Source organism: Heterodontus francisci, chromosome 32 (assembly GCF_036365525.1).
Source record: "Heterodontus francisci isolate sHetFra1 chromosome 32, sHetFra1.hap1, whole genome shotgun sequence".
NCBI classification, from domain to species: Eukaryota; Metazoa; Chordata; class Chondrichthyes; order Heterodontiformes; family Heterodontidae; genus Heterodontus; species Heterodontus francisci.
The window spans coordinates 61,742,441-61,814,529 of record NC_090402.1 but is presented as its reverse complement, the minus strand read 5'-3'; the positions used below and the strand labels follow the sequence as shown (position 1 = coordinate 61,814,529).

General features: G+C 45.1%; 1 non-coding gene across 1 annotated transcript; it reads left to right on the top strand.

Annotated features, from left to right (window-relative positions):
- The first annotated feature begins 37,596 nt into the window (after positions 1-37,596).
- Positions 37,597-37,667, top strand: trnag-gcc (transfer RNA glycine (anticodon GCC)). Its single transcript has one exon. It is a non-coding gene; the product is annotated as a tRNA-Gly (tRNA).
- Positions 37,668-72,089: the final 34,422 nt, after the last annotated feature.

The following is a 72,089-nucleotide window of genomic DNA, read 5'->3' as shown; positions in this document are numbered from 1 at the left end:
AATGTTGTCCCCTCGTTTAAGAAGGGTAGCAGGGATAATCCAGGTAATTATAGACTGGTGAGCCTGTCGTCAGTGGTAGGGAAGCTGCTGGAGAAGATACTGAGGGATAGGATCTATTCCCATTTGGAAGAAAACGGGTTTATCAGTGATAGACAACATGGTTTTGTGCAGGGAAGGTCATGTCTTACCAACTTAATAGAATTCTTTGAGGAAGTGACAAAGTTGATTGATGAGGGAAGGGCTGTAGATGTCGTATACATGGACTTCAGTAAGGCGTTTGATAAGGTTCCCCATGGTAGGCTGATGGAGAAAGTGAAGGCGCATGGGGTCCAAGGTGTACTAGCTAGATGGATAAAGAACTGGCTGGGCAACAGGAGACAGAGAGTAGCAGTGGAAGGGAGTTTCTCAAAATGGAGACGTGTGACCAGTGGTGTTCCACAGGGATCCGTGCTGGGACCACTGTTGTTTGTGATATACATAAATGATTTGGAGGAAAGTATAGGTGGTCTGATTAGCAAGTTTGCAGACGACACTAAGATTGGTGGAGTAGCAGATAGTGAAGGGGACTGTCAGAGAATACAGCAGAATATAGATAGACTGGAGAGTTGGGCAGAGAAATGGCAGATGGAGTTCAATCAGGGCAAATGCGAGGTGATGCATTTTGGAAGATCCAATTCAAGAGTGAACTATACAGTAAATGGAAAAGTCCTGGGGAAAATTGATGTACAGAGAGATTTGGGTGTTCAGGTCCATTGTTCCCTGAAGGTGGCAACGCAGGTCAATAGAGTGGTCAAGAAGGCATACGGCATGCTTTCCTTCATCGGACGGGGTATTGAGTACAAGAGTTGGCAGGTCATGTTACAGTTGTATAGGACTTTGGTTCGGCCACATTTGGAATACTGCGTGCAGTTCTGGTGGCCACATTACCAAAAGGATGTGGATGCTTTGGAGAGGGTGCAGAGGAGGTTCACCAGGATGTTGCCTGGTATGGAGGGCACGAGCTATGAAGAGAGGTTGAGTAGATTAGGATTATTTTCATTAGAAAGACGAAGGTTGAGGGGGGACCTGATTGAGGTGTACAAAATCATGAGAGGTATAGACAGGGTGGATAGCAAGAAGCTTTTTCCCAGAGTGGGGGATTCAATTACAAGGGGACACGAGTTCAAAGTGAAAAGGGAAAAGTTTAGGGGGGATATGCGTGGAAAGTTCTTTACCCAGAGGGTGGTGGGTGCCTGGAACGCATTGCCAGCGGAGGTGGTAGACGCGGGCACGATAGCGTCTTTTAAGATGTATCTAGACAGATACATGAATGGGCAGGAAGTAAAGAGATACAGACCCTTAGAAAATAGGCGACAGGTTTAGATAGAGGATTTGGATCGGCGTAGGCTTGGAGGGCCGAAGGGCCCGTTCCTGTGCTGTAATTTTCTTTGTTCTTTGTTCTTTGTTCTAATCCAGAGGATAGTAATTGAGGAGCCTCAGTCATTGCATTTGTCCAACAGTCATGGTATCATGGAGCAATTGCAGGATTGTGAGGAGGTTTCTTGGAGAGCTAAATCTTTGGAGCACAATCCACAGAGCCTAATGATTTACTGAGTTAAATGCTTTGGTCAGGTCAATGAATGCAATGAAGAGTTCTTGGTGTTGTTCTAGACATTTTTCCTGGATTTGTGGGGCAATAAAGACCATATTGGAATTTCCTCTGGAAGGTCTAAAGTTACACTGTGTCTCTGGGAGGATCTCCTCTGCCACAGAAAGTAGGTGATTCAGGAGAACCCACACGATCAACATCCTGGGGGTTACCATTGACCAGAAACTGAACTGGAGTAGCCATATAAATACTGTGGCTACAAGAGCAGGTCAGAGACTAGGAATCCCGAGGTGAGTAACTCACCTCCTGACTCCCCAAAGCCTGTCCACCATCTACAAGGCACAAGTCAGGAGTGTGATGGAATACTCTCCACTTGCCTGGATGGGTGCAGCTCCAACAACACGCAAGAAGCTCGACACCATCCAGAACAAAGCAGCCCGCTTGATTGGCACCCCATCCACAAACATTCAATGCCACCACCACCACTGACGCACAGTGGCAGCAGTGTGTATCGTCTACAAGATGCACACAGCAATGCACCAAGGCTCCTTCAATAGCACCTTCCAAATCCGCGACCTCTACCAACTAGAAGGACAAGAGCAGCAGATGCATGGGAACATCACCACCTGCAAGTTCCCCTCCAAGTTACACACCATCCTGACTTGGAACTATATCGCCGTTCCTTCACTGTCGCTGGGTCAAAATCCTGGAACTCCCTTCCTAACAGCACTGTGGGTGTACCTACCTCACATGGACTGCAGTGGTTCAAGAAGGCAGCTCACCACCACCTTCTCAAGGGCAATTGTGGACGGGCAACAAATGCCGGCCTGGCCAGTGACACCCACATCCCATGAATGAATAAAAAAAAGGATTTTCCCTGCTATGGACAAGAGGAAATACCTCGATAGTTTCCACAGCACGATTTATCTGCCTTCTTGAAGATAGTTACAATTGTCACATTCCTGAAGTTGGGGGGGGGAGGGGCGGAGTTCCTTTTGCTCCCAAATCCATCGGGTGAATACATGGAGTCTTGAAGTAAGCAAAAGCCACCAGCTTTGAAGACCTCAGCTGGAAACCCATCGGAGCTGCAGGCTTTGCTGTTTGTCATCCATTTGATTGTTTGTTGCAGCTCTCCCATCCATGCTGGTTCATCCATAGATTCTACCACAGGATACTGGAGAGTATCAGCTGCCATTGTGGATTCACGGTTGAGGAGTTGTTGAAAATGTTCCTTCCAGCGTTGACGTATGTTGTCATCCTTAAGAAGAAACTCCATCCTGTTTGAGTGGGAGATCTGAAATAGATGTCTTCAAAATGCAGACTAGGGTCAAGCAATACCCACTATTCTTTGTGTGAAAACTTTACCCCTTTGATCCCCTTTAAACCTCCTCCTTCTCACCTTAAATCTATGCCCTCTAGTTTTAGTCACCCCGAGCATGGGAAACAGACTCTGGCTATCTACCCTATCTATGCCTCTCATAATTTTATATACCTCTATCATGTCCCCTCTCAGCCTCCTTCACTCCAGGGAAAACAGACCCAGCCTATCCAATCTCTCTTTATAACTCAAACCCTCCAAACCAAGCAACATCCTTGTGAATCTTTTCTGCACCCTCTCTAGCTTAATCACATCTTTCCTGTCGTGCAGCAACCAGAACTGCACACAGTGCTCCAAATGCGGCCTAACCAACCTTATGTACAACTGTAACATGACAACCCAACTCTTGTACTCAATGCCTCGGCTGATGAAGGCAAACATGCCACACACCTTCTTCATCACCCTGTCTACCTGTGTTGCCACTTTCAGGGAACTATGTACTTGCACCCCAAGGTCTCTCTGCTCAACAACACTCCCCAGGGCCCTGCCATTCACTGTATGTGCCCTGCCCTGGTTTACCTTCCCAAAATGCATCACTTCATACTTGTTTGCATTAAATTCCATTTGCCACTCTCTTGCCCACTTTCCCAGTTGACCAATATCCTGTTGTAAAAGTAGGGGGCATGATCAAGAAGTCTGCGGACAACACAAAGATTGGCCGTGTGGTAGAGAGTGAGGAGGATAGCTGTAGGCTGCAGGAAGATATTGATGGTCTGGTCAGATGGGCAGAAAAGTGGCAAATGGAATTCAACACGGAGAAGTGTGAGGTGATGCATTTGGGGAGGTTAAACAAGGCAAAGGAATACACAATTAATGGGAAAATAGTGAGAAGTGTAGAGGAAGTGAGGGACCTTGGAGTGAGTGCCCACAGATCCCTGAAAAAGAGAAAATAGGAGCAAGAGTAGGCCATTCGGCCCTCCGAGCCTGCTCCGCCATTCATTATGATCATGGCTGATCATCCAGCTCAGTAACCTGTTCCTGCTTTCCCCCATATCTTTTGATCCCTTTCACCCCAAGAATTATATCTAACTCCTCCTTGAAAACATACAATGTTTTGGCCTCAACTGCTTTCTGTGATAGCGAATTCCACAGGCTCACAACTCTCTGGGTGAAGTTATTTCTCCTGAAGGTCGATAAGGTGGTTAAGAAGGCATATGGAATCCATTCCTTTATTAGTCGAGGTATAGAATACAAGAGCAGGGAGGTTATGCTGGAACTGTATAACTCATTGGTTAGGCCACAACTTGAGTACTGTGTGCAGTTCTTGTAACCTGATTCAATAAAGGATGCAATTACACTCAAGAGGGTACAGAGGAGATTTACGAGGATGTTGCCAGGACTGGAAAATTGCAGCTATGAGGAAAGATTGGATGGTCTGGGGTTGTTCTCCTTGGAACAGAGAAGGCTGAGGGGAGATGTGAGTGAAATATTCAGCTTTTTGAGGGGCCTGGATAGAGTGGAGGTGAAGGGTCTATTCACCTTAGCTGAGAGGTCAGTGACAAGGGGGCAGAGATATAAAGTGATTGGTAGAAAAAGTAGAGGGGAGATGAGGAAAAACTTTTTCACTCAGAGGGTGGTGGGGGTCTGGAACTCACTGCCTGAAAGGGTAGTTGAGGCAGAGACCCTCAACTCACTCAAAAGGAGTCTGGATATGCATCTCAAGTGCCGTAAACTGCAGGGCGACAGACCAAATGCTGGAAGGTGGGATGAGAATAGGTGGATCCTTTTTCGGCCGGCACAGACATGATGGACCAAGTGGCCTCTTTCTGTGCCTTAAACTTTCTATGATTCCATGATTAAACTTTACTGTGAATTCCAGAAACAAACGACAGAGAGTCAATCTTGAAGGCAAATATTCTTTATCCAGCATTTTATTTCTCTCCTTCGGCAATAAGAACCCGGTAACTCAATGTAGTTTTTCTGTGAAGAGGAATAGATAGCTTCTTCATTCAGAGCAGGCTTTAATAGACTCTAGTTCAGACCGGTTGAAACCAGTCTTTATCCACAGTTAAAAGTTACAGTGCACATGTGACCTTCTCTCTCTCTCCTGCTGTGGCCAGGAAAACATGTACAGCTGCTGGCACACTGTGCTCAGTCTTAAAGGCACACTGTTTTTAAACAGAGGAGAAATAACAGGTTTGTGACAGTTAAAGTTAAAACAAGGAAATAGAGTGTATTCACATGCACTCTTAAACTCGGGAAGGGGTTAACTTCGCAATACGTGGCCAAAAACACACAAGGAAAGGTAAAAGCATCAAATGGGCATGGAGCTTTACAAAATAGAAAACAGATTAACTGCAAACTAACAGGGCTTTCAGTCAAAACTAGAGTCCATTTATTAAATTTACAGAATGTCCAAAACTGGAGTTAACTGACTGGAAATGCTGAGTAGGAGGAGGAGTCATTGATATCTCTTTTCTTCCACTTCCTTCTGCTTGCACTTTTGAAGATAAGTTGAGATGGCTTAGATTCTGATGTCACCCTTGTGTAATAAAGAGAAAACTGGCAGAGAGCAGATTTTTCTTGCTGTTTTGCAGCCTGTACCTTCTGTTCTTCTTTGAGGGAAGGCTTCAGAGAAGTGACTGACAGCTTCAAGGCAGCTATGCTTTGGAACGAGCTGTTCCCTCAACTGATACTGTTCCAAATCCAGGCAGGCTGAAAAGGGAGGCTTCTGGATCATGTGACTGGAGCTCTTCTGGTGGAGTGCTCTCCCTCCTCTATTTTAACAAGTGGAACACGAAAGTAAAAATAACTTGACATGCTGTGTATAATGGCAGTTGACAGTAACACCCAAGTGCACAAAAATACAATTTGCAATCAGTTCTCATCTGTTCATGACAAATGGCAAAAGACACTTAGGGAATGTCTCAATTTCTATGCTCTGGCACGCATTACGTTCACTTGGGACACAAGCCAAGTGACATGTTGAAAGTTACTGAACTTTTATTTCTATATAAATTTCACAATTCCGCTGTTTTCCATTTGGAATCATGTTGTTCCAGAACTTGTATTAAGGGGAAAACAGGCAAGAAAATCCAAGGAATCTCCAGAAGTCAAGACTGTATGTGTCTCATGAGTACGGTGTTTTGGGGCTGAGTGATATTGACGTAAACAGGATGTTGCTGACCCATATAAAGTAGTTAGTAAATACAATGTAACAAATAGTGTGAATAAAACTTTATAAAACTGAAATGCCGATGATTCCTTAACAAAATCCATGCTGCAGGTTTAAAAACTGTTGGGGAAGACATAGTAAAAAATTTATTAACTGATTTTTTGCTGTGAATTGGATGAAAGGACAAATTGTACAAGTATTTCAAAGATCAGTAACTGCAATGTGTATCATTTACTATTCAGTTTGAGGGCAGGATAATCTGAGTGGCCAATGTAGTTTGAAAGTTGTCTGTATCATATAAATACATTACATTATATGTGCACCTTCGCTAACAGGTAAGAGATTTGGCTTGAACATAAATTGGTTAGTCTACAGTACAATCTTACAGATAGTGACTAAACATTTATCATTGAATAACACATGTAGTAACAACCACACAACTTTTTGCAGAAAAGCCTTTTGTTAATAAATATCTTGTCAGAACTGAATCAGAATTGACAGTGATAGACTGAGATATAGAAATCGTGAATTTAAGAGAATTGCTTTATTGGAGGAACTGAAGGTCGCTGTTTATCTGTAATTGTATTTATCTAATTTTGTCACTAGCTTCAGTGAGCGAATGACATTCTGTCTATGGGAAATTCTGTACAATACACTTCTGATATGCTATCTGTTCCATCATATAAAATTCTCCTGATTTGGAGATCACTGCCAATTTGCTGGCTGCCTTGTCTTCAGACACATATTACAAGCAGGTGGAAAATTTGCAGAATTATTGACCATGGGCTAAATTATCTTGTGACAACAACAGTACAAGAAATAGTCCTTCTTACTATTGCTGATGTTTCCACTGCTTCACCTCAATAAAATTCCTTGTGTGTTATGCTTTATTGGATGAATTTGAACTCCTGATACACTGTGAATACACATAGGTCATACGATAAAGTTTATCTATCACCCTGTGATGTGGTGGTAGCTAGCTCTAAGAACAAAAGTAATTTGCATTGGCATCGCATGCTATTTTGCTTGCTAGCTCGCTAATGCTGTTGTGCTGCTCTTCGTTGATGGTTGCATGCTTAGCTAATTCATTTGTAGGGAAAAATGTATCTTAAAATAGGACTGCGTTTTGATGGCATCAGATTGTTCACTTTATATACAGATAAATTGCACCTGTTTCCATGGCTCAGTCAATAATTCTGTCAAATGTTCATGATGCAACATGTCAGTGCCTATCCCTGATTTAAACTTTCCAGTAGCTTTACGTGCACACACAATTATGGCATCCTTCTAATCACTAGAGCACTATGGAATGTGAGTGATCTTAATACCCACTCTGGGCAATTAATCTGCAGATTTTGCATCAGTATTCACCAAGGAGAAGGACTTGGTGGATGATGAGACTGGGGAAGTGAGTGCAGATAGTCTCAGTCATCTCATTACCAAAAAGGAGTAGGTGTTGGGTGTCTTGCAAAGCATTAAGGTAGATAAGTCCCCAGGGCCTGATGGGATCTACCCCAGAATACTGAGGAAGACAAGGGAAGAAATTGCTGGGGCCTTGACAGAAATCTTGGCATCCTCATTGGCTACAGGTGAGGTCCCAGAGGACTGGAGAATAGCCAATGTTGTGCCTTTGTTTAAGAAGGGTGGCAAGGATAATCCAGGAAATTATAGGCCGGTGAGCCTTACGTCAGTGGTAGGGAAATTATTAGAGAGGATTATTCGGGACAGGATTTCCTCCCATTTGGAAACAAACGAACTTATTAGCGAGAGACAGCATGATTTTGTGAAGGGGGGTGGTGGTCGTGTCTTACTAATTTGATTGAGTTTTTACACGAAGTGACGAAGATGATTGATGAAGGAAGGGCAGTGAATGTTATCTATATGGACTTTAGTAAAGCCTTTGACAAGGTCCCACATGGCAGACTGGTACAAAAGGTGAAGTCACACGGGATCAGAGGTGAGCTGGCAGGATGGATACAGAACTGGCTCGGTCATAGAAGACAGAGGGTAGCAGTGGATGGGTGTTTTTCTGAATGGAGGAATGTGACTAGTGGTGTTCCGCAGGGATCAGTGCTGGGACTTTTGCTGTTTGTAGTATATATAAATGATTTGGAGGAAAATGTAGCTGGTCTGATTCGTAAGTTTGCGGACGACACAAAGGTTGGTGGAGTTACGGATAATGATGAGGATTGTCAGAGGATACAGCAGGATATAGATTGGGTGGAGACTTGGGCAGAGAAATGGCAGATAGAGTTTAATCCGGACAAATGTGAGGTAATGCATTTTGGAAGGTCGAATGCAGGTGGGAGGTATACAGTAAATGGCAGAACCCTTAGGAGTATTGAAAGGCAGAGAGATATGGGCGTACAGGTCCACAGGTCACTGAAAGTGGCAACGCAGGTGGATAAGGTAGTCAAGAAGGCAAACGGCATGCTTGCCTTCATCGGTCGGGGCATAGAGTATGCAAATTGGCAAGTCATGCTGCAGCTGTACAGCACCTTAGTTAGGCCACACTTAGAATATTCCGTGCAATTCTGGTCGCCACACTACCAGAAGAACGTGGAGGCTTTGGAGAAGTTACAGAGGAGGTTTACCAAGATGTTGCCTGGTCTGGAGGGCATTCGCTATGAGGAGAGGTTGGAAAAACTCGGATTGTTTTCACTGGAACGATGGATGTGGAGGGGCGACATGATAGAGGTTTACAAAGTTATGAGCGGCATGGACAGAGTGGATAGTCAGAAGCTTTTTCCCAGGGTGGAAGAGTCAGTTACTAGGGGACATGGGTTTCAGGTGCGAGGGGCAAAGTTTAGAGGGCATGTGCGAGGCAAGTTTTTTACACAGAGGGTGGTGAGTGCCTGGAACTTGCTGCCAGGAGAGGTGGTGGAAGCAGATACGATAGCGACGTTTAAGAGACATCTTGACAAATACATGAATAGGAAGGGAATAGAGGGATACGGACCCCGGATGTGCAGAATAGGCATGCATCAAGATCGGCGCAGGCTTGGAGGGCCGAATGGCCGGTTCCTGTGCTGTACTGTTCTTTGTTCTTTAGATGTGATAGGTCTGTCATTATCACTCCCATTAGCACCGCCAGCCTATTCTGTTTCTCAGGAACATCGTCACAAAATACATGAGCATTTGTGGGACAAGTTATCTCACTTGCTTCTATCGGCTGCTCAGAGTCTGAGATTTTACAATCAACGTGATGAATGAACCTTTACAGTTTGATTGCCATGTTTGATAAGTACTGTCTTCCCAACACAACATCGTACAATCCCAGGGTCTTTTTGTTAACTATAACCCTTTCCTTTATAGGATACTAAATCTCCGAATTGAAGTCTGCCTCTTATGGTCTTTAATGATGCCTCAGTGCTCTTTGAATTTTCAATTATTTGGTAAAATGGAACTAATTGTAGTTTCTTCGAGTGCAGGAAGACTGTTGCACAGAGTAGAAAGTGATTTGGGGTATTGCCCATAGACTAATTGATAGAGACTATAGTCTCCAACTATCTGGATTGAATTCTTTGTGTGAATCGCCCATCCCAGGGTAGGTGTCAACTTGCAGTGTGGTTGATAAGCTAAAACGTTTCAGCTATCACCACCTGATTCCTTTATCAGAGTCCATTGCTGAAAGGACTTTCAGCTGAGATATTCATGCTCATGATGTTAATATTTTCACACACATCTCTGAACTCATAATTTGCAAATTCCCTGCATTATCAGTCTAGTCTATGGACGAGACAAATTTGCACAGAGATTGATGGAAGATAGGAGAGAGATTGATGAAAGCTGTTGGTTCAGGATGGAAAGAGTTGGCTTGGTGGGAAATCAAAGGCTGATTTCAACAGGAGCAGGTGAACAGTTACTGACAACGTTAGATGTAAAGAAGCTGCTGAGTTTCTCATGTTGTTGGGGGTGACGGAAGAGGAGGTAAGAGAGAGGGGTTTATAAAGGCAGTTGCGAGTGAAGAAGAGACACGGGATGTCTATGCATTCTACCCACTTCATGTGGTCGAGCATGAACCAGTTGTGGAGCAGAAATGCCCAAGAGTCCATCTCATGGACTTGGGACAGCAAATATGAGACCAGAACAGGACATTCTATAAGTGAAGGAGACAGTCAAGGTGCCGACAAAGACTGGATGTTTCCCTTACATTTGAATCCATTTTGGCCTCTTTTTTCTGCATTTGTATCTTTTCTAACCATGTGAGTTTGTTGTTGATAAAAAAGATAGTTTTCATGCATTTATTCAATGGTGAATTGTAATGTTTGTCAGAACATCCTTTCCTGAGGTTATTCTAAGGGTGCTGAATATGTGATTTAGTGTCACTGCTCCTTTATAGGGAATAATTTGATGCTGTACGGTTGCTGTAACTCCACAAATCCAGAAGTTAAATTGACATTGGAATATTTCATGCTATACCATTTCATTACCTGTATTAATATTAATCTTTAATATTCTGGTAATTATACTTCATTATCCAAAATCTTATCAAAGATAATCAGTCATCTTATTATCCTTCACCTTCACACAAGGACTTCAGGAATATAAAAGCAAGTGACTTACAAACCTATAAGCCCTGCTCCAGATCAATGTTCATTACTTGTTATTGACACAATTTCCCATTCAGTGTAAACAAATATTTCACCCCATTCTTCAGCTCCTCTCTGAATTTCCTCTGTGTCAGTCCATAGATACAAGTGTTTGTGCAGGAACTGAGAATCTGCAGCATAAACCCAACTTGTTGGACGATATATATCGGGTTTACTGTAATATTTGTTGGTATAACGAAAGTTTATCACTGGCCAATTTAGTGAATAGACAACATACGTCATCCACAATAGAATGAAATTGGCAGACACAGTGAAAAGCAAAATCATGGATTTCCTCCGATTATTCACCTCTGGATCATTCTGATTCTCACCGTTACTCCGGAGTCCCCTGCGAGCTCTATTTGCTATTATAATGTGTCTCACGGTCAAAGCATTGAACAACAGAATTAAAATGAATGGTAGTAGAGGGCACGTGATGATGTTGATACATGCGTAAACCCTCCACAAGGGAGAGGTGAGATAATCAGCTGTAGGAATGCAATACCAAGGCACGTTGTCAATTATAAATGCAGGTTCACCTGAATAGTAATGGGGAATACTCCACAGACAGTTCACCACAAACACGGTGGCGATAACCACTGTCGCTGTTTTCTTGGTGTTATATTTTGATTGTAGCTTCTTACAGCAAATTATTACAAAGCGATCGAAAGTGAAGGCAACAGTAAGCCAGACAGAACACTCTAAAGCTATAGCATATGCAACAAGGTTTACCATGCACACAGGAGTTATAAATAGGAAGCTAATTGGAAAGTACATGATATTAATCCGCTGTAATATCACATGGATTATAACCACCATTAGATCCGCCATTGCCATGGCCACCAGGTAACGAGTGATACATTTGGAGAGACCACACTTGCCTCGTGACAAAATCACAATTGCCACCAAGTTAACTGTAAGAAATAGAACACATGAAATTTACCTCAACACTGTCCCAAAACATTTTTTGAAGAATTCTTTAAATTCAAATAAGACATAATGTAAATATGAGATTTCCAATTCAGAATTAAACGTAATAGTTAATTTAAAGATATGTTTTATTTGTAGAAGGGAAATCTGTGGCAAAAGAAGATATGGCAAAATTAAAATGCAAAAAAAGTTCTTGACTTCAGATAGAGAAAAAGATGCTGTGGTAAAGACAGAATTACTGAAGATTTTTCTGGCGAATTCTGGTACCCAAAACATCAGTGTCTCTAAAAGCAAGTAACTACATATCAGCTTGGCCTTGTTGGGTTCTGATTACGCTGCCTTCGACAACAACTCTTCTGATAAGTCTTCCTTTTTCCTCAACCGAGGATTCCCCACCCTGCCTGGGTCTGTGGTTGACAGGGCCCTCAACTGTGTCCTGCCCATTTCCTGCACTTTTGCCCTCACCCCTTCCCGTCCCTCCTGGAACTGCAACATCAGAACAGTTATAATTGCTAATTTATTTCTGATCTGATGTCTGTGCAGACGACAAAGAGTTTCTATTGAAAACATTAAAGTTGATGTTTTAGCATTTTCTGTTGTGAAAATTCAAGAAGCATTATAATTTTAATTAAGAAATCACATTAAGAAAACAAAACTATCACTTGGCAGTAAACAGGGAAAATATAATATCAACAGTCACACATTGATATTCAACATCCACCATGTCATTTCACTGTCTCACCAGGAATACTGACGGCTGCAAGAACGGGGTAGTAAATGAGCTCGATCTGGTAAATTACAGGGTATCCCATTTCTAGTGTGTCACACCAATGCAGAGGCTTCTTCAGAAGAGCCCTTATTAGTAGCACAGATCAAGCCCCATGGGGGCAGTCATCTAGGGAATGTGAGCAGGGATATTGGTTACATTCCACTGAACAAACTGATTTAATGAACTATTTTTAGCTGTGTGTAATGCAATATAGTCATTAGAGGATCTGGAAAACAAAATAATTTTATATTCCTTAGAAATGTCTTCAAAACATGATTTGCAAATTCTTTTGTTATGAAGTCAGGTGTTGATGTGGATGTACTGTCTCAGGAACAATATCCCTGGTGTTGATGTAGATGAACATTTACAGTAGCTCTTGTGTTAGTTGTAAGGGTAAATTAGATTCAATCACATTCTATACAAGTAGAGCTATAAGACAGAGCAGATTAAGTATAGGATGGCCTGTGAGTGAAATGTTCATGATTGGATAGTTGTCCAGAATTTTGGTGGAGATGTTATGAGTGTGAAGAGAGAAAGGCTTACGTTTGATAACAGCCTAAAAAGTTAAGCAAATGAGGCTTTTGAAGACCAGCCTTGGATGCTCTGTTTCCTTATCTCCGTGCAGCCCAGATTAGATTTGGATGAATCCACGTATTATCCGGAGTCTTGCCATGCTGTAGAGTCATTTCACATCCTCTGATCACACGGAGAGTGTTGGGGAGATCTACTTGTTGATTGGTTTTCTTCCCCTGAAGTATAAGTAGAGGACAGAGGTTGTTGTGCAGTGCAGATGAACAGTTGCTGCAGGAAAAGCCTTTTACTATCTATGAGGTCCCTGCTCCATTCTTAGCCAGTGTAACTGCTTTCACCTCAACTTATATAGGAATGTCAAAGAGCCCTGTGAAGTGCAGCCAACACCGAATATTGTGAGCACACCCTACTGCTGAGTAGCTCCTTGTTATTGAGACAGGAAGAAATCCATGTTCATTGCTGTTAACTCTAATTGTGTGTGTTACTCAGGGATACAGTGTCTATTTTGCCTGCATGAGACTCTGCTTTAAAGCCATTAGAATCATCAAATCTTAAAGCACAGAACGAGTCTATTCAGCATATGGTGCCTCTGCAGAGACTTTGAAAGATTAATGTAATTAATCTCACTTCCCTGCTGATCCCCCTTTGTCCTGTAAATGCTTGATTTTATAATATATATCCAATTTCCTGCTGAAAGTTACTGTTGAATTGGCTGCCCCAGGCCTTTAAGAAAGTGTGTTCCAGATTGTAACAATGAACAGCGGAGCGATGCTTAACTTTTATAAATCATTGGTTAGGCCTGAGCTGGAACAATTCTGTGCACCACACTTTAGGATGGATATGACTGTTTGAGAGATTTACCAGAATTATACAAGATATGAGGGAATTCATACATCAAACATCCCAGGCAAGCAGATAGGTGATTGGTTTGGAAAGAAGCTCCCTGTTTCGTGAGTATCTGGTAGGTGACGAAGGTAGGTAAAGTAAGTAGGTTAGTAACTGAAGTAAAGAGATAGGTAAGGTCAAATTTATTTTTTTATATGGTATGTAACGTTTTTAGGGAATCAAGGTCACTCGTGTAAATAATCTCAAATACTTGAGTAACTTAAGGAAGTAACTTAAGAGTAAGTCATGCAGGGCAGCTCGGCAGTGTGGAATGCTCCTCCTGTGCAATGTGGGAAGTCAGGGACACTTCCAGTGTCCAGGGTGAACACATGTGCAGGAAGTGACTCCAGCTGCAGCTACTCGAAATCCGCATTTCGGATCTGGAGTGGCTGCTGGGGACACTGTGGAGCATCCGCGAGGCTGATATCATTGTGGATAGCATGTACAGGGATGTGGTCACACCGCAGGTAAAAACTGCTCAGGCAGAAAGGGAATGGGTGACCACCAGGCAGAGTAGAAGAACTAGGCAAGTAGTCCCTGGGTCCATCTCCCTCTCTAACAGATATTCCGCTTTGGGTACTTTTGGGGGAGATAGCTTCTCAGGGGAATGCAGCAAGGGCCAAGACTGTGACACCATGGGTTGCTCAGCTGCACAGGAGGGGAGCAAAAAGAGCAGGGGAGCTACAGTGATAGGGGATGCTATCGTAAGGGGTACGGATAACTGTTTCTGTGGCCAGAAATGTGACTCCAGGATGGTATGTTGCCTCCCTGGTGCTCGGATAAAGGATGTCACGGAAAGGCTGCAGGACATTCTGAATTGTGAGGGTGAACAGTCAGAGGTCGTGATTCACTTTGGTACCAATGACATAGGCAGAATGAGGGATGAGGTCCTGCAACAAGAATTTAGGGAGCCAGTTAGCTGATTGAACAACAGACCAGACGTGTGCTGCAGGGATCGGTGCTGAGCCCTCTGTTGTTTGTCATATATATTAATGACTTGGATGTGAATGTCGGGGGCATGATTAGTAAGTTTGCAGATGACACCAAAATTGGTAAATTGGTGGTATAGTGGACAGTGAAGAAGGTTGTCGAAGGTTACAACAGGATATAGATCAAATGAGAAAGTGGGCAAGGGATTGGCAAATGGAATTTAATGCAGACAAGTGTGAAGTGATGCATTTTGGGAAGTTAAACCAGGGCAGGACATGTAGAGTGAATGGCAGGGCCCTGGGGAGTGTTGTTGAGCAGAGAGACCTTGGGGTGCAAATACATAGTTCCCTGAAAAAGGCAACACAGGTAGACAGGGTGGTGAAGAAGGCATATGGCATGCTTACCTACATCGACCGAGGCACTGAGTACAAGAGTTGGGACGTCATGTTACAGTTGTACATAACGTTGGTTAGGCCGCATTTGGAGTACTGTGTGCAGTTCTGGTCACCGCACTACAGGAAAGATGTGATTAAGCTCGAGTGGGTGCAGAAAAGATTCACAAGGATGTTGCCTGGTTTGGAGGGCTTGGGTTATAAAGAGAGATTGGATAGCCTGGGCTAGTTTTCCCTGGAGCGAAGGAGGCTGAGAGGGGACATGATAGAGGTATATAAAATTATGAGAGGCATAGATAGGGTAGATAGCCAGAGTCTGTTTCCCATGGTAGGGGTGACTAAAAATAGAGGGCATAGATTTAAGGTGAGAGGGAGGAGGTTTAAAGGGGATCAAAGGGATAAATTTTTCACACAAAGAATAGTGGGTATCTGGAATGAGCTGCCTGAGGAGGTGTTGGAGGCAGGAACAGTAGCAACATTTAAGAGGCATCTGGACAGGTACTTGAATGAGCAAGGCATAGAGGGATATGGAATTAATGCAGGCAGGTGGGATTAGTATAGATAGGCATTTGGTCGGCATGGACGCGGTAGGCCGAAGGGCCTGTTTCTATGCTGTACGACTCTATGACTCTATGAAAGTGTACATCAGGAGGAGGCGGGACCTGTGTCTGATGGGCGGCGGATGCCTGTCTGTGATTGCTCAGTGTCTCTGACTGACAGCTGGCTGTCTGGGTGGGATGAGCGCTGATTGGCTGTGTTATGGAATCCGGGTGTGTTCCGTAAAGCCAAGCTATTATACTGAGCCTGGATGGGTGGGATTTGACTGGTTTGATATGGTTTTAACCCCATTGATCCCATTCGCTTTAATTCTGTTGCTCAACGCTCTAACAGTCAGACACATTTAGTGGCCAGTTGAGTCCCTCAGGGACTGAGGGGTCAGAGCAAGGGAGAGAATCGCAGTGACCCAGAGATGGAGAGCAGAAGGAAGTCTGTGATTTTCTCTTCACCATATCCGGCAGCTTCATATTTCTGTGGTCAGTGTATGTTATCGATTTCTTATATTATAACATGACAGGAACAGATGCCGTGGATCACAATGATTCTGAATATATATTTGGATAAGTTGGATTTTTGCTGCAGAGTTTAAGTGGCTGCACAAACACATATATTTATGGGGTGACTTAGTCCAAGTTCGGAGAGCAGTTCAGGAATGTGGTGAAATGTCTGGTTACATCAATTATTCAATTAATTAATCAATAAAACAACTGAGAGCAGCCCAGAAGCGGATCCCAGTGTTTCCAGTCCATGAATGGAATATTTATCCCCAGACTTCCATCAACTGAATGATGCCAGTTCTGATGACACGTTAACTGTGCTTCTTTCTCCACAAATCCTGCCTGACCTGTACTTTGTGTTTTTCTATCGAACTTTATTGAGTTACTCCAAATATCTAAAAACCATGCAGTACTATTCTCTACCCTTCTATTGGCTACTTAGCACTTAGAATTATTTATTACAAAATATCAGGCAAATAAAATATCTACACTCATCCGAAAGTGGTCAACATCATCTTGATTGTTGTTTCCTACTGACTGGCCAGTCACACTTTCCCCTCTGGGAACAAAACCAAAGTTTCTCGAACAGTTTCATTTATCCCTTAACTTTCGTGAGGGATAAGACATCAGACGGACAGTGGCTTATTGTTCAATTGGTGTCTGTCTTAGACCAAAATGTCCAACCACATGCGAATCCTTTCTTTGAGAAAGCCCTCCCTGCTGCTGTCCATCTTGCTTAGACATCTTTCAATAATTTTCCATCATGTGACGAACAGCTACAACAGTTGGAGGTTGTGCATTGGTTGTAAGTCTCATCGGTTGAGTCATAGAGTCGTACAGCATAGAAACAGGCCCTTCAGCCCACCGCGTCCATGCTGACCATAATGCCTATCTATACTAATCCCACCTGCCTGCATTAATTCCATATCCCTCTCTGCCTTGCTCATTCCAGATGTCTCTTAAATGTTGCTACTGTTCCTGCCTCCACCACCTCCTCAGGCAGCTCATTCCAGATACCCACTATTCTTTGTGTGAAAAATTTATCCCTTTGATCCCCTTTAAACTTCCTCCCTCTCACCTTAAATCTATGCCCTCTAGTTTTACTCACCCCTACCATGGGAAACAGACTCTGGCTATCTACCCTATCTATGCCCCTCATAATTTTATATACCTCTATCATGTCCCCTCTCAGCCCCCCTCGCTCCAGGGAAAACAGACCCAGCCTATCCAAAATAAAAACAAGAAATGCTGGAACCACTCAGCAGGTCTGGCAGCATCTGTGGAAAGATAAGCAGAGTTAACGTTTCGGGTCAGTGACCCTTCTTCAGAACGAGCAAATATTAGAAATGTCAAAGGTTATAAGCAAGTGAGCCGGGGTGGGGCAAGAGATAACAAAGGAGAAGGTGTAGATTGGACAAGGCCACATAGCTGACCAAGAGGTCATGGAGCAAAGGCAAACAATATGTTAATGGTGTGTTGAAAGACAAAGCATTAGAACAGATAGGGTGTTAACGAACTGAAGATTGAACAACAGCAAGTACAAACATGAAAAAAAACAGTGGGGAAGCAAACTGAACAAACTACAATGAACTGAAATAAACAAAAGAAAAAAAATTGTAAAAAAAGAAAAAATAACTAAAAATAAAAGTAAAATGGGGGGCCCGTCATGCTCTGAAATTATTGAACTCAATGTTCAGTCCGGCAGGCTGTAGTGTGCCTAATCGGAAAATGAGATGCTGTTTCTCGAGCTTGCATTGATGTTCAGTGGAACACTGCAGCAATCCCAGGACAGAGAGGTGAGCATGAGAGCCGGGGGGAGTGTTGAAATGGCAAGCAACCGGAAGCTCAGGCTCCTGCTTGCAGACTGAGCAGAGGTATTCCGCAAAGCGGTCACCCAGTCTGCGTTTGATCTCCCCAATGTAGAGGAAACCACATTGTGAGCAGCATAGCCAATCTCTCTTTTTAACTCAAGCCCTCCAAACCAGGCAACATCCTTGTGAATCTTTTCTGCACCCTCTCTAGTTTAATCACATCTTTCCTGTAGTGCGGCGACCAGAACTGCACACAGTACTCCAAATGCGGCCTAACCAACGTTCTGTACAACTGTAACATGACGTCCCAACTCTTGTACTCAATGCCTCGGCCGATGAAGGCAAGCATGCCATACGCCTTCTTCACCACCCTGTCTACCTGTGTTGCCACTTTCAGGGAACTATATACTTGCACGCCAAGGTCTCTCTGCTCAACAACACTCTCCAGGGCCCTGCCATTCACTCTATATGTCCTGCCCTGGTTTAACTTCCCAAAATGCATCACTTCACACTTGTCTGCGTTAAATTCCATTTGCCACTCCCTTGCCCACTTTCCCAGTTGATCTATATCCTGTTGTAACCTGAGACAACCTTCTTCACTGTCCACTATACCACCAATTTTGGTGTCATCTTATTAATCATGCCCCTTACATTCACATCCAAGTCATTAATATATATGACAAACAACAGAGGGCCCAGCACTGATCCCTACGGCACACCACTGGTCACCGGCCTCCAACCTAAAAAACAACTCTCCACTACCACCCTCTGCCTCCTATCATCAAGCCAATTTTGTATCCAGTTTGCTAGCTCACCCTGGATCCCATGTGTTCGAACCTTCTGGACCAGCCTACCATGTGGGACCTTGTCAAAGGCCTTGCTAATGTCCATGTGGACAACGTCCATTGCCCTGCCCTCATCAAACCTCTTGGTCACATCCTCGGAAAACTCAGTCAAATTCGTGAGACATGATTTCCCACACACAAAGACTTGCTGACTATCCCTAATCAGACCATGCCTTTCCAGATGCATATAAATCCTGTCTCTCAGAATCCCTTCCAATGCCTTTCCCACCACTGATGTAAGGCTCACTGGCCTGTAGTTCCCTGGCTTATCCCTGCTGCCCTTCTTAAATAAAGGCACAACATTAGCTATCCTCTAGTCTTCTGGTCCCTCACCCGTGGCTAACGATGATACAAAAATCTCTGCCAGGGCCCCAGCAATCTCCTCCCTTGCTTCCCATAGCATCCTAGGATACACCTGGTCAGGCCCTGGGGATTTATCCACCTTAATGCACTTCAAAACCTCCAACACCTCCTCCTTTTGTAATGTTGATATGGTCCAGGATATCGCTGTTCCCTCCCTTGAACTCACTAGCTTGCATGACATTCTCCACGGTAAATACGGACGAGAAATATTCATTTAAGACCTCGCCCATTTCCCGTGGCTCCACACATAGATTACCACACTTATCCTTAAGGAGACCTACTCTCGCCCAAGCTTCCCTTTTACGCTTAATATACTTATAGAATCATTTAGGATTCTCCTTTATCTTATCTGCCAGGGAAATCTCATGGCCCCTTTTCGCCCTCCTAATTTCCTTCTTAAGTGTAATCCTACATCCCCTATACTCCTCGAGGGACTCGCTCGATCCCAGCTGCCTATACCTGACATATGCCTCCTTCTTTGTCCTGAATAGACCCTCAATATCACTCATCAACCAAGGTTCCCTCAACTTGCCAGCCTTGCCCTTCCATCTAACAGGAACACTCCGGCCCTGAACTTTTCCTATCTCACTTTTAAAAGCCTCCCACTTGCCAGACGTCCCTTTACCTGTAAACAGCCTCTCCCATTCAACTTTTTAAAGTTCCTGTCTGATGCCATCGAAATTAGCCTTCCCCAAATTTAGAACTTCAACCTGAGGACCAGTCCTATCCTTTGCCATAACTATCTTGAAGCTAATAGAGTTATGGGTCACTGATACCAAAGTGCTCCCCCACTGACACAACAACCACCTGCCCATCCTCATTTCCTAAGAGGAGGTCGAGTGTAGCCCCTTTTCTAGTAGGGCCATCCACATACTGCTTCAGAAAACTATCCTGGACACACTTAACAAATTCTTCCCCATCTGATCCCTTAGCACTATGGCAGTCCCAGTCAATATTAGGGAAGTTAAAATCACCTACTATTACAACCCTATAATTCCTACACCTATCTGTGATTTCCCTCCATTTATGCCTCTCCACTTCCCTCTGACTATTGGGGGGCCTACAGTATAATCCCATCACAGTGATCACCCCTTTCTTATTTCTAAGTTCTACCCATATGGCCTCGCTGGACATTCCCCCCGGGATATCCTCTCTAAGTACTGCCATGATGTCCTCCCTAATCAATAGTGCAACTCCCCCTCCTCTCTTACCTCCACCACTGTCACGCCAGAAAGATCGGTACCCCAGAACATTGAGCTGCCAGTCCTGCCCATTCCTCAACCACGTTTCCGTAATAGCTATAATATCACAATCCCATGTACTGATCCATGCTCTGAGTTCATCTGCCTTACCTGTGAGGCTTCTTGCATTAAAATAAATGCAGTTTAGCCTACCAGACCTTCCACACTCCCTGTCCTGCCCCTGCCCGGCCTGCCTGCTGGACTTGCTCGCCTTAACCTCTACATTTGCCTCAACTATCTCATCTGAGAGACTACTACTTTGCGTCCCACCCCACTGCAAGACTAGTTTAAACCCTCCCAAGTAGTGCTAGCAAACCTCCCCGCAAGGATATTGGCCCCCCTCCAGTTTAGATGCAATCCGTCTTTCTTGTACAGGTCACCTCTGCACCAGAAGAGATCCCAATGATCCAAGTAGCTGAAGCCCTCCCATCTGCACCTGCTCTTCAGCCACGCATTCATTAGCCTAATCCTTCTATTCAACACCGCTGGTCTCACTCAGTCTCCTTCTTTCCTGCTGTCGCTGCTCTTTTTAAACACCGCTGGTCTCACTCAGTCTCCTTCTTTCCCACTGTCGCTGTTCTTTTTAACACCGCTGGTCTCACTCAATCTCCTTCTTTCCCGCTGTCTCTGCACTTTTTAAACACCGCTGGTCTCACTCGGTCTCCTTCTTTCCCACTGTCGCTGCTCTTTTTAACACTGCTGGTCTCGCTCAGTCTCCTTCTTTCCCGCTGTCTCTGCACTTTTTAAACACCGCTGGTTTCACTCAGTCTCCTTCTTCCCGCTGTCTCTGCACTTTTTAAACATCGCTGGTCTCACTCAGTCTCTGAGCTGACCAATTTCCAGATAAAGGTGTTTGCAGAAGAAGTCAACAGATCATATCTCACACTTATCCTAATAACCAGCTGTGAATATACTGGGAGACCTCTAACACGCCCGTCCTCAAATACCTCAACAATCCATATACAGATGGGCTGTTAATTCTAAGATATTGGAACCTCCCTTATTCATTTTCATCAAAATTCCTTCAGTTGTTCAGTATTCCTTTTGTCATGGAACTGTATTTATTTTCTCCTCTGTTTGAAACAGTGTGCCTTTAACACTCCATTAAAAACAGTGCACCTATAAGACAGACAGAGAAGCTTTTGGATTTCTGAGGCACAGTGTGCCCGCTACACTTGTTACCAGGTCTACAGCAGGAGAGAGGTCACATGGTATAATATTTCAACTTAATTGTGTGGGGTAACCGTCTGAAACCAGTTTTTGAGAGACTCCCCAGTGAAGCATACGGCTAAAGAAAAGAGCTGTCCATTTCTCGCAGCAAAATTTCTATAAGGAGCTACAGGCCAAATTAATTGCCTACGGAGATAAAAAGCCCTTTCTTTGAAGAGACTGTTTGTATTGCTGAAGTAATGTTTTGACTGAGAGACTGTCGGTTTTAAAATTCAAGTTGAACTATCGCTGTGCTCATCGTTGAAAGAACTGTTTGATAACTGCTGCAGCCTAAGTGTTTTGAATGCTTATCTACTAAGAGATGGCGCAGTGGTTAAGCACCGCAGCCTCATAGCTCCAGCAACCCGGGTTCAATTCTGGGTACTGCCTGTGCGCAGTTTGCAAGTTCTCGCTGTGACTGTGTAGGTTTTCACCGGGTGCTCTTGTTTCCTCCCACAGCCAAAGATTTGCAGGTTGATAGGTAAATTGGCCATTATAAATTGCCCCTAGTATTGGTAGGGGAATTGAGGGAAGGTGGGGATGTGGTAGGAATATGGGATTAATATACATGGGTGGTTTATGGTCGGCACAGAGTTGGTGGACCGAAGGGCCTGTTTCAGTGCTGTATAGCTTAAAAAAAGAGACTATTTCATCAAATTTGCGTGGAGACTTCAAGTGACATTTGATTATTTTCACATTGGAATGCCTCAACCATCAGGAACGTAATCCACAAAGGCTTATTTATTTATTCTTAAGAAACAGCTATTTTTTTAAAAAACACCACTTTTAAAACTGGTTAATTGTTAGTTTTGAATGTATGTGTGTGAATGGGGGAGTTAGGTTAAAATGAGGAATTATAAGGTCTTTAGACATAGCTTTGTCTTAATAGTGTTTAAGATTTAGTTTTTTAATAAATAGTTCATTTGTTGTTGTCCAAAGATACTTGGTTTGGTCTATTTTATTCTGGGGTTCACTAGAGTGTTTAATTCGGCTGTTTTCCAGTCGGGTGGGAAAACTTTAAAAAGGTGCTGTGACCTGTGGAGTGATGGGACTGAATTGACAGTGCATTGCATCAACCTCGGTCGTAACACTTTCCACAACCCCAGATGACTATGGGTAGTGAAATATGTGCAGTTTATACAAAACCCCCATTCTCCGTTGTAGCTCTGTAAAGGTTTCACCTGTAAAATGCGATTACTGATCGCGATTGACTTGGAATGGCACTCCCCTCCTGCTGATCCCGTCACTCAATAATGTTCTAAATTATTCGCACAGAAGTACATATAATTCAAGCAACCAATCATGTATAGAATTCAAAGATTCTCTATCTCTCTCTTCACTTGCATTCAACTTGTGGATAATTCTTACTAAATACTATTTCTTCCTGGTCTTCAATTGTCCCAATCCAAATTCTGCATGCCTTTTACTTTAATTTTATTCCTTCTGGACATGAATAGTGTGTTTAATTCTATTCTGATTATTTTAAAACCAGTTTCTGTGTGGAGTATGTGCCAATGGCTTGATTTTTAAAAAGAAATTGTCTCACTCGACTGACCATAGCTGGGCGGCACAGTGGCACAGTGGTTAGCACCGCAGCCTCACAGCTCCAGCGACCCGGGTTCAATTCTGGGTATTGCCTGTGTGGAGTTTGCAAGTTCTCCCTGTGTCTGCGTGGGTTTCCTCCGGGTGCTCCGGTTTCCTCCCACAGCCAAAAGACTTGCAGGTTGATAGGTAAATTGGCCATTAGCAATTGCCCCGAGTATAGGTAGGTGGTAGGGAAATATAAGGACAGGTGAGGATGTGGTAGGAATATGGAATTAGTGTAGGATTAGTATAAATGGGTGGTTGATGGTCGGCACAGACTCGGTGGGCCGAAGGGCCTTTTTCAGTGCTGTATCTCTAAACTAAACTTAAACTAAACTAAATTTCATATTGTGCTCTTTGTCAAGTAATTGAGCATGTATGAGGCCTGTTCTTCAGTGCAGGGTTCATAATGCATGTTAGCTGTGTCACATGTAGCGAATCACATCTGCACATTCACACCAGGATCCCAATAACATGCTACACATTCCATCTGAAACAAATCATTCATAGAATTTCAGATAATCTTATCAAAAGATCAAGCGTGCATTACAGGCAGTCAGGAGAATTTATAATGGGAATAGAGAAATGGCAGAGAAGCTAAATGATTACTTTGTCTGTCTTCACTGAGGAGGATACAAAAATTCTCCCAGAATTAGAGATCCATGGGATTAGGGGGAATGAGTAATTGAAGGAAATTTGTACTAGTAAGAAGGTTTTATTGGAAAATTAAGGTGGGTGAGCTTGCAGCATGGGTTGGTACCTGGGATCTCAATGTAGTGGCCATTTCGGAGACATGGGTAGAGCAGGGGCAGGAATGGATGTTGCAGGTTCCGGGATTTAGATGTTTCAGTAAGAACAGAGAAGATGGTAAAAGAGGGAGGGGTGTGGCATTGTTAATCAAGGAGAGTATTACAGCGGCAGAAAGGACATTTGAGGACTCGTCTACTGAGGTAGTATGGGCCGAGGTTAGAAACAGGAGAGGTGAGGTCACCCTGTTGGGAGTCTTCTACAGACCTCCGAATAGTTCCAGAGATGTAGAGGAAAGGATAGCGAAGATGATTCTCGACAGGGGCGAGAGTAACAGGGTAGTTGTGATGGGGGACTTTAACTTTCCAAATATTGACTGGAAATACGATAGTTTGAGTACTTTAGATGGGTCAGTTTTTGTCCAGTGTGTGCAGGAGGGTTTTCTGACACAGTATGTAGACAGGCCAACCAGGGGCGATGCCACATTGGATTTGGTACTGGGTAATGAACCCGGCCAGGTGTTAGATTTAGATGTAGGTGAGCACTTTGGTGATAGTGATCACAAGTCGGTTAGGTTTACCTTAGCGATGGGCAGGGACAGGTATATACCGCAGGGCAAGAATTATAGCCGGGGGAAAGGAAATTATGATGCAATTAGGCAAGATTTAGGATGCGTAGGATGGGGAAGGAAACTGCAGTGGATGGAAACAATCGAAATGTGGAGCTTATTCAAGGAGCAGCTACTGCGTGTCCTTGATAAGTATGTACCTGTCAGGCAGGGAGGAAGTTGTCGAGCGAGGGAGCCGTGGTTTACTAAAGAAGTTGAAGCGCTTGTCAAGAGGAAGAAGAAGGCTTATGTTAGGATGAGATGTGAAGGCTCAGTTAGGGCGCTTGAGAGTTACAAGCTAGCCAGGAAGGATCGAAAGGGAGAGCTAAGAAGAGCAAGGAGAGGACACGAGAAGTCATTGGCGGATAGGATCAGGGAAAACCCTAAGGCTTTCTATAGGTATATCAGGAATAAAAGAATGACTAGAGTTAGATTAGGGCCAATCAAGGATAGTAGTGGGAAGTTGTGTGTGGAATCAGAGGAGATAGGGGAAGCGTTAAATGAATATTTTGTGTCAGTATTTACAGTAGAGAAAGAAAATGTTGTCGAGGAGAATACTGAGATACAGACTACTAGGCTAGATGGGATTGAGGTTCACAAGGAGGAGGTGTTAGCAACTTTGGAAAGTGTGAAAATACATAAGTCCCCTGGACCAGATGGGATTTATCCTAGGATTCTCTGGAAAGCTAGGGAGGAGATTGCAGAGCCTTTGTCCTTGATCTTTATGTCGTCATTGTCGACAGGAATAGTGCCGGAAGACTGGAGGATAGCAAATGTTGTCCCCTTGTTCAAGAAGGGGAGTAGAGACAGTCCTGGTAATTACAGACCTGTGAGCCTTACTTCGGTTGTGGGTAAAATGTTGGAAAAGGTTATAAGAGACAGGATTTATAATCATCTTGAAAAGAATAAGTTCATTAGCGATAGTCAGCACGGTTTTGTGAAGGGTAGGTCGTGCCTCACAAACCTTATTGAGTTTTTCGAGAAGGTGACCAAACAGGTGGATGAGGGTAAAGCAGTGGATGTGGTGTATATGGATTTCAGTAAGGCATTTGATAAGGTTCCCCATGGTAGGCTATTGCAGAAAATACGGAAGTATGGGGTTGAAGGTGATTTAGAGCTTTGGATCAGAAATTGGCTAGCTGAAAGAAGACAGAGGGTGGTGGTTGATGGCAAATGTTCATCCTGGAGTTTAGTTACTAGTGGTGTACCGCAAGGATCTGTTTTGGGGCCACTGCTGTTTGTCATTTTTATAAATGACCTGGAAGAGGGTGTAGAAGGGTGGGTTAGTAAATTTGCGGATGACACTAAGGTCGGTGGAGTTGTGGATAGTGCCGAAGGATGTTGTAGGGTACAGAGGGACATAGATAGGCTGCAGAGCTGGGCTGAGAGATGGCAAATGGAGTTTAATGCGGAAAAGTGTGAGGTGATTCACTTTGGAAGGAGTAACAGGAATGCAGAGTACTGGGCAAATGGAAAGATTCTTGGTAGTGTAGATGAGCAGAGAGATCTTGGTGTCCAGGTACATAAATCCCTGAAAGTTGCTATCCAGGTTAATAGGGCTGTTAAGAAGGCATATGGTGTGTTAGCTTTTATTAGTAGGGGGATCGAGTTTCGGAGCCACGAGGTCATGCTGCAGCTGTACAAAACTCTGGTGAGACCGCACCTGGAGTATTGTGTGCAGTTCTGGTCACCGCATTATAGGAAGGATGTGGAAGCTTTGGAAAGGGTGCAGAGGAGATTTACTAGGATGTTGCCTGGTATGGAGGGAAGGTCTTACGAGGAAAGGCTGAGGGATTTGAGGTTGTTTTCGTTGGAGAGAAGGAGGAGGAGAGGTGACTTAATAGAGACATATAAGATAATCAGAGGGTTAGATAGGGTGGATAGTGAGAGTCTTTTTCCTCGGATGGTGATGGCAAACACAAGGGGACATAGCTTTAAGTTGGGGGTGATAGATATAGGACAGATGTTAGAGGTAGTTTCTTTACTCAGAGAGTAGTAGGGGTGTGGAACGCCCTGCCTGCAACTGTAGTAGACTCGCCAACTTTAAGGGCATTTAAGTGGTCATTGGATAGACATATGGATGAAAATGGAATAGTGTAGGTCAGATGGTTTCACAGGTCGGCGCAACATCGAGGGCCGAAGGGCCTGTACTGCGCTGTAATGTTCTAATTCTAATTCTAATTCTAATGGGGCTGAAGGTTGATAAGTCTCCAGGACCTGATATCCTACACCCCAGAATGTTGAAAGAGGTCGCTTTGGCGATAGTGGATGCATTGGTGATCATCTTCCAAAATTCTATAGATTCTGAAACAGTTCCTGCAGACTGGAAGGTAGCAAATGTCACCTCACTATTTAAGAAGGGAGGGAGAGAGAAAACAGGAAATTACAGACCTGTTAGCCTGACATCAGTCGTTGGGAAAATGCTCGAATCTATTCCAAAGGATGTGATAAATGGACACTTGGACAAGAATGATCTGATTGGGTATAGTCAACATGGATTTTTTTTGAGGATGTTACTATAAGAATTGATAAAGGGGTGGATGTGGTATACTTGGATTTTCAGAAGGCTTTTGATAAAGTCCCCCACAGCAGGTTGGTTAGCAAAATTAAAGCACATGGGATAGGAGGTAATAAGGATTAAGGATTGGTTAACAGGAAGAAAGCAGAGAGTAGGAATAAATGGGTCATTCTCGTGTTGGCAGGCTGTGACCAGTTGGTACTGCAGGGCTCAGTGCTTGGGGCCCCAACTGTTCACAATCTATATCACTGGTTTGGATGTGGGCTCCAAATGTAGTATTTCTAAATTTGCAGATGACACAAAACTAGGTGGGAATGTGTTGTGAGGAAGATGCAAAGCGGCTTCAAGGGGATTTGGAAAGAGCGGGTAAGAATGTGGCAGATGGAATATAACATGGAAATATGTGAGGTTATCCACTTTGGTAGGAGGAATAGATGTGCAGAGTATTTCTTAAATGGTAAGAGATTAGAAAGTGTAGACGTACAAAGGAACCTATCTGTCCTCGTCAATAAGTCACTGAAAGCTGACATGTAAGTGCAGCAAGCAGTTAAGAAGGCTAATGATATGTTAGCCTTTATCGCAAGAGGATTTGAGTAGAAGAGTAGTGAAGTCTTGTTTCGCACCTTGGTTAGACCGCACCTGGAGTACTGTGTGCAGTTTTGGTCCCTTTACCTTAGGAAGGATATTATTGCCATAGAAGGAGTTCAACGAAGGTTCACCAGACTTGTTCCCAGGATGACGGGACTGTCCTATGAAGAGAAACTGGGCCTGTATTCTCTAGAGTTTCGAAAAATGAGAGATGATCTCATTGAAGCCGACAAAATACTTAAAGGGATAGACAGGATAAGACGTTTCTCCTGGTTGGGGAGTCTAGAACCAGGGAACACAATTTTAAAATAAGGGGGAAGCCACTTAGGACAGAGATGAGGAGAAATTTCTTCACTCAGAGTGTTGTGAATCTTTGGAATTCTCTATCCCAGTGGGCTGTGGAAGCTCAGTCATTGAGTATGTTTAAAGCAGAGATTGACAGATTTCTAAATACAAATGACATAGGAGGATATGAGGATAGCGTGGGAAAAATGCATTGAAGTGGATGATCAGCCATGATCGTATTGAATGGCAGGGCAGGCTCGATGGGCTGAATGGCCTACTCCTGCTCCTATGTTCCTATAGTCTCCTGTTCACAGGACTTCCTTCTGGCACCTGAACAAACTGGCACTTCATAATTCTCATCCTGAAAAGTGAATGCCGACAGTCTGTTCATCTGTGAGGGGAATCATATCCAATACCCAATCCTCTCTCCACACTCGATACCAATCCTCTTCACACTCAATACCCAATCCTCTTCACACTCAATACCTAATCCTCTCTCCACACTCGATACCCAAACCTCTCCACACTCGATACCCAATCCTCTTCACACTCAATACCCAATCCTCTTCACACTCAATACCTAATCCTCTCTCCACACTCGATACCCAAACCTCTCCACACTCGATACCCAAACCTCTTCACACTCGATACCAATCCTCTTCACACTCAATACCCAATCCTCTTCACACTCAATACCTAATCCTCTCTCCACACTCAATACCCAATCCTCTTCACACTCAATACCTAATCCTCTCTCCACACTCGATACCAATCCTCTTCACATTCAATACCCAATCCTCTTCACACTCAATACCTAATCCTCTCTCCACACTCGATACCCAAACCTCTCCACACTCGATACCCAAACCTCTTCACACTCGATACCAATCCTCTTCACACTCGATACCAATCCTCTTCACATTCAATACCCAATCCTCTTCACACTCAATACCTAATCCTCTCTCCACACTCGATACCCAAACCTCTCCACACTCGATACCCAAACCTCTTCACACTCGATACCAATCCTCTCCACACTCGATACCAATCCTCTTCACATTCAATACCCAATCTTCTCTCCACACTCAATACCTAATCCTCTCTCCACACTCGATACCAATCCTCTTCACACTCAATACCAATCCTCTTCACATTCAATACCCAATCCTCTCTCCACACTCAATACCTAATCCTCTCTCCACACTCGATACCCAATCCTCTTCACACTCAATACCCAATCCTCTCTCCACACTCAATACCTAATCCTCTCTCCACACTCGATACCAATCCTCTTCACACTCAATACCCAATCCTCTTCACACTCAATACCTAATCCTCTCTCCACACTCGATACCCAATCCTCTTCACACTCAATACCCAATCCTCTCTCCACACTCAATACCTAATCCTCTCTCCACACTCGATACCAATCCTCTTCACACTCAATACCCAATCCTCTCTCCACACTCAATACCTAATCCTCTCTCCACACTCGATACCAATCCTCTTCACACTCAATACCCAATCCTCTCTCCACACTCAATACCTAATCCTCTTCACACTCAATACCCAATCCTCTCTCCACACTCAATACCTAATCCTCTCTCCACACTCGATACCAATCCTCTTCACACTCAATACCTAATTCTCTCTCCACACTCGATACCCAATCCTCTTCACACTCAATACCCAATCCTCTCTCCACACTCAATACCTAATCCTCTCTCCACACTCGATACCCAATCCTCTTCACACTCAATACCCAATCCTCTCTCCACACTCAATACCTAATCCTCTCTCCACACTCGATACCAATCCTCTTCACACTCAATACCCAATCCTCTTCACACTCAATACCGAATCCTCTCTCCACACTCGATACCCAAACCTCTCCACACTCGATACCCAAACCTCTTCACACTCGATACCAATCCTCTTCACACTCAATGCCCAATCCTCTTCACACTCGATGCCTAATCCTCTCTCCACACTCAATACCCAATCCTCTTCACACTCAATACCTAATCTTCTCTCCACACTCGACACCCAAACCTCTCCACACTCGATACCCAAACCTCTTCACACTCGATACCCAATCCTCTTCACACTCGATACCCAATCCTCTTCACACTCGATGCCTAATCCTCTCTCCACACTCGATACCCAATCCTCTTCACACTCAATACCTAATCCTCTCTCCACACTCGATACCCAAACCTCTTCACACTCGATACCCAATCCTCTTCACACTCGATACCAATCCTCTTCACACTCAATGCCCAATCCTCTCTCCACACTCAATACCTAATCCTCTCTCCACACTCGATACCAATCCTCTTCACACTCAATACCAATCCTCTTCACATTCAATACCCAATCCTCTCTCCACACTCAATACCTAATCCTCTCTCCACACTCGATACCAATCCTCTTCACACTCAATACCCAATCCTCTTCACACTCAATACCGAATCCTCTCTCCACACTCGATACCCAAACCTCTCCACACTCGATACCCAAACCTCTTCACACTCGATACCAATCCTCTTCACACTCAATGCCCAATCCTCTTCACACTCGATGCCTAATCCTCTCTCCACACTCAATACCCAATCCTCTTCACACTCAATACCTAATCTTCTCTCCACACTCGACACCCAAACCTCTCCACACTCGATACCCAAACCTCTTCACACTCGATACCTAATCCTCTTCACACTCGATACCCAATCCTCTTCACACTCAATACCTAATCCTCTCTCCACACTCGATACCCAAACCTCTTCACACTCGATACCCAATCCTCTTCACACTCGATACCAATCCTCTTCACACTCAATACCCAATCCTCTTCACACTCAATACCTAATCCTCTCTCCACACTCGATACCCAATCCTCTTCACACTCAATACCCAATCCTCTCTCCACACTCAATACCTAATCCTCTCTCCACACTCGATACCAATCCTCTTCACACTCAATACCCAATCCTCTCTCCACACTCAATACCTAATCCTCTCTCCACACTCGATACCAATCCTCTTCACACTCAATACCTAATCCTCTCTCCACACTCGATACCCAATCCTCTTCACACTCAATACCCAATCCTCTCTCCACACTCAATACCTAATCCTCTCTCCACACTCGATACCCATTCCTCTTCACACTCAATACCCAATCCTCTCTCCACACTCAATACCTAATCCTCTCTCCACACTCGATACCAATCCTCTTCACACTCAATACCCAATCCTCTTCACACTCAATACCTAATCCTCTCTCCACACTCGATACCCAAACCTCTCCACACTCGATACCCAAACCTCTTCACACTCGATACCAATCCTCTTCACACTCAATGCCCAATCCTCTTCACACTCGATGCCTAATCCTCTCTCCACACTCAATACCCAATCCTCTTCACACTCAATACCTAATCTTCTCTCCACTCTCGACACCCAAACCTCTCCACACTCGATACCCAAACCTCTTCACACTCGATACCCAATCCTCTTCACACTCGATACCCAATCCTCTTCACACTCGATGCCTAATCCTCTCTCCACACTCGATACCCAATCCTCTTCACACTCAATACCTAATCCTCTCTCCACACTCGATTCCCAAACCTCTTCACACTCGATACCCAATCCTCTTCACACTCGATACCAATCCTCTTCACACTCAATGCCCAATCCTCTCTCCACACTCAATACCTAATCCTCTCTCCACACTCGATACCAATCCTCTTCACACTCAATACCAATCCTCTTCACATTCAATACCCAATCCTCTCTCCACACTCAATACCTAATCCTCTCTCCACACTCGATACCAATCCTCTTCACACTCAATACCCAATCCTCTTCACACTCAATACCTAATCCTCTCTCCACACTCGATACCCAATCCTCTTCACACTCAATACCCAATCCTCTCTCCACACTCAATACCTAATCCTCTCTCCACACTCGATACCAATCCTCTTCACACTCAATACCCAATCCTCTCTCCACACTCAATACCTAATCCTCTCTCCACACTCGATACCAATCCTCTTCACACTCAATACCCAATCCTCTCTCCACACTCAATACCTAATCCTCTTCACACTCAATACCCAATCCTCTCTCCACACTCAATACCTAATCCTCTCTCCACACTTGATACCAATCCTCTTCACACTCAATACCTAATCCTCTCTCCACACTCGATACCCAATCCTCTTCACACTCAATACCCAATCCTCTCTCCACACTCAATACCTAATCCTCTCTCCACACTCGATACCCAATCCTCTTCACACTCAATACCCAATCCTCTCTCCACACTCAATACCTAATCCTCTCTCCACACTCGATACCAATCCTCTTCACACTCAATACCCAATCCTCTTCACACTCAATACCTAATCCTCTCTCCACACTCGATACCCAAACCTCTCCACATTCGATACCCAAACCTCTTCACACTCGATACCAATCCTCTTCACACTCAATGCCCAATCCTCTTCACACTCGATGCCTAATCCTCTCTCCACACTCAATACCCAATCCTCTTCACACTCAATACCTAATCTTCTCTCCACACTCGACACCCAAACCTCTCCACACTCGATACCCAAACCTCTTCACACTCGATACCCAATCCTCTTCACACTCGATACCCAAACCTCTTCACACTCGATACCAATCCTCTTCACACTCAATCCCCAATCCTCTTCACACTCGATGCCTAATCCTCTCTCCACACTCGATACCCAATCCTCTTCACACTCAATACCTAATCCTCTCTCCACACTCGATACCCAAACCTCTCCACACTCGATATCCAATCCTCTGCACACTTGATACTCAATCCTCTTCACACTCGATACCCAATCCTCTCTTCACACTCGATACCCAATCCTCTCTCCACACTCGATACCCAATCCTCTCTTCACTTTCAATGCCTAATCCTCTCTCCTCACTGGTGCCCAAAAGACACATGCATTTTCTCACGGAAATCATTGAAGAGTGGGAAGTTGGTCTGATTTGCGTTTGAAAAATTACGGTGTGATCTAACTGATTAGATTAGATTAGATTAGAGATACAGCACTGAAACAGGCCCTTCGGCCCACCGAGTCTGTGCCGACCATCAACCACCCATTTATACTAATCCTACACTAATCCCATATTCCCAACAAACATCCCCACCTGTCCCTATATTTCCCTACCACCTACCTATACTGGTGACAATTTATAATGGCCAATTTACCTATCAACCTGCAAGTCTTTTGGCTTGTGGGAGGAAACCGGAGCACCCGGAGAAAACCCACGCAGACACAGGGAGAACTTGCAAACTCCACACAGGCAGCACCCAGAAGCGAACCCGGGTCTCTGGAGCTGTGAGGCTGCGGTGCTAACCACTGCGCCACTGTGCCGCCCTAATGTGATCTCATTTGAGTTGTTTAAAGGATTTGATAGGGTAGATAGAGAGAAACTATTTCATCTGGTTGGGCGAGTCCAGAACAAGGGGTCATCACCTTAAAATTAGGGCTAGGCCATTCAGTGATGATATCAAGAAGCACTTCTTCACACAAAGAGTAGTGGAAGTCTGGAACTCTCCCCCACCCCCAAAAAAAAGTGGTTGAGGTTGGGGGTCAGTTGGAAATTTCAAAACTGAGGTTTATACCCTTTGTTGGGTAAGGGTTATGGAACCAAGATGGGCAGATGAAGTTAAGATACAGATCAGCTATAATCTAACTCAATGGGGGAACATGCTCAAGTGGATGAACAGCCTCCTCCTGTCCCTCATGTAATGAGACCAATTGGTACAGCCCTGCTCTTGCACCATGTAATATTACTCATCTGAATCCAGGAACTTGCCAATCTACTTGTGTCAGCATCACACTGAACCCATTCACTATGTCAAAGAATTGCCCAAGGCTAATAGTGTGTGAATGTTATTTCATGTCATTTTTTCAATGCAGTGAAACAACCCAAGGCAGTTGAGGTTGGGAGAGAAATTCAGGAGGTGACTAAAAGCATGGGTCACAGTGGTTAGCTTTAAGGAGAATCTTAAAGACAGGGAGGAATTAAACAAAGGACTTCAGATTGTAGGGATGAGATGGATGAAAGATTTCCCACCATTGATAGAGCAGTGGGGGAAGGAAAGTGCAGAATTGGAAGAGCGATGGGTGGAACTATAGACATGAGGCTGGAGAAAGGTCTGGAGGTGGAGAAGCAAAGCATTGGATGGATTTATAGAGAAGGATAGAATGTATGTCTGTGATGCTGCTTGAATACTGTTGGGATTCCTTTCTCTGTCGGACTGTGTTGCACACATGCTCCTCCTGCTGGTGGTGCTCTCCATTAACAACCAGGGCTGTTTCCAAAACACCAACGCCTGGCTCCTGCAAACCTCCATTTGACTGTCCATTGTTGGCAGGACTCTGTATGCACCCAACTTTACTGCTATCCGGAGGTCAGTGATCTGCAGCACATCATGCTCTCTCTCCTCTGAGTTCACTGCCCTCTGATCCTCCCTACATTTCTCCCTCCATATCAGCTCCCCAACCCATATTCACAACCACCACTAGGCCTTGCCATTTCATGTGGTCTTGCTAGTCCTATCCTATCAACCCAGAGACGGTCTTCTCTGATCATCTCCTTGTATCACTCTCCACCCACACCCCTCTCCCATGCCCCAACCCTACTTCCCTCTGTATCTGTCCCTGGAGAAAAAATTCTCCCTCAATTCACTTACAACTGTGCTTTCAATATCCAACAGCCTTTGGCTGTCCGTTCAGCTCAACATTTCTGTATCTACTGATTTACTCAACTGCACCCTCACCTCCACCTTTGATGTCCTAGTCCCCAATTAAACCATTACTCTCTCTCACTCTAGCCGCTACCCTGGTTCAACCCTCATCTCCACTCCCTTAAGTTGGGATGCAGATTTGAGTGGATATGGTTTAGCCATCCACTGCCAGATGTGGCTTGACCATATCAAACACTGTTGGGTCCTGCTCTCATCTGCTAAAACTGATCTCTATTCCCAGATCATACTGGAATGCAAAGATAACCCCCAGCTTCTTTTCTTTACTGCAATCCATCTTCTTAAACCCCTCTCCCCCGTTTCCTCCACCCTCACCTCCAACTATAAAAGTGAGGAGCTCATGGACTTCTTTGTCTATATTATTGAGATCATCCGATCAGCTGCCGCTGCCACTTGACTCCTTTCCACTAGCTCACTGAGCCAAACTTGCTCTAATGCTCCCTCTCATCCAAACCCTGAACTCACACCTTTCTCTTGTTTCTCTCCTATTTCCCATCATGCCCAGTCCAAGTTCATTTTGTCCATGGGACCCACTTCCTGATCCCTCAACCCTTTTCTCACTAAACCTCTGACGACCCAACCTCCCCTCTTGAACCCCGCATTAGCTGATATTGTTACTAGTTCTCTCTTTTCATGTTATCCCTCTCTCCATTAAATGAGTGTGACTTGAACAGAGTGCTGGAAGTTGAGGGAATCTTAATCTCTTTCAAAAAATCTAATTTTGTTTGTATTTAACATTTAAATTCTAAATTTCATCCAGGGGCCTAAGCAGGGATATACAAGTGATCCACTGGGAAGCAGCTGTAGTTCGTTAATTAAGAAAACTAGTTTGAACTGTTTTTTCTGTACCTGGGGCTCAACTAATCTCTTTAGTTTCAGAACATATAAATACAGAAATCTCAGTGCGACTTAGCATTGAGTGCAATTTGAACAGAGTGCTGGGAGTTCAGTGAGTTGAGGCAGTTTGCTGAGTGAGTGAAGGAGGTGCTCCTTTGCTTTGCTTTTTCTAACTCTTACAACCTGTAGGATTTGGTTCTTACTCGACTTGGGGAAGAAGCTAGCTGTCTGGTGAGTATCTGATAAGTGGCTAAAGTTCTATTCTATTCCTAAGGTTTAAAATAGTACAGGAACTGGTGTGTTGACCCTTTCTTTCTGTAGAGTATCAACTGACGTGACAGACAAAGATACACTAAAACCAAAGTCCCATATAACTTCACTTTATTAGTACTAGAATCACTTAAAGCATACAATTGCTTACAACAGTTTTATTTAGACACCAAATAAGTACAAATCTCACTTCTTGTACAAGATACTACCCGTCAACACAGAGGTGATCAGTCTCTTGTCACGGTTGATCACTGAGCCTCCAGCCTCAGGGTCCTGCCTTCGAGAATTGTTCCCGGGTTCTCGCTGAGAATACCCTCAAGTGTTAACCCTTATATATTCTTTGAAGGCTCCTTGTTCAACCCATGACTCACATGATCTTGTTTTGCCCAAATCTTCAAGCATTATCTCATCTTTGGCAAACATTAGCCATTTAGCCAACTGGACAGAAGTCCAGACTTTTTTACATTAACCACCATTCATTCCCCTGTATCTGCTCCTCTTTTATCTATTCTTGTTCAACACTCTAGTCTAACGGTCACATATCCCTAACCACAAGCTTCGACGTGTCTGTTAGCTTACTTCAGCAAGTTCTGTGCTGATCTTTAGCTGCCTTAGAGCATGCTGGGTATAAAGCATTCCTTGATCAACCTTTTGGGGCCTACAGGTGGTAAGGTTAATGAAATATATAAAAAAGGAAAATAAATAATTGAATAAAATAATTAAGTAGTGAATTAAAACACACTATGGATGGCAGGACAGGTGATGTATCATGGCTGCAGCATGTGGGAGCTCCTAGATGCCAGTGTGATCCAGGGCAAACACATCTGCAGTAAGTGTTTGCAGCTCAAAGAGCTTCGGCTCAGAGTCATTGAACTGGAGGCCGAGCTGCAGACACTGCGACACATCAGGGAGGGGGTAAGTTACCTGGACACATTGTGTCAGGAGCCGGTCACACGCCTTAGGAGAGGGTCTTCTGATTTGGTCCGGGATGGGAGAGTGTGGCTGCAACTGAGGCGAGTAAGGGGACCCAGAGGGCAGGAGTGCAGGAGCCTCAGCCTTTGCGATTGTGTAACAGGTTTGAGGTTCTTTCAGCTTGTTTGGGTGAGAGTGGGGGCTGCAGGGTGGATGAGCAACCTGACCATGGCACCATGGTACAGGAAGCCATTTAATTTGGGGGTGTGGGGGGAGCAAAAAAGAATGTAGTGGTAGTCGGGGACAGTATAGTGAGGGGAATAGACACTGTTCTCTGCAGCAAAGAGTGAGAGTCCAGACAGCTGTGTTGCCTGCCCGGTGCCAGGCTTTGGGGCATCTGCTCAAAGCTGGGGAGGAACTGACAGTGGGAGAGGGAGGATCCAGTCATTGTGGTTCATGTAGAAACCAACAACATGGGCAGGACAACGAAAGAGGTTCAGTATAATAATAATGAGGAGCTGGGCACCAAATTAGGAAGCAGAACCTTGAAGGGGTTACTGGGAAAGTGGTGGCTGTACCATTGGGACGGTCTACACCTGAACTGTGCTGGGGCTGGTGTTCTAGCGAGCTGCATAACTAGGAAAGTAGAGAGGGATTTAAACTGAATAGTGGGGGCAAGGGATCAAAATTGGGAAGATATGGTGAATGAAAGAGTAGAGACAAGGCAAGAGAGAAAGGTATTAATATGGGAAATGAAAAACAGACTGTGATTGGATTGGTGGTTTGTGATTGCATTGGTGGTTCAGTGGTAGGATTCTCGCCTGCCACGCGGGAGGCCTGGGTTCGATTCCCGGTCAATGCAATGATGCTCCTATTGGGTTGGCACAGTGACGCAATGTTTAGCACCACAGTCTCACAGCTCCAGTGACCTGCGTTCAGTTCTGGGTACTGCCTGTGTGCAGTTTGCAAGTTCTCCCTGTGACTGCGTGGGTTTCCACCCGGTGCTCTGATTTCCTCCCACAGCCAAAGACTTGCAGGTTGATAGGTAAATTGGCCATTGTAAATTGCCCCTAGTGTAGGTAGGTGGTAGGAGAATTGAGGGAAGGTGGGGATGTGGTAGGAGAATTGTGGGGATTAATGTAGGATTAGTATAAATGGGTGGTTGATGGTCAGTACAGACTCAATGGGCCGAAGGGCTTGTTTCAGTGCTGTATCTCTCTATGTATCTATGTGGCAGGAAGAGATAGAGAGTATAAATCTAAGAGAATCACAGAATCGTTACAGTGCAGAAGGAGGCCATTTGGCCCATTCCGTCCACATTAGCTCTCTGAAAGAGCAACTCCCTCAGTTCCATTCCCCTGCCTTCTCCCCATAACCCTGCACATTCTTCCTTTTCATATAACTGTCTAATTCCCTTTTGAATGCTTTAATTGAACTTGCCTCCACCACTTTCTCAGCCAGCAATTCCAGACCATAACCACTCGCTGCATGAAAAAGTTTTTCCTCATGTCATTTTTGCTTCTCGCTCCAAAATACATTAAATCTGTGCCCTCTCATTCTCGATCCTTTCAGGAGTGGGAACAGTTTCTCTCTTATTTACTCTGCCCAGACCCCTCATGATTTTGAATACCTCGATCAAGTCACCTCTCAGCCTTCTCTTCTCCAAGCAAAACAGTCCTAACCTCCCCAATCTAACTTCATAACTGAAATTTCTCATCCCTGGAACCATTCGCATGAATCTCTTCTGTATTCTCGCCAATACCCTCACATCTTTCCTCAAGTGCGGCGTCCAGAATTGGACACAATACTCCAGCTGAGGCCAAACTAGTGACTTATACAAGTTCAACATAACTTCCTTGCTCTTGTACTCTATGCCCCTATTAATAAAGCCCAGGATACTGTATGCTTTATTAACCACTCTCAACCTGTCCTGACACCTTCAATGACTTATGCACATATACATCTATGTCCCTCTGCTCCTGCACCCACTTTAGAATTGTTCCCTTTATTCTATATTGTATCTACATGAATCACCTCACATTTCTCTGCAATGAACTTCATCTACCACCTGTCTGCCCATTCCACCAACTTGTCTATGTCCTTTTGAAGTTCTACACTATCCTCCTCACAGTTCACAATGCTTCCATGTTTCACACCATCTGCAAATGCATCCAAAGGCTAGAGGTTATAAAAATAATAAAAGGACAAAACTAAAGGCTCTCTATCTGAATGCACATAGCATTTGAAACAAAACAGATGAACTGATAGCTCAAAAAGAAATAAATAAGTACGATCTGACAGCCATTCCAGAGACATGGCTGCAGGATGACATAGATTGAGACCTGAAAATTGAAGGGTGTATGGCAATCACCAGGGAAGTGGTACTGAACAAATTGTTGGAGCTGTGGGCTGATAAGTCCCTGGGTCCTGATGTACTTCATCCTAGGGTGTTAAAAGAAGTGGCTAGTGAGATAGTTGATGAGTTGGTTTAGATTTTCCAAAATTCCCTAGATTCGGGAAGGTTCCATTTGATTGGAAAATAGTGAATGTAACTCCTTTTTAAAAAAGGGAGGGAGACAGAAAGCAGGAAATTGCAGGCCAATTAGCTTAACATCTGTCTTAAGGAAAATGTTAGAAGCTATTATTAAAAACGTTATAGCAGGGCACTTAGAAAAATTCAAGGTAATCAGGCAGAGTCAACATGGTTTTGTGAAAAGGAAATCATGTTTAACCAATTTATTGGAGTTCTTTGAAGAAGTAATATGTGCTGTAGATAAAGGGGAACCAGTGGATGTATTGTACTTCAATTTCCAGAAAGCAATTGATAAGCTGCCGCATCAAAGGTTATTGCAGAAAATAAAAGCTCATAGGATCGGGGTTAACATATTGGTATGGTTAGAAGATTGGCGAGCTAACAGGAAAAAAAGAGTTTGCATAAATGGGTCATTTTCTGGTTGGCAAGATGTAACGAGTGGTGTGCCACAGGGATCTGTGTTGGGTCCAAAGGCATGCTTGCTAAATTTGCTGATGACACAAATATTGGTAGTTATGAAGAGGACATAAGGAGGCTACAAAGAGACCACATCTGGTGTGCTGTACACAGTACTAGTCTCCTGATTTAAGGAAGGATTAGATTAGAGATACAGCACTGAAACAGGCCCTTCGGCCCACCGAGTCTGTGCCGACCAGCAACCATCCATTTATACTAATCCTACACTAATCCCATATTCCTACCAAACATCCCCATCTGTCCCTATATTTCCCTACCACCTACCTATACTAGTGACAATTTATAATGGCCAATTTACCTACCAACCTGCAAGTCTTTTGGCTTGTGGGAGGAAACCGGAGTACCCGGAGAAAACCCACGCAGACACAGGGAGAACTTGCAAACTCCACACAGGCAGTGCCCAGAATCGAACCCGGGTCCCTGGAGCTGTGAGGCTGCAGTGCTAACCACTGCGCCACTGTGCCGGATGTAAATGCGTTGGAGGCAGTACAGAGAAGGTTTACTCAACTAATACCTGGAATGGGCGGACTGTCTTATGAGGAAAGATTGGACAGGCTAGGCTTGTATCCACTGGAGTTTAGAAAAGTAAGAGGTGACTTGATTGAAACATATAAGATCCTGAGGAGTCTTGACAGGGTGCATCTGGAAAGGATGTTTCTCCTTGTGGGAGAATCTAGAACTCGGGGTCACTGTTTAAAAATAAGGGGTCACCCATTGAAAACAGAGCTGAGGAGAAATCTTTTCGCTCAGAGGGCAGTGAGTCTTTGGAATTCTCTTCCTCAAAAGGCAGTAGAAGCAGAGTCTTTGAATATTTTTAAGGCAGAGGTAGATAGATTCTTGATATACAAGGGGTTGGAAGGTTATTGGGGGTAGGCAGGAATGTGGAGTCGAGTTTACAATCAGATCAGCCATGATCTTATTTAATGGCAGAGCAGGCTCGTCTGTTCATAAATCTGCAGTCACCAAACTTCTCAAAAAACCCACCCTCAACCCGACCATTCTTGCAATCTACCACCGCATCTGCAACCTCCCTTTCCTCTCCAAAGTTCTTCAACATGTTATCAGCTCCCAAATCCTTGCCCATCTTTCCCAGAATTCCATGTTTGAATCCCTCTAATCAGGTTTCCACCCTGCAGCAGGGCCACAACAGCTCTTATCAAAGTCACAAATGACTGTGACAAAGGTAAACTTTCCCTTTTCATCATTCTTGACCTGTCTGCAGCCTTTGACACGGGTGACCACACCATCCTCCTCCAACACTGTCCTCCAGCCTGGTGAGACTGTTCTCACCTGGTTCCATTCTTAAATATCTAACTGTAGCCAGAATATCCCTTGCAATTTCTTCTCTCCCTGCAACGTTACCTCTGGTGTCCCCCAAGGATTTTTCCTTGGCCCCTCCTATTTCTCATCTACATGCTGTCCCTCAGCAACTTCATCTGAAAGTGCAGCATTTCACATGAACGCGAATGAGACTCAGCTCTACCTCATCACCAACTCTCTCAACTCCTCCACTGTTACTAAATTATTAGACTGCTTATCTGACATTCAGTACTGGATGAGCAGAAATTCCCTTCAATTAAATATTGGGAAGACTGGAGACATTGTTTTTGGTCTCCTCTCCAAAATCCGTTTCCTTGCTATCGAATCTATCCTTCTCCCTGGCAACAGTCTGAGAGTAAACCAGACCCAGCCTCTCCAATCTCTCTTTATAACTCAAGCCCTCCAAACCAGGCAACATCTTTGTGAACCTTTTCTGCACCCTCTCTAGCGGCGACCAGAACTGCAGACAGTACTCCAAATGCGGCCGAACCAACGTTATTTACAACTGTAACATGATGTGACAACTCTTGTTATCAGGGCCCATAGCCTTTGCAGTATCCAGTGCCTTCAGCCATTTCTTGATATCATGTGGAGTGAATCAAATTGGCTGAAGACTGGCATCTGTGATGCTGGGAACCTGAGGAGGAGGCCGAGATGGATCATCCACCCAGCACTTCTGGCTGAGGTTGAAATTTTGAGTTGCCAGATCTGTTTGAAATTTATCCCATTTAGTATGGTGAGAGTGCCATACGAGACGATGGTGGTTTCCCTCAATGTGTATAGGAAATAGGAGCAGGATTGGTCCATTCAACTCATCGGTTCTGCTCCACCATTCAAATAGATCATGGCTGATCATCTACCTCTACACCATTTTTCCCCACTATCTCCATATCCCTTGATGTCATTAGTATCCAGAAATCTATTGATTTCTGTCTTGAACACACCCACAGCCTCTGGGGTACAGAATTCCACTGATTCACCAGCTTCTGAGTTCAGAAATTCCTCCTCATCTCAATCTTAAATGACCTACCCCTTATTCTGAGACAGCTGGAGTGGCAGCTGGGACACTGTGGAGCATCCACGTGGCAGAGAGTATCGTGGATAGCATGTACAGAGAGGTGGTCACAGCGCAGGCTCAGACCCCACAGGCAGGAGGGGAATGGGTGACCACCAGGCAGAGCCAGAGGACTAGGCGGGCAGTTCAGGAATCTCCTGTGGCTATTCCCCTGCAAAACAGATATACTGCTTTGGATACTGTTGGGGGGAATGGCCTCTCAGGGGCAAGCAGCAACAGCCCAATTCGTTGCACCACGGTTGGCTCTGCTGCACAGGGGAGGAGTAAGAAGTGTGGGAATGCAATAGTTATAGGGGATTCAATTGTAAGGGGAATAGCGTTTCTGTGGCCGCAAAAGAGACTCCAGGATGGTATGTTGCCTCCCTGGTGCTAGGGTCAAGGATGTCTCAGAGCGGTTACAGGGCATTCTGAAGGGGGAGGGTGAACAGCCAGTGGTCGTGGTACACATTGGTACAAACGACGTAGGTAAAAAAAAAAAGGATGAGGTCCTAAAAGCAGAATATAGGGAGCTAGGAAGTAAGTTGAAAAGTAGGACCTCAAAGGTAGTGATCTCAGGATTACTACCAGTGTCACGTGCTAGTCAGAGGAGAAATAGCAGGATATATCGGATGAATGCGTGGCTGAAGAGATGGTGTGAGGGGGAGGATTTTAGATTCCTGGGACATTGGGACTGGTTCTGGGGGAGGTGGAACCAGTACAAACTGGACGGGTTACACCTGGGCAGGACCGGGATTGATGCCCTAGGGGGAGTATTTGCTAGAGTGGGTGGGGAGGGTGTAAACTAAAATGGCAAGGGGATGGGAACCTTTGCAAGGATTCAGAGGAGGGGGGATCAAAGATAAGAACAAAAGACAGTAAGGGGATTATGAAAAGTGATAGGCAGAGAAATCAAGGGCCAGAATCAAACAGGGCCACAGTGAAAAATAGTGGGAAGGGGACAAGTAATGTTAAAAAGACAAGCCTTAAGGCTTTGTGCCTTAACGCACGGAGCATTCGCAATAAAGTGGATGAATTAATCGCACAAATAGATGTAAACGGGTATGATATAGACGGGATTACGGAGACATGACTGCAAGGTGACCAGGGATGGGAAATGAACATCCAGGGATATTCAGTATTTAGGAAGGACAGACAAAAAGCAAAAGGGGGTGGAGTTGCATTGCTGGTTAAAGAGGAAATTAATGCAATAGTGAGGAAAGATATTAGCTCTGACGATGTGGAATCTGTATGGGTAGAGCTGAGAAACACTAAGGGGCAAAAAAACATTAGTGGGGGTTGTATATAGACCCCCAAACTGTAGTGGTGATGTTGGGAATGGCTTTAAACAGGAAATTAGAGATGCATGCGATAAAAGAACATCTGTAATTAAGGGTGATTTTAATCTGCATAAAGATTGAACAAATCAAATTAATCACAATACCACAGAGGAGGAATTCTTGGAGTGTATACGGGGTGGTTTTCTGGACCAATACGTTGAGGAACCAACTAGAGAACAGGCCATTCTAGACTGGGTATTGTGTAATGAGGGAGGAATAATTGACAATCTAGTGGTGCGAGACCTCTTGGGGACGAGCGACCATAATATGATAGAATTCTTCATAAAGGTGGAGAGTGACATAGTTGATTCTGAGACAAGGGTCCTGAATCTTAGTAAAGGAAACTACGAAGGTATGAGGTGCGAGTTGGCCATGACGGATTGGGAAACGTTACTTAAAGGGATGACGGTGGAAAGGCAATGGCAAACATTCAAAGAGCGCATGGATGAACTGCAACAATTGTTTATCCCTGTCTGGTGCAAAAGTAAAACAGGAAAGGTAGCCAAACCATGGCTGACATTGGGAGCAGTTCAGAATTCAGCAAAGGAGGACCAAGGGATGGATTAAGAAGGGGAAAATAGAGTATGAGAGTAAGCTTGCGGGGAACATAAAAACTGACTGTAAAGGTTTCTATAGGTATGTGAAGAGAAAAAGATTGGTGAAGACAAATGTAGGTTCCTTGCAGTCAGAAACAGGGGAATTTATATGGGGAATAAAGAAATGGCTGACCATCTAAGTGCATACTTTGGTTCTGTCTTCACAAAGGAGGACACAAATATCATAGCAGAAAATGTTGGGGAACACAGGGCTTAGTGAGAGAGAGGAACTGGAAGAAATCAGTATTCGTAGAGAAATGGCGTTGGGGAAACTGATGGGATTGAAGGCCGATAAATCCCCAGGGCCTGATGGTATGCATCCCAGAGTAGTTAAGGAAGTGGCCCTAGAAATAATGGATGCATTGGTGGTCATCTTCCAAGATTATATAGACTCTGGAACAGTTCTTACAGATTGGAGGGTAGCTAATATAATCCCACTATTTAAAAAGGGAGGTATGAGCGGAGGGTGAGTTGTGAGGAGGATGCAGAGAGGCTTCAGGGTGATTTGGACAAGTTGAGTGAGCTAATGTATGGCAGATGCAGTATCATGTGGATAAATGTGAGGTTATCCACTTTGGTAGCAAAAACAGGAAGGCAGATTATCATCTGAACGGCTATAAACTGAGAGAGGGGAATATGTAGCGAGACCTGGATGTTCTCGTACACCAGTCACTGAAGGTAAGTATGCGGTAAAAAAGGCAAATGGTATATTGGCCATCATAGCGAGAGGATTCGAGTACAGGCTCAGGGATGTCTTGCTGCAATTATACAGGGCCTTGGTGAGGCCACACCTGGAATATTGTGTGTGTGCAGTTTTGGTCTCCTTATCTGAGGAAGGATGTTCTTGCTATAGAGGGAGGGCAGCGAAGGTTTACCAGACTGATTCCTGGGATGGCGGGACTGACGTATGAGGAGAGATTGAGTTGGTTAGGATTATATTCGCTGGAATTCAGAAAAGTGAGGGGGAATCTCATAGAAACCTATAAAATTCTAACAGGTTGTGACAAGGTGGCACAGTGGCGCAGTGGTTATCACTGCAGCCTCACAGCTCCAGTGACCCAGGTTCAGTTCTGGGTACTGCCTGTGCGGAGTTTGCAAGTTCTCCCTGTGACCGTGTGGGTTTCCGCTAGGTGTTCCGGTTTCCTCCCACAGCCAAAGACTTGCAGGTTGATAGGTAAATTGCCCCTAGTGTAGGTAGGTGGTAGGTTAATTGTGGGGATGTGGTAGGGAATATGGGATTAATGTAGAATTAGTATAAATGGGTGGTTGATGAATGGCACAGACTTGGTGGGCTGAAGGGCCTGTTTCATTGCTGTATCTCTCTATGACTGTATGACTATGACAGGGTCAATGCAGGAAGGATGTTCCTGATGGTGGGGGAGTCCAGAACCAGGGGTAATAGTCTAAGGACATGGAGTAAACCATTCAGGACTGAGATGAGGAGAAATTTCTTCACCCAGAGAGTGGTGAGCCTGTGGAATTCACTACCACAGAAAGCAGTTGAGGCTAAAACATTGTACGTTTTCAAAAAGGAGTTAGATATTGCTCTTGGGTCTAAAGGGATCAAAGGGTATGGGGCAAAAGCCAGAACAGGCTACTGAGTTGGATGATCAGCCATGATCATAATGAATGGAGGAGCAGGCTCAAAGGGCGGAATGGCCTACTCCTGCTCCTATTTTCAATGTTTCTATATGTCTCCGGTTCTAGTCTCACCAACCAGAGGAAACCCCCTACCCACATCTACCCTGTCATGCCTTGTCAGAATTTTGTAAGTTTCAATGAAATCACAGCTCATTCGCAATTCTAGAGAATACAGACCCAGGAACTGGCAAATGTTAGAAATGTAATAGGTTTTAAGCAAATAAAGCGGGGGTGGGGCAAGAGATAACAAAAGGCAATGTGTTGATAGGACAGAGGGTCACAGAGAATAACTGACCAGAAGGTCATGGAGCAAAGGCAAACAGTATGTTAATGGTGTGCTGAAAGACAAAGCATTAGTGCAGAGAGGGTGTTAATGGACAGAAAAATGAACAGCCCTCGCACAAAGCACAAACATGAAAAAAACAGTGGGTTGGCACATGGTAAAAACATGAATGATGAAATAAACTAAAATAGAATAAACTAATAAAAAAGAAAAAAATAACTAAAAATAAAGAGGAGGGCCAGTCATGCTCTGAAATTATTGAACTCAATATTTAGTCCGGCAGGCAGCAACATGCCTAATCGGTAAATGAGATGCTGTTCCTCGAGCTTGAATTGATGTTCAATGGAACACAGCAGGAATCCCAGGACAGATATGTGGGCATGAGAGCGGGTGGTGCAGGTGTTGAAATGGCCAGCAACCGGAAGCTCAGAATCATGCTTTCGGACTGAGTGGAGGTATCCTGCAAAGCAGTTACCCAATCTACGCTTGGTCTCCCTAATGTAGAGGAGACCACATAGTGAGCAGCGAATACAGTATACTAAATTGAAAGAAGTACAAGTAAATCACTGCTTCACCTGATAGGAGTGTTTGGGGCCTGGGATAGTGAGGAGAGAGGAGGTAAATGGGCAGGTATTACACCTCCTGCGATTTCAGAGGAAGGTGCCGTGGGAAGGGGACGAGGTGATGGGGTAATGGATGAGTGGACCAGGGTGTCACAGAGGGAATGATACCTTCGGAATGCTGACAGGGAAGCGAAGATACATTTGGTATTGGCATCACGCTGGAAGTGGTGGAAATGGCGGAGGATGATCCTTTGGATGTAGAGGCTGATGGGGTGGAAAGTGAGGATAAGGGGAACCCTGTCGTGGTTCTGGGAGGGAGGGGAAGGGGTGAGGGTAGAGGTGCCGGAAATGGGTCGTTTGCAGCCTAGAGGAGTCCATGGGCCATGGATATATTCAGCGTGAGAGGTTACAGCCCCTGTATAGTTACCTGAAGATACTGCACCTCAGCATAGAATCATAGAAATTTACAGCACGGCAGGAGGCCATTCCACCCATCGTGTCAGCACCAGCCATCAAGGATCCATCCAGCCTAATCCCACTTTCCAGCTCTTGGTCCATACCTTGTCAGTTAGAGCACTTCAAGTGCATATCCATGTAGTTTTTAAATGTTATGAGGGTTTCTGCCTTTACCACCCTCCCAAGCAATGAGTTCCAGAAGCCCACCACCCTCTGGGTGAAAACATTACCCCTCGTATCCCCTCTAAACCTCCTACCTCTTGCCGTAAATCTATGCCCCCTGATTATGGACCCTTCAACCAAAGAGAATAGGGCCTTCCTATTCACTCTATCTACACCCCTTATTATTTTATGCAGTTCAATTCAGTCTCCCCCTCAGCCTCCCTTGAGAAAAACCCTCAACTATCCAATCTTTCTTCAAAACTAAAATTCTCCAGTCCATGCAACATCATTGCAACAATCTTCAGCCGGAAGTGCCGAGTTGATGATCCATCCCGGTTTCCTCCTGAAGTCCCCAGCATCACAGATGCCAGTCTTCAATTAATTCGATTCACTCTGCGTGATATCAAGAAACAACTGAAGGCACTGGATACTGCAAATATTCCGGCAATTGTACTGAAGTTCAGGTGGAAAACCCTCCGCTGGCTGGAATCATACCTAGCTCAAAGGAAGATGGTTGTGGTTGTTGGAGGTCAATCATCTGAGCTCCAGGACATCACTGCAGGAGTTCCTCAGGGTAGTGTCCGAGGCCCAACCATCTTCAGCTGCTTCATCAATGACCTTCCTTCAATCATAAGGTCAGAAGTGGGGATGTTCACTGATGATTGCACAATGTTCAGCACCATTCCTCAGATACTGAAGCAGTCCGTGTAGAAATGCAACAAGATTTGGACAATATCCAGGCTTGGGCTGATAAGTGGCAAGTAACATTCGCGCCACACAAGTGCCAGGCAATGACCATCTCCAACAAGAGAGAATCTAACCATCTCCCCTTGACATTCAATGGCATGACCATCGTTGAATCCCCCACTATCAATATCCTAGGGGATGACCATTGACCAGAAACTGAACTGGAGTAACCATATAAATACCATGGCTACAAGAACAGGTCAGAGGCTAGGAATCCTGCAGCGAGTAACTCACCTCCTGACTCCCCAAAGCCTGTCCACCATCTACAAGGCACAATTCAGGAGTGTGGTGAAATACTCTCCACTTGCCTGGATGGGTGCAGCTCCAACAACACTCAAGAAGCTCGACACCACCCTGGACAAAGCAGCCCGCTTGATTGGCACCCCATTCACTCCCTCCACCACCGACGCACAGTGGCAGCAGTGTGTACCATCTACAAGATGCACTGCAGCAATGCACCAAGGCTCCTTCGACAGTACCTTCCAAACCCGCGACCTCTACCAACTAGAAGGACAAGGGCAGCAAATGCATGGGAACACCACCACCTGCAAGTTCCCATCCAAATCACACACCATCCTGACTTAGAGCTGTATCGCCGTTCCTTCCCTGTCCCTGGGTCAAAATCCTGGAACTCCCTTCCTAACAGCACTGTGGTTATACCTACCCCACATGGACTGCAGTGGTTTAAGAAGGCAGCTCACCACCACCTTCTCAAGGGCAATTAGGTATGGGCAATAAATGCTGGCCTGGCCAGTGATGCCCACATCCCACGAATGAATAAAAAAAAAATCTCCTCAGTGCGCTTGCTAGTGCAATCACATCTTTGCTGTAGTGTGGTGACCAGAACTGCATATGCAGCGCTCCAGCTGTGACCGAACCAGTGTTTTATACAGTTCCAGCATAACCTCCCTGCTCTTCTATTTATGCCTCAGCGAATAAAGGCAAATATTCATTATGCATTCTTGACCACCTTCTCTACCTACCCAGCCACCTTCAGGGATCTGTGGACATGCACACCAAAATCCCTCTGTTTCTCTACACTTCTCAGTTTTCTGCCATTTATTGTGTATTCCCTTCCCTTGTTAGCTGTCCCTGAATAAATGATCTCAAATTTCTCCAGATTGAATTCTATTTGCTGCTGTTCTGCCCACCTGACAAGTTCATTGATATCTTCCCACAGGGTTCTTCTTTTTTTGTCAGCCATATGGTCAATGTTGTATCACCTGCAAGCTTCTTAATTATACCCCCTACAGTCAACTCCAAATCATACATATATATAACAAAAAGCAAGGGACCTCGTACTGAGCCCTGTGGAACCCCACTGAAAACAGCCTTCCAGTCACAAAAACACCCATTAACCATTACCCTTTACTTCCTGCCTCTGAGCCAATTTTGGATCCACTTTGCCACTTTGCCTTGGATCCCATGGGCTTTTACATTCGTGGCCAGTCTGTCATGTGGGACCTTTTCAAAAGCCTTGGTTACACTTTAACCCCACTATCCTAATCTTTGGTCACTCGGTGTGGAGTGGAAGGGGTAAATCAGAGGATCTTCTCCTGGACCTGCTTTTGAGCCCAGCTAAAACAGCAATGTGTAGGATGTGCAGGGATCATGTTGGGGGTGGTATACAGCACAGGAACAGGCTATTCGGCCCTCCAAGCCTGCACCGATCATGATGCCTGTCTAGACTAAAACCTTCTGCACTTCCGGGGTCCGTATTCCTCTATTCCCTTCCTATTCATGTATTTGTCAAGGTGCCTCTTAAAAATCGCTGTCGTATCTGCTTCCACCACCTCCCCCGGCAGCAAGTTCCAGGCACTCACCACCCTCTGTGCAAAGAACTTGCCTCGCACATCCCCTCTAAACTTTGCCCCTCGCACCTTAAACCTATGTCCCCTAGTAACTGACTCTTCCACCCTGGGAAAAAGCTTCTGACTATCCACTATGTCCATGCCGCTCATAACTTTGTAAACTTCTATCATGTCGCCCCTCCACCTCCGTCATAACCTGTATATATTCACACTGAGTCACTTACATTCCGATTCACATTTCCCCTCACTCCCTATTTTAAAGTTATCTGGAGATTTTGATCTTGTGCCCCATATACCCAAGCCCAGATCATTTCTCTATATTGAGAAAAGCAATGGTCCCAACACTGACCCTGGGGGACACCACTGTTTCCATCCCTCCAGTCTGAAGAACATCCATTAACCACTACACTCTGTTTTCTGCCTTTTACCCAACTTCCTATCCACACTGCCCCACTCCCTTTAATACCCTGAGCTTTAATTTTATCAACAAGCCTCCTGTCCGGCACCTTATCAAACACCTTTTGACAATCCATCTACACAACATCCACTGCATTTCCTTTTTCACGACACTGTGTTATTCCCTCAAATAATCCCTGCTGTCTGTCCTGAATGAATCCATTTCACTAACAAATGTTGAAATATTTGCTCCACACCCACAGGGTTTCATCTGTTTAAACTAAAAGTGCAAAATTTGTATTAATTTTGGATTGCCAGTTAGGACCAGCAGCTAGGGTGCCAAAGAATACACAGACAATCACAGGCTTACCTGAGAGCTAAGAAATTGTAGAAAGGACTCAGTAAAGAGCTGCAATTAGGAAATGGGCGACACACAAACAATGCACAGGATAACCTCATGAAGAAATGGGGAAGGCCATTGTCACATCGTCTGATGATCCCAGACCACATCAATTCACCCCCATAAACCTGTTATACAGAATACACACACATTCTTTACTGTCTCCGGGAGGGGGTGGGGGGGACAATACCAAGTCTCTGCATTGCAATTACTATACAGGAACACAATTATCAGCCCATCACAGGCCATTGTGCTGTAGCCTCTGCATACTTAATACCATTAAGTTGTAACTGATAATGAAAACATATCTAAACTGTGCTCATTTGGACTTTGGTGGGGAAGCGCCTGGACTGTCCAGCGTTGGCTCCCCACATGCATAATAACGACACCACTTGATTATTGCAACTGGACTCTGAGTGTTGACATTTTATTACAGATTATTTCTCGGACCTTTCAATTGCATAGTCGGCAGGATGCAAAGGACCCAGGACACCGACGGGGAACCGGGACGAGTCACAGTGTGAGTACATTTCTATTCGTATTAAATCCAACTCCGTCCTGTCCCAGGCGCCCCGTGTATTCAAAACCTCGACTCCAGGCATTCGTTCAAGTGGGTGGTAAGGGTGGGGTAGAAACACCTGTATTATAGATTGTTAGAATTACATTCAGTATTAGTCGCAAGGAACGAGTTTGCTCCAAGGGGACCCAGGTTAAACCATACCGCTGACAACAACTATACCCCGAACAACTCGAGTGCGGACCGGAGGGATACCTGACACGGCATTTGGCCGGCAGAAATAAAAAATCGATAAACAAAGTGACAAAAAACAATTGAAAACCATTTGACCCACTTCTGCACAGTAAGCGTGGGGGGAAACTCAGATCAGTGAGAAAACAGACAACGCATGTTGGAAAAAAGCGAACCTTTCAGAAAGCACAACAGAAAGGGCCAGTTCGCTGCTGCTGGAGTTTGAGACAAATAAGCTTTCAAAATGATGCAGAGTTTCAGCCAATGAGGGAGATCCGAGCTCAGCTCCGCCCACTCGGTGCTGCAGGCCACACTCCTCACACTCTCTGATTGGTTGGAGGACCAATTGCTTGCTTGGTCCTTCAACCCCGCCCCACACTTCCGATTGGTCCGGAGCTCCCGTCAATCACCCGGGCAATTGGAGTGTCTGGAAATGAAGGAAATAGAACACAGGACAGCACAGTACAGGCCCTTCGGCCCACGATGTTGTGCCGAACCTTTAACCTACTCGAAGATCAAACTACCGACATACCCTTCATTCTACTATCATCCATGTACCTATCCAAGAGTCGCTTAAATGTCCCTAATGTATCTGCTTCTACTACCACCACTGGCAGTGCATTCCATGCACCCATCACTCTCTGTGTAAAGAACCTACCTCTGACATCTCCCCGAAACCTTCCTCCAATCACCTTAAAATTATGCCCCCTGGTGATAGCCCTGGGAAAAAGTCTCTGACTATCCACTCTATCAAGTTACCTCTCATCCTTCTTCGCTCCAATGAGAAAAGCCCTAGCTCCCTCAATCTTTCTTCGTAGGACATGCCCCCCAGTCCAGGCAGCATCCTGGTAAATCTCCTCTGCATCCTCTCTAAAGCTTCCACATCCTTCCTATAATGAGGCGACCAGAACTGAACACAATATTCCAAGTGTGGTCTAACCAGGGCCTTATAGAGCTGCAGCATAACCTTGCGGCTCTTGAACTCAATCCCCCTGTTAATGAAAGCCAACACACCATACGCCTTCTTAACAACCCTATCAACTTGGGTGGCAACTTTGAGCGATCTATGGACATGGACCCCAAGATCCCTCTGTTCCTCCACACTACCAAGAATCCTGTCTTTAAGCCTGTATTCCGCATTCAAATTCGACCTTCCAAAATGAATCACTTCACACTTTTCCAGGTTGAACTCCATCTGCCACTTCTCAGCCCAGCTCTGCATCCTGTCAATGTCCCGTTGCAACCGACAACAGCCTTCCACACTATCCACAACTCCAGCAACCTTCGTGTCATCGGCGAACTTGCTAACCCAGCCTTCCACTTCCTCATCCAAGTCATTTATAAAAATCACAAAGAGCAGAGGTCCCAGAACAGATCCCTGTGGAACACCACTGGTTACCGAGCTCCATGCTGAATACTTTCCATCTACTACCACCCTCTGACTTCTATGGACCTGCCAATTTTGTATCCAGACAGCCAACTTTCCCTGAATCCTATGCCTCCTTACTTTCTGAATGAGCCTACCATGGGGAACCTTATCAAACGCCTTGCTAAAATTCATATACACCACATCCACTGCTCTTCCTTCCTCAATGTGTTTTGTCACATCTTCAAAGAATTCAACAAGGCTTGTGAGGCATGACCTGCCCCTCACAAAGCCATGCTGACTGTCTCTAATCAAACCATGCTTTTCCAAATAATCATAAATCCTGTCTCTCAGAATCCTCTCCAATAATTTTCCCACTACCGACGTAAGACTGACTGGTCTATAATTCCCAGGGTTATCCCTATGCCCTTTCTTGAACAAGGGAACAGCATTTGCCACCCTCCAATCATCCGGTACTACTCCCGGCGGAGCAGCAGGAGAAGGTAGCGACTCTTCGTTGGGTGAGTGAAGGCATCAGGAGCTGTGTTTTAAAAGTAAGTACTTACTGTTTTACTTACTGTTTTCCTTGTCTTTGAGTTTCTTTTGGCGCCGGAGGAACCGGAAGCTGGTCGGCAGCGAGGACTCCTGGGTAGGTATTTTCCTTAAAGGTGCGGAGCTGAGTAAACCCGAGCCACTACACATGTAGTGTCTCCCACCCATCCTCCTCCTCTAACCTAATAATAAGACCCTTTTTACCCTCCTCCTCTAACCAAAAAGGACTGAGCAGGTAAGCTATTTACTGTTTTTGTTAATATCTATAGTTGTACTTAACTAAGGGGTAATTGAATAAAAGAAATGGCAGCCAGTGTAGTGTATTGCTCCTCCTGCAGAATGTTCGAGGTGAGGGGAACCTCCGGTGACCCTGCCGACTTCACCTGCTGGAAGTGCATCCGTCTCCAGCTCCTATCAGACCGTGTTAGGGAATTGGAGCTGGAGCTGGATGAACTGAGGATCATTCGGGAAGCTGAGGGGTTGATAGATAGAAGCTACACGGAGGTCGTTACTCCACAAATCAAAGGCAGCTGGGTAACAGTTAGAGGTGGGAAGAGGTCGGTGCAGGGATCTCCTGTGGTCGTTCCCCTCAACAACAAGTATACAGTTTTAGATACTGTTGGGGGGGACGGCCTATCGGGGGCAGGCTGCAGTGACCGGGCCTCTGGCACGGGGTCCTGCACTGTGGCTCAGAAGGGAAGGAGGGAAAATGGGAGAGTACTAGTCATCGGGGACTCGATGGTGAGGAGTACGGACAGGCGGTTCTGTGGGCGCAGGCGAGACGCACGGATGGTTTGTTGCCTCCCTGGTGCCAGGGTCCGTGATGTTTGTGATCGCGTCTTCAGGATCCTTAAAGGGGAGGGGGAGCAGCCAGAGGTCGTGGTGCACATTGGCACCAACGACGTAGGAAGGAAGGGTGGCACAGATGTTAGAAGTGAGTTTAGGGAGTTAGGCTGGAAGCTGAAAGCTCGGACGGACAGAGTTGTTATCTCTGGTTTGTTGCCGGCGCCACGTGATAGTGAGGCTAGGAATAGGGAGAGAGCACAGCTGAACACGTGGCTGCAGGAATGGTGTAGGAGGGAGGGCTTCCAGTTCTTGGATAATTGGACTGCATTCTGGGGAAGATGGGACCTGTTCAAACAGGACGGGCTGCATCTGAACCAGAGGGGCACCAATATCCTGGGAGGGAGGTTTGCTAGTACTGTTCGGGAGGGTTTAAACTAGTTTGGGAGGGGGATGGGAACCGGACTTGTAATCCAGGGACCAGTGGGTCCACTCAGAAAGACAAAGAGTGTAGTGAGGTATTGGGGAAGGTAGCACTGTCACAGAGGACAGATGGGCACGGAGAAGGGTTAAAGTGCGTATACTTCAACGCAAGAAGCATCAGGAATAAGGTGAGTGAATTGAAGGCGTGGATGGGCACTTGGGACTACGATGTTGTGGCCATCACTGAAACGTGGATAGGTGAGGGGGAGGAATGGTTTTTGGAGGTACCTGGTTATAGATGTTTTCATAAGATTAGGAATGGTGGTAAAAGAGGTGGGGGGGTGGCATTGTTAGTTAGAAATAGTGTAACAACTGCTGAAAGAATTTTCGAGGAGGATCTGCCGACTGAGGCACTGTGGGTTGAGGTCAGGAACAGGAAAGGAGCAGTCACCTTGATGGGAGTTTTCTATAGGCCCCCCAATAGCAGCAGGGAGGTGGAAGAGCAGATTGGGAAACAGATTTTGGAAAGGAGCAGAAGTCACAGGGTAGTAATTATGGGGGATTTCAACTTCCCAAATATTGATTGGCAACTCTTTAGATCGAATAGTTTGGATGGGGTAGTGTTTGTGCAGTATGTCCAGGAAGCTTTTCTGACTCAGTATGTAGACTGCCCGACCAGAGGGGAGGCAATATTGGATTTGGTACTAGGTAATGAACCAGGGCAAGTGATAGAGCTGTTGGTGGGCGAGCACTTTGGAGATAGTGATCACAATTCTGTAGCATTCACTGTGGTAATGGAGAGGGATAGGTATGTGCAACAGGGCAAGGTTTACAATTGGGGGAAGGGTAGATATGATGCTGTCAGGCAGGAACTGAGGAGCATAAGTTGGGAGCATATGCTGGCAGGGAAGGGCACGGTCGAAATGTGGAACTTTTTCAAGGAGCAGATAGTAGGGGCCATTGATAAGCATGTCCCTGTCAGACAGGGAAGGGATGGTCATGTGAGGGAACCGTGGTTGACAAGAGAGGTTGAGAGTCTTGTTAGGAAGAAGAAGGATGCGTATATAAAGTTGAGGAAAAAGGGCACAGGCATAGCTCTGGAGGGATACAAGATGGCCAGGAAGGATCTGAAGAAAGGGATTAGGAGAGCTAAGAGAGGGCATGAAAAATGCTTGGCGGGTAGGATAAAAGAAAACCCCAAGGCCTTTTACGCGTATGTCAGAAATATGAGGATGACCAGGGGGACCGTAGGTCCGGTCAAGGACAATAGCGGGAGACTGTGTGTTGAGCCGGAAGAGATAAGTGAGGTTTTGAATGAGTACTTCTCTTCGGTATTTACGAATGAGAAGGGGTGTATTACTGAAGAGGACGGTGTGAAACAGACTGGTAAGCTCGAGGAAGTGCTCGTTAGGAGGGAAGATGTGTTGGGGTTTTTGAATAACTTGAAGATAGACAAGTCTCCCGGGCCTGACGGGGTATATCCAAGGATGTTATGGGAAGCAAGGGATGAAATTGCAGAGCCGCTGGCAATGATCTTTTCATCTTCTCTGCTGACGGGGGTGGTACCAGGTGATTGGAGGGTGGCAAATGTTGTGCCCCTGTTCAAGAAAGGGAATAGGAACAACCCTGGGAATTACAGGCCAGTTAGTCTTACTTCGGTGGTAGGCAAGTTGATGGAAAAGGTGCTGAGGGATAGGATTTCTGAGCATCTGGAAAGACACTGCTTGATTCGGGACAGTCAGCACGGTTTTGTGAGGGGTAGGTCTTGCCTCACAAGCCTGATTGAATTCTTTGAGCAGGTGACCAAGCAAGTGGATGAGGGTAAACCAGTGGATGTGGTGTACATGGATTTTAGTAAGGCATTTGATAAGGTCCCCCATGGTAGACTTATGGAGAAAGTCAGGAGGCATGGGATAGTGGGGAATGTGGCCAGTTGGATTAAGAATTGGCTAACTGATAGAAGGCAGAGAGTGGTCTTAGATGGTAAATACTCAGCCTGGAGCCCAGTTACCAGTGGCGTGCCGCAGGGATCAGTTCTGGGTCCTCTCCTGTTTGTGATTTTTATTAACGACTTGGATGAGGAAGTCGAAGGGTGGGTCAGTAAATTTGCAGATGATACAAAGGTTGGTGGAGTTGTGGATACCGAGGAGGGCTATTGTCGTCTGCAAAGGGACTTGGATAGGTTGCAGTGCTGGGCTGAAAAGTGGCAGATGGAGTTTAACCCTGAAAAGTGTGAGGTCGTCCATTTTGGAAGGACAAACATGAATGCAAAATACTGGGTTAACGGTAGGGTTCTTGGGCATGTGGAGGAGCAGAGAGACCTTGGGGTCTATGTGCATAGATCATTGAAAGTTGCAACTCAAGTGGATAGGGCTGTGAAGAAGGCATATGGGGTGTTAGCGTTCATTAGCAGAGGGATTGAATTTAAGAGCCGTGAGGTGATGATGCAGCTGTACAGGACCTTGGTAAGGCCTCATTTGGAGTACTGTGTGCAGTTCTGGTCGCCTCATTTTAGGAAGGATGTGGAAGCCTTGGAGAGGGTGCAGAGGAGATTTACCAGGATGTTGCCTGGAATGGAGAATAAGTCTTACGAGGAAAGGCTGAACATTCTAGGCCTCTTCTCATTAGAAAGGAGAAGGATGAGGGGTGACATGATAGAGGTTTATAAGATGATCAGGGGAATAGATAGGGTAGACAGTCAGAAACTTTTTCCCCGGGTGGAGCAAAGCGTTACAAGGGGTCATAAATTTAAGGTGAAGGGTGGGAGATATAAGGGGGATGTCAGGGGAAGGTTCTTTACCCAGAGAGTGGTCGAGGCATGGAATGCCTTGCCCGGGGAAGTTGTTGAGTCAGAAACTTTAGGGACTTTCAAAAGGCTTTTGGATAGGTATATGAATAAAGGAGAATGATGGGGTATAGATTAAATTGTCCTTGACAGAGGACAAAGGATCGGCACAACATTGTGGGCCGAAGGGCCTGTTCTGTGCTGTATGTTCTATGTTCTATGTTCTATGTTCTACTCCAGTGGACAGTGAAGACGCAAAGATCATCGCCAAAATCGCAGCAATCTCTTCCCTCGCTTCCCGTAATATCCTTGGGTATATCCCGTCTGGCCCCGGGGACTTATCTGTCCTCATATCATTCAATTGCCCTTTCTTCGTTTGACCACAACAGGTTTAATTATTTTTGAAGTGAATATACTTGCATTTCCAGCACATCCTCCCTCTTAACCTCAACATGTTCGAGCATATCAGCCTGTTCCACGCTGTCCTCACAAACGACCAGGTCCCTCTCACTAGTGAATACTGAAGCAAAGTATTCATTTAGGACCTCCCCTACCTCCTCCAACTCCAGGCACAAGTTCCCTCCACTATCCCTGATCGGCCCTACCCTCACTCTGACCATCCTCTTGTTCCTCACATAAGTGTAGAACGCCTTGGGATTTTCCTTAATCCTACCCGCCAAGACTTTTTCATGTCCCCTTCTAGCTCTCCTAAGTCCATTCTTCAGTTCCTTCCTGGCTACCTTGTAACCCTCTCGAGCCCTGTCTGATCCTTGCTTCCTCAACCTTAAGTAAGCTTCCTTCTTCCTCTTGACTAGCTGTTCCACATCTCTTGTCATCCAAGGTTCCTTCACCATACCATCCCTTCCCTGTCTCATCGGGACAAACCTATCCAGCAGTCGCAGCAAGTGCTCCCTAAACAACCTCCACATTTCTGTCGTGCATTTCCCTGAGAACGTCTGTTCCCAATTTATGCTCCCCAGTTCCTGCCTAATAGCATTGTAATTCCCCCTCCCCCAATTAAATATATTCCCATCCCGTCTGCTCCTGTCCCTCTCCATGACTATAGTAAAGGTCAGGGAGTTGTGATCACTATCACCGAAATGCTCTCCCACTGAGAGATCTGCCACCTGGCCTGGTTCGTTGCCAAGCACCAAGTCCAACATAGTCTCCCCTCTAGTTGGCCTATCTACATATTGAGTCAGGAAACCTTCCTGGACACACCTGACAAAAACTGCTCCATCCAAACTTTTTGCAGTAAGGAGGGTCCAATCAATATTAGGGAAGTTGAAATCACCCATGACAACAACCCTGTTACTTCTGCACCTTTCCAAAATCTGCCTCCCAATTTGTTCCCCCATGTCTCTGTTGCTATTGGGGGGTCTATAGAAAACTCCCAACAAAGTGACTACTCCTTTCCTGTTTCTGACTTCCACCCATAATGACTCAGTAGACAAACCCTCCTCGACGACCTCCCTTTGTGCAGCTGTGATACTATCCCTGATTAACAATGCCACCCCCCCCACCTCTTTTACCTCCCTCCCTATTCCTTTTGAAACATCTAAATCCCGGAACATCCAACATCCATTCCTGCCCCTGTGATATCCACGTCTCCGTAATGGCCACAACATCGTAGCTCCAAGTACTGATTCATGCTCTAAGATTAAGGGTGCTCTAAGGGCGGCACAGTGGCGCAGTGGTTAGCACCGCAGCCTCACAGCTCCAGGGACCCGGGTTCGATTCTGGGTACTGCCTGTGTGGAGTTTGCAAGTTCTCCCTGTGTCTGCGTGGGTTTTCTCCGGGTGCTCCGGTTTCCTCCCACAAGCCAAAAGACTTGCAGGTTGATAGGTAAATTGGCCATTATAAATTGTCACTAGTATAGGTAGGTGGTAGGGAAATATAGGGACAGGTGGGGATGTTTGGTGGGAATATGGGATTAGTGTAGGATTAGTCTAAATGGGTGGTTGATGTTCGGCACAGACTCGGTGGGCCGAAGGGCCTGTTTCAGTGCTGTATCTCTAATCTAATCTAATCTAAATTATCATCCTTATTCCTGACACTTCTTGTGTTAAAATAGACACACTTCAACCCATCATACTGGCTGCAACTTTGCCCTGTCAACTGTCTAACCTTCCTCCCAGACTCTCTGCACTCTGTATCTACCTGTTCAACAGCTACCCCATCCACTGATCCGTGGCTCCGGTTCCCATCCCCCTGCCAAACTAGTTTAAACCCTCCCGAAGAGCTCTAGCAAACCTCCCGCCCAGGATATTGGTGCCCCTCCAGTTCAGATGCAACCCGTCCTTCTTGTACAGGTCCCACCTTCCCCAGAAGGTATCCCAATGATCCACATATCTGAATCCGTCCCTCCTACACTGGTTCTGTGTTCAGCTGCACTCGCTCTCTGTTTCTAGCCTCACTAGCACGTGGCACCGGTATCAATCCTGAGATTACTACTCTGCTCATCCTGCCTTTCAGCTTCCAACCTAACTCCCTATATTCGCTTTTCAGGTCCTCATCCCTTTTCCTAGCTATGTCATTGATACCGATGTGTACCACGACCTCTGGCTGCTCCCCCTCCCCCTTAAGAATCCTGTGGACTCGATCCGAGACATCCCTGACCCTGGCACCCGGGAGGCAACATACCATCCGGGAGTCTCGTTCGCGACCACAGAATCTCCTGTCTTTTCCTCTAACCATTGAATCTCCTATCACTATCGCTCTCCTATTCTCCCCCCTTCCCTTCTGAGCTACTGAGCCAGGCTCAGTGCCAGAGACCTGGCCACTGTGCCTTTCCTCTGATAGGTCATCCCCCCCAACCGTATCCAAAACGATATACGTATTATTGAGGGGAACAGCCACAGGGGATCCCTGCACTGTGCGCCTATTCCCTTTCCCTCCCCTGACGGTCACCCAGCTACCTTTATCCTGTAACTTCAGTGTCACTACTTCCCTATAACTGCTCTCTATCACCCCCTCAGCATCCTGAATGATCCGAAGTTCATCCAGCTCCAGTTCCAGTTCCCTAACGTTCCCTAACTCAGTATTTTTGGGGGTTGGTTTGTGTGAACAAATCTATCCCTGATTTTACTGAGACTCTTTTCCGTGTCCCAGCTCCTGTAAATACTGGCTGGAAAGGGAGCGGACTCTCAGGAGGCTCCACACCACTGGCTGCTCGTGTGTAAGTGATCTCCTATCAGATTAATGTGCTTCTGCTGTGTGTGTGTTTAATAAAGTGCCTGAAAGCCTCACTGTAACACTCACATATCCCAGCTGCAGTGTAATGTCTGTGCTGTCTGCTTCCTCTCCAATATCCCCCTGATCAAACTCAATGAACAATCCCATCTCCAAAGGGAAATGTCTTCTTAAAGCTGATGGTGTCAGCAGTTCTGCAGCTCATTTCACACTGTGAGTGTGTCAGAATGAAAAGCTTTAACAACAGCTGATGTTTCACAAACGGAGACCTCACCAGACCAAAGGACATTGGCGGAGTTTCGTAATAGAGTTATACAGCGCAGAAACAGGCCCTTCGGCCTATTGTGTCCATGCCGGCCATCAAGCACCTATCTATTCTAGTCCCATTTTCCAGCACTTGGCCCGTAGCCTTGCATGCTATAGCATTTCAAGTGCTCATTTAAATACTTCTTAAATGTTGTGAGGGTTCCTGCCTCTATCACCCTTCAGATAGTGTGTTCCAGATTAGTGGGCTGTTTGTGTCACTGAGCTACAGGAGGATATTTTTAACAGAAGGAAAACTGATCACAGCAAACAGACAGTTTAACAGACTGTCCATGGTCCACTCTAACTCCCTCTCTCTCACTATTTATGGACACTGCTGCAGTAATTGCTCCTCTGACCTTTCCTGTCTAGTCCCTCCTGCACCCCTAATATACAGCCCTAATCAATCTCCCTCCCCCCACATCCTCACTGTGCTGGAATCCACACCAGTCTCCCCATCTGCTCCTTATTCTCTCCCTGGATCCTCAAACTAGTGAACTCAGTCTTACCCTCCTGAAGTCAACAGACTCCAGAACTGGAGCCTGGTGTCTCTCAGTCCCTACTCCTTGATTTACTTCCTGTTCTCTCCTCCTCTTTACTCCCTTGGTTTTGTTCGATACTCTGGACCTTGGCCCTTACTCTGGGATTCTCAGTATGAACAGGGTGGGATGTGTTTTGAGACGGGATGTCCCAGCTCTCCAACCTGGGATTCTCAGTGTGAACAGGGTGGGATGTGTTTTGAGACAGGATGTCCCAGCTCTCCACCCTGGGATTCTCAGTATGAACAGGGTGGGATGTGGGATTCTCTGTATAAACAGGGTGGGATGTGGGATTCTCTGTATGAACAGGGTGGGATGTGGTTTGAGACAGGATGTCCCAGCTCTCCACCCTGGGATTCTCAGTGTGAACAGGGTGGGATGTTTTTTGAGACAGGATGTCCCAGCTCTCCACCCTGGGATTCTCAGTATGAACAGGGTGGGATGTGTTTTGAGACAGGATGTCCCAGCTCTCCACCCTGGGATTCTCAGTGTGAACAGGGTGGGATGTTTTTTGAGACAGGATGTCCAAGCTCTCCACCCTGGGATTCTCAGTATGAACAGGGTGGGATGTGTTTTGAGACAGGATGTCCCAGCTCTCCACCCTGGGATTCTCAGTATGAACAGGGTGGGATGTGGGATTCTCTGTATAAACAGGGTGGGATGTGGGATTCTCTGTATGAACAGGGTGGGATGTGTTTTGAGACAGGATGTCCCAGCTCTCCACCCTGGGATTTTCAGTATGAACAGGGTGGGATGTGTTTTGAGACAGGATGTCCCAGCTCTCCACCCTGGGATTCTCAGTATGAACAGGATGGGATGTGTTTTGAGACAGGATGTCCCAGCTCTCCACCCTGGGATTCTCAGTATGAACAGGGTGGGATGTGTTTTGAGACAGGATGTCCCAGCTCTCCACCCTGGGATTCTCAGTGTGAACAGGGTGGGATGTGTTTTGAGACAGGATGTCCCAGCTCTCCACCCTGGGATTCTCAGTGTGAACAGGGTGGGATGTGTTTTGAGACAGGATGTCCCAGCTCTCCACCCTGGGATTTTCAGTATGAACAGGGTGGGATGTGTTTTGAGACAGGATGTCCCAGCTCTCCACCCTGGGATTCTCAGTGTGAACAGGGTGGGATGTGTTTTGAGACAGGATGTCCCAGCTCTCCACCCTGGGATTCTCAGTGTGAACAGGGTGGGATGTTTTTTGAGACAGGATGTCCAAGCTCTGCATCTTTAAAGGAACAAAAAGAGAACAGTTGGGCTGAATGGTCATTTTTGTGCTCATCAAAGTGATGGATATGACAAATGTGAGGTAATGCATTTTCGAAGGTCTAATGCAGGTGGGAGGTATACAGTAAATGGCAGAACCCTTCGGAGTATTGACAGGCAGAGAGATCTGGGCGTACAGGTCCACAGGTCACTGAAAGTGGCAACGCAGGTGGATGAGGTAGTCAAGAAGGCATACGGCATGCTTGCCTTCATCGGTCGGGGCATAGAGTATAAAAATTGGCAAGTCATGTTGCTGCTGTACAGAACCTTAGTTAGGCCACACTTAGAATATTGCGTGCAATTCTGGTTGCCACACTACCAGAAGGACGTGGAATCTTTGGAGAGGGTACAGAGGAGGTTTATCAGGATGTTGCCTGGTCTGGAGGGCATTAGCTATGAGGAGAGGTTGGATAAACTCGGATTGTTTTCACTGGAACGACACAGGTGGAGGGGCGACATGATAGAGGTTTACAAAGTTATGAGCGGCATGGTCAGAGTGGATAGTCAGAAGCTTTTCCCCAGGGTGTAAGAGTCAGTTACTAGGGGACAGAGGTTTAAGGTGCGAGGGGCAAAATTTAGAGAGGATGTGCGAGGCAAGTTTTTTACACAGAGGGTGGTGAGTGCCTGGAACTTGCTGCCAGGGGAGGTGGTGGAAGCAGATACGAAAGCAACGTTTAAGAGACATCTTGACAAATGCATGAATAGGAAGGGAATAGAGGGATATGGGCCCCGGAAGTACAGAAGGTGTTAGTTTCGGCAGGCATCAAGATCGGCGCAGGCTTGGAGGGCCGAATGGCCTGTTCCTGTGCTGCACTGTTCTTTGTTCTTTGTCATAGCAAGGGAATGGGAAAGTTTATCAGTCAGAGAGGCTCTTGTGAGCATCTGAAACTCCCAAGGCAGGAACAGCATGATTTAGAAACAGAATATAGTTGTCTCTACATTGACCTGGGAATGTTTGATGGGACAATGTAGAGGAAGCTTTACTCTGGATTTAATCTGTATTATTTTGCCCTGGGACTGTTTGATGGGACAGTGTCGGGGAGCTTTTTTCTGTATTTAACCCGTACTGCATCTGACACTGGAGGTGTTTACATGACCTCTGTGCTTTTGTACTCTAAATCCCTAATTATCAACTTGTCCTCCCACTTTTAAAGGTTCGTGTCTCTGAAACTCTTGTAGGTTTTACAGATATTAACTTAACTTGTTTATAACATTTTGATCTTAACTGTCTGTGTGTTATGGAAAAGAGACGTTTAGTCTGAGTTAGAAAGTCAAACAGGCACTTCACTGCAGACAGGTCACCACGGCAACAATGATAAGACATTATATTCCACCCAGTTGGCTCACTGGAAACTCTGATCAGATCAGGGAAAAACAGGGTTTGTCTGTTACTAACCACAATATAAACTGAAAGCTAAGTGATTAGATTAGATTATAATGTGTGATGTTTATACCTATAATTGTGAAACTATTAAAAATAACAGAATTAACAGTAGGCAGAGTAGTTTAAGGATAATGAGAAAATTACTGAAGAAAAGTAACTGCTGGGAACCAGGGAATGTGTCCTTGTAAATCACAGATTAGAGAAATTCCAGCTGTCTTTTCCTCACTTCCTGCCAAATCCCAGCAGAGAAGACAAATGCCGATGCAATCATACCTTTCACCTGCTCTGTGTGTGGGAAGGGATTCGCTCATTTACCCTCCCTCTGAACACATCAGCAAGTACATAGAGATGAGAGACCTGTTAAATGTGCACACTGTTGAAATTTCTTTAAATGTTCTGAGGAATTAATTCAGTGCCAGAGAGTAAACACTGACCAGAAACCGTTCAGTTGCTGTCACTATGGGAAGAGGTGAACCCAAAGATGTTTCGTCCATACATTAAGAGTAAGAGGATAACTAAGGAGAGAGTCGGACTCATAAAAGACCAAAAAGGTAACCTATGTGTAGGAGTGTAAAATGTTCGTATTGTTCTTAATGAATACTTTGCGCCTGTCTTCACAAAAGAGGGAGACGATGCAGATACTGTAGTTAAGGAGAAGGAGTGTGAAGTATTGGATGTGATAAACATAGGGAGAGTGGAAGTGCAAATTTGGCATAGAGCAAATAAGATTAGAGAAATTAATGCGTGGCTCAAAGACTGGTGTGGTAGAAGTGGGTTCCGGTTCTTGGGGCACTGGCACCAGTACTGGGGAAACTGGTGTCTGTCCCATTGGGCTGGTCTACACCTGAACCATGCTGGGGCCGGTGTTCTAGCAAGCCACATAACTAGGGGAGTAGAGAAGCTTTTAAACGGAATAGTGGGGGCAAGGGATCACATTTGGGAAGATATGGTAAATCAAGGAGCAGAGACAAGGCCAGAGGGAAAGGTATTAATATGGGAAATGATAAACAGACTGATAGGAAGGGACAGAGCGTACAAATCTAAGGGTAAATCGACAGATAAGGCTAGAGGTTACAAAAATAATAAAAGGACACAACTGAAGGCATTGTATCTGAATGCACGTAGCATTCAAAACAAAACAGATGAACTGAGAGCACAAATAGAAATAAATAAGTACAATCTGATAGCTAAGACAAAGAACAAAAAAATCAAAGAACAGTAAAGCACAGGAACAGGCCATTCGGCCCTCCAAGCCTGCGCCGATCTTGATGCCTGCCTAAACTAAAACCTTCTGCACTTCCGGGGTCCGTATCCCTCTATCCCCATCCTATTCATGTATTTGTCAAGATGCCTCTAAAACGTCGCTATCGTATCTGCTTCCACCACCTCCCCCGGCAGCACGTTCCAGGCACTCACCACCCTCTGTGTAAAAAAACGTGCCTCGCACATCCCCTCTAAACTTTGCCCCTTACACCTTAAACCTTTCCAGAGACATGGCTGCAGGATGACATAGATTGGGACCTGAATATTGAAGGATACGTGGCATTTAGGAAGGACAGGAAGCTAGGAAAAGGTGGAGGGGTAGCTCTGTTACTTAATGATTGCATTAGCGTAATAGAGAGGGATGACCTAAGATCAGGAGACCATGATGTAGAAGCAGTTTGTGTAGAGATGAGAAATCATAAAGGGAAGAAGTCACTTGTGGCAATGATGTACAGGCCACCTAACATTAACCACACTGTAGGACAGGGTATGAAGGAAGGGTATCTCTAAATAAAAAAAAAATAAAGAAATAATGGTAGCTTGTCAGAAAGGTACGGCGATAATTATTGGGGATTTTAAGCTACATATAGACTGGAAAATCAGATGGGCAGAGCTGGCCTAGATGAGGATCATAGAATGTTTTCGGGATAATTTCTTGGAACAATACATTCTGGAGCCAACCAGAGAGCAGGCTATACTAGACCTAGTATTGTGCAACGAGATAGGATTAATTAACTAACTCATAGTTAAGGTGCCCCTCGGTAGCAGCGATCATAGAGAGATACAGCACTGAAACAGGCCCTTCGGCCCACCAAGTCTGTGCCGACCATCAACCACCCATTTATACTAATCCTACATTAATCCCATATTCCTACCACATCCCCACAATTCTCCGACCACCTACCTATTCTAGGGACAATTTACAATGGCCAATTTACCTATCAAGCTGCAAGTCTTTGGCTGTGGGAGGAAACCGGAGCACCCAGCGGAAACCCACGCAGTCACAGGGAGAACTTGCAAACTCTGCACAGGCAGTACCCAGAACTGAACCTGGGTTGCTGGAGCTGTGAGGCTGCGGTGCTAACCACTGCACTGCCCTGATAATATGATTGAATTTTACATTCAGTTTGAGGGAGAGAACAGTGGCTCCCAGACTAATATTTGAAACTTAAATAAGGGCAATTTTGAGGGTATGAATGCAGAACTAGCTAAAGTGAACTGGCAAATCAGGTTAGGGATAGGCCAACAGTGATGCAGTAGCAGACATTTAATGGGATATTTCAGAATACACAGAATAGATCCATTTCATCGAGAAAGAAAAATTCCAAGGGTGGGACCCACCATCTGTGGTTAACTAAAACAGTTAAAGATAGTATCAAACTTAAAGATAAAGACTATAATTGTGCAAAGATGGGAGGCAGGTCAGATGATTGGACAGAATATAAAAAACAGCAAAGAATGACTAAAAGATTGATAAGGAAGGTAAAATTAGAGTAGGAGAGAAAGCTAGCTAGAAATATAAAGACAGATAGAGTTTCTATAGATATTTAGATTTAGAGATATTTGAAAAAGAAAAGTTAACAAAGTGAGCATTGGTCCTATAGAAAGTGAGTCTGAGGAATTAATAATGGATAATAAGGTCTTCACTATTGAGGATACAAGTAACATCCCAGTATTAGTTGTAAGTCAGGAAGTGGAAGGGAGGGAGGAACTCAAGAAAATTACAATCACCAGGGAAGTGGTACTGAACAAGTTGTTGGAGCTGTGGGCTGACAAGTCCCCGGGTCCTGAAGGACTTCATCCTAGGGTGTTAAAAGAAGTGGCTAGTGAGATGGTTGATGCGTTAGTTTAAATTTTCCAAAATTCCCTAGATCCGGGGAAGGTTCCATTAGATTGGAAAATAGTGAATGTAACTCCTTTATTCAAAAAGTGAGGGAGACAGAAAGCAGGAAACTACAGGCCAGTTAGTTTAACATCTGTCTTCAGGAAAATGTTATTATTAAAGATGTTATAGCAGGGCACTTAGAAAAAATCAAGGTAATCAAGCAGAGCCAACATGGTTTTGTGAAAGGGAAATCATGTTTAACCAATTAATTTGAGCTCTTTGATGGAGTTGCATGTGCTGTGGCTAAAGGGGAACCAGCGGATTTATTGTACTTAGATTTCCAGAAAGCATTTGATAAGGTGCCATATCAAAGGCTATTGCAGAAAATAAAAGCTCATGGTGTAGGGAGTACCATATTAGAGTCATGGAGTCGTACAGCATAGAAACAGGCCCTTCGGCCCACCGTGTCCATGCTGACCATAATGCCTATCTATACTAATCCCACCTGCCTGCATTAATTCCATATCTCTCTCTGCCTTGCTCATTCAAGTACCTGTCCAGATGCCTCTTAAATGTCGCTACTGTTCCTGCCTCCACCACCTCCTCTGGCAGCTCATTCCAGATACCCACTATTCTTTGTGTGAAAAATTTACCCCTTTGATCCCCTTTAAACCTCCACCCTCTCACCTTAAATCTATGCCCTCTAGTTTTACTCACCCCTACCATGAGAAACAGACTCTGGCTATCTACCCTATCTATGCCTCTCATAATTTTATATACCTCTATCATGTCCCCTCTCAGCCTCCTTCGCTCCAGGGAAAACAGACCCAGCCTATCCAATCTCTCTTTATAACTCAAGCCCTCCAAACCAGGCAAATCCTTGTGAATCTTTTCTGCACCCTCTCTAGTTTAATCACATCTTTCCTGTAGTGCGGTGACCAGAACTGCGCACAGTACTCCGAATGCAGCCTAACCAACGTTATGTACAACTGTTAACATGATGTCCCAACTCTTGTACTCAATGCCTCGGCCGATGAAGGTAAGCATGCCATATGCCTTCTTCACCACCCTGTCTACCTGTGTTGCCACTTTCAGGGAACTATGTACTTGCACCCCTAGGTCTCTCTGCTCAAGAACACTCCCCACGGCCCTGCCATTCACTGTATATGTCCTGCCCTGGTTTAACTTCCCAAAATGCATCACTTCACACTTGTTGCGTTAAATTCCATTTGCCAATCCCTTGCCCACTTTCCCAGTTGATCTATATCCTGTTGTAACCTTAGACAACCTTCTTCACTGTCCACTATACCACCAATTTTGGTGTCATATTGGGAAGGATAGAAGATAGGTTTGCTAACAGAAACAGAGAGTAGGCATAAATGGGTCATTTTCTGGTTGGCAAGATGTAACGAGTGGTGTGCCACAGGGATCTGTGCTGGGGCCTCAACATTTTACAATTTATATAAATGACTTAGATAAAGGGACCGAAGGTATGGTTGTTAAATTTGCTGATGACACAAAGATAGGTAGGAAAGTAGCTTGTGAAGAGGACATAAGGAGGCTACAAAGGGATTATAGATAGGTTAAGTGAGTGGGCAAAGATCTGGCAAATGAAGTATAAATTGAAATTGTCCATTTTGGCAGGAAGAATAAAACAGAAGCATATTATCCAAATGGTGAGAGATTACAGAGCTCTGAGATGCAGAGGGATCTGGGTGTCCTAGTGCATGAATCGCAAAAGGTTAGTACATTGGTACAGCACGTAATTAGGAAAGCTAATAGAATGTTATCGTTTATCTCGAGGGGAATTGAATACAAAGATAGGAAGGTGATGCTTCAGCTATGCAGGGCATTGGTGAGACCACATCTGGAGTAGTGTGTATAGTACTGGTCTCCTTATTTAAGGAAGAATGTTGGAGGCAGTACAGAGAAGGTTTACTAGACTAATACCTGGAATGGGTGGGCTGTCTTAAGAGGAAAGATTGGCAAGCTGGACTTGTATCCACTGGAATTTAGAAGAGTAAGAGGTGACTTGATTGAAACATATAAGATCCTGAGGGGTCTTGACAGGGTGAATGTGGAAAGAATGTTTCCCCTTGTGGGAGAATCTAGAACTAGGGGTCACTGTTTAAAAATAAGGGGTCGCCCATTTAAGACAGAGATGAGGAGAAATCTTTTCTCTGAGGGTCATGAGTCTTTGGAATTCTCTTCCTCTAAAGACGGTGGAAACAGAGTCTTTGAATATGTTTAAGGCAGAGGTAGATAGATTCTTGATAAGCAAGGGGGTGGAAGGTTATCGGGGGCAGGTGGAATTGTGGAGTAATCAGTTCATCCATGAACTTATTGAATGATAGAGCAGGCTCGAAGGGCCAGGTGGCCTATTCCTGCTCTTAATCGTATGTTCATAAATATTAATGGGATTAGCATTCTTGAAAATTGATAAATCACCTGGGCCGGACGAAATGTACCCTGGGATGTTAAAAGAAGCAAGAGAGGAAATAGCAGAGGGTCTGACCATCATTTCCCAGTCCTCACTGGATACAGGCATGGCTCCGGAGGATTGGAGAATTGCTAACGTTGTACCTCTATTTAAAAAGGGAATGAGGGATAGACCGAATAATTACAGGTCAGTCAGTCTAACTTCAGTAGTGGGCAAATTATTGGAATCTATTGGATGTGCGAGGCAAGTTTTTTACACAGAGGGTGGTGAGTGCCTGGAACTTGCTGCCGGGGGAGGTGGTGGAAGCAGGTACGATAGCGTCGTTTAAGAGGCATCTTGACAAATACATGAATAGGATGGGAATAGAGGGATACGGACCCCGGAAGTGCAGAAGGTTTTAGTTTAGACTGGCATCATGATTAGCGCAGGCGTGGAGGGCCGAATGGCCTGTTCCTGTGCTGTACTGTTCTTTGTTCTTTGTTTTATTCTGAGAGACAGGATAAACTTTCACTTAGAAAGGCACAGGTTAATCAAGGATAGTCAGCATGGATTTGTTAAGGGAAAATCTTGTTTGACCAACTTGATCGAATTTTTTTGAAGAAGTAACAAGGAAGATAGATGAGGGTAGTGCAGTTGATGTGGTCTACATGGATTTTAGCAAGGCTTTTGACAAGGTTCCACATGGCAGACTAGTTACAAAAATAAAATCCCATGGGATCCAGGGAAATGCAGCAAGGTGGATACAAAATTGGCTCAGTGGCAGGAAACAAAGGGTAATTGTTGACAGGTGTTTTAGCGACTGGAGGGCTGTTTCCAGTGGTGTTCTGCAGGGCTCAGTACTGGGTCCCCTGTTTTTTGTGGTATATATTAACGATTTGGAGGTAAATGTAGGGGGTATGATCAGGAAGTTTGCAGACGACACAAAGATTGACCATGTGGTAGATAGTGAGGAGGATAGCTGTAGGCTACAGGAAGATATTGATGGTCTGGTCAGATGGGCAGAAAATTCACAACCTGCAGAATTGTGAGGTGATGCATTTGGGGAGGTTGAACAAGGCAAAGGAATACACCATTAATGGGAAAATACTGAGAAATGTAGAGGAAGTGAGGGACCTTGGAGTGAATGTCCACAGATCCCTGAAGATAGCAGGACAGGTCGATAAAATGGTTAAGAAGGCATATGGAATCCTTTCCTTTATTAACCGAGGTATAGAATATAAGAGCAGGGAGGTTATGCTGGAACTGTATAAATCATTGGTTAGGCCACAACTTGAATACTGTGTGCAGTTCTGGTCACCTCATTACAGAAAGGATGTAATTGCACCAGAGAGGGTACAGAGGAGATTTACGAGGATGTTGCCAGGACTGAAAAAATGCTGCTATGAGGAAAGATTGGATAGACTGGGGTTGTTCTCCTTGGAACAGAGAAGGCTGAAGGGATATCTGATTGAAATGTACAAAGTTTTGAGAAACCTGGATAGAGTGGAGGTGAAGGGTCTATTCACATTAGCAGAGAGGTCAGTGATGAGGGGGCATAGATTTAAAGCGATTGGTAAAAAATTAGAGGGGAGATGATGGAAAACCTTTTCACTCAGAGGGTGTTGGGGGTCTGGAACTCACTGTCTGAAAGGGTAGTTGAGGCAGAGACCATCAACCCATTCAAATGGAGTCTGGATATGCACCTCAAGTGTCGTAATCTGCAGGGCTACGGATCAAATGCTGGAAGGTGGGATTAGAATAGGTGGATGGCTTTTCGTCCGGCACAGACATGATGGGCCAAGTGGCCTCTTTCTGTGCCTTCAGCTTTCTGATTCTATTCGATGATTCATTCTTATATTTGAGGTTTGTTTCTGCTAATGGTAGTTCACAAGAGTATAATCAATCAGAAATTGATGCTGAGCCAAAGAAGGAGACATTAGGACAGGCAACCAATAGTTTAGTTAAAAAAGTATTGTGAACTGTGAGGAGGATATTGACAAATTTCAAAAGGACATAGGCTGATGGAATGGGTGGAAAAATGGCAGATGAAATTTAATATGGAAAAATGCGAAGTGATGCATTTTGGAGAACGGGGATAGACAATATAAATTAAAGGGTACAATTTAGAGGGACATAGAAGTATATGGAATGCGTTATACCTGTCCCTGGGGAGCATTAGCACTCTGAATGCATGGGGAAATCAGCACGTCCGATAGACTGGTTTTAGGGGCACAAAGAATTGTTGGAGCTGCAAAGTCTGTTGGTAAGTTTTATTGCAGGCTGACCGAAGGTCAGTGACCTGAAACGTTTACTCTGTTTCTCCCTCCGCAGATGCTGCCTGACCTGCGGAGTATTTCCAGCATCTGCAGTATTTTGCTTTTGTTTTACTGCAGGCATTGCTCACAGAACTGAGTCAAGAAACACAAACGGACCAGTTAAGAGCTGGTTTGGGTGTTGGTTGCAGAAGTTAGTCCCTGACCTGTGTAGGTCTTTTTTGTTGAATCAGTTTGATCTGGAGTGGAGATGGAGGAGAAGCTGCTGGGTTTAACCCCGAGTACTATTGAGCCCAGTCAGGCCCAACAATTTCCAATGTGAGACTGTCGAGAGAGATAGATTCTAGGGGAGATTAAGTTGCTGAACAGACACTGTTTGTACAATGT